This window comes from Taudactylus pleione, unplaced genomic scaffold, assembly GCF_031769625.1.
Source record: "Taudactylus pleione unplaced genomic scaffold, aTauple2 ptg003505l, whole genome shotgun sequence".
Classification (NCBI taxonomy): Eukaryota; Metazoa; Chordata; class Amphibia; order Anura; family Myobatrachidae; genus Taudactylus; species Taudactylus pleione.
Window position 1 is genome coordinate 1136099 of NW_028287850.1, and position 72089 is coordinate 1208187.

The 72089-nt window shown below is 47.5% G+C and overlaps 1 protein-coding gene across 1 annotated transcript; it reads right to left on the reverse strand.

Annotated features, from left to right (window-relative positions):
• Positions 1 to 1568: 1568 nt before the first annotated feature.
• DEPDC1 (DEP domain containing 1) lies at positions 1569 to 33177 on the reverse strand. The gene is made up of 12 exons (XM_088466554.1): positions 33056 to 33177; positions 25052 to 25317; positions 24742 to 24898; positions 21274 to 21395; positions 17559 to 17689; positions 17430 to 17477; positions 16411 to 16551; positions 14011 to 14850; positions 12279 to 12451; positions 12007 to 12183; positions 10465 to 10629; positions 1569 to 3068 (listed from the first exon to the last, which is right to left on the reverse strand). The coding sequence occupies exons 1-12, from the start codon at positions 33101 to 33103 to the stop codon at positions 2928 to 2930; spliced, it is 2409 nt and encodes an 802-aa protein (XP_088322680.1). The 5' UTR covers positions 33104 to 33177; the 3' UTR covers positions 1569 to 2927.
• Positions 33178 to 72089: the final 38912 nt, after the last annotated feature.

Sequence of the window (72089 nt, forward strand, 5' to 3'; positions counted from 1 at the left end):
CAAAGCAAACTAGTGAAGTTCTACGTGCCAGCCCCTATAAGAAGGGAGGCTGGCACGGGCAATATAGTCAGCGCAGAGCACGAGGAAGCAGTGTAGACAGACATATCGCCCATCCTCCTAAGGTGGAATCAAAACACCCTAAAAAGTTTTTAAAAGGATATTTCTTACGAAACAGGTGCAGAAGTCAATGAATATGAAATCAGAAGCTTTTACCAAACCTCACTTCTCTAGGACAAAGCCATTCCAAACTACAAAATATTGTAGCGTTCTGTTGGAGACCATGGAATCCCAAATTTATTTCATATCGAAACCTTCTCGTTGCTCGACCGTAATTGTTGAAGGTCAGCAGAGGAAAAGCTAGTGGATACAAGTGGTTTGATCAAAAATGCGGAACACATTGAGAATTTACAAAGCATTAATTACTTGCAGAACCTCAAAAAGGTAGAAGGTACGGTTCTGCACGCAAAGGATAATTACAGAATATAATGAATAGAACAAAACAGTATAGATCCTTATAGAAAATGTGACAGAGCTCCCAGGAGCTGATCAAGTACGCTTAGAAAACAGGATTGCCAGTTGGCAAGAAAAAAAGAAAAGATTTATACTCGTTCACCTATCAAACGATCCAAGCCCACGGGCCGAAACATGCGTCCTCTGTCGGGTTCCTTACATGGGAAAGCTGCTGCTGGTACAGGAGACAGAAATCCTTTACATTCACGGGTACTCTTGTCAGGTGATTGGCACTCATGCGGGGAAGCTTTAGTGCCCCTGCAGGGTATAGGATATCAGAGGCCATCTAACTTCCATACTGTTAGTAGACACCATCACCTACTAACCTCACCATCAGTATTTATCCTATGAGTGCTCTCATCTGTCGTCCTTCTCCATGTACAGTTCAGAGCCAGCAGCAGGATCTGTGTTAGTCACCTTCATTTCATAGGTCTGCACAACGGTTGCACGATTACCTAGAGCAGTGTTGGCTAACCTTGACACTCCAGCTGTTATGGAACTACATAACCCAGCATGCACTGCTACAGTTTTGCTATTAGGGCATGCTAAAACTGTGGCAGGGCATGCTGGGATATATAGTTCCACAACATCTGGAGTGTCAAGGTTAGCCAACACTGACCTAGAGGCAGGCAATCTGATAAATGACTGTAATACGGATCTATGAGGCCTCGTCTTAGATCTCCCTCTGCCCTCACCCTAGATATACACTTATATCATTGCTTCTTCACTATTTTCAGTTACTACTACTATAGTAAGTATGCAAACATAAAATTACAGAAACCACCCAAAACTAAATTTTAAGTTAAAACAATACGGACACTTCTGTACTTTCACTACGTAGATGGCTGCAAGGGTTCATTAGACAAGACCCTCTGTGCTACTGGGACAGGAACTTTGTGTGGGACCGTTCTCGCTTTCAGCGGACACTGAAAATGGGGAGGGGGACTTTAGCATCTTATTTGTACCTAAATTATGCTTTTAATTTTTTGCGTCATTTTGGGTGGCATAACCCTTAATGTTATATCCATCACATCACACAATTTGTCAAAGTACAGAAATATATTTTATTGTTTTTCAAGGATATTAAAAAAGTATTTGTAGCTTTAAAGAAAACAAAAAAACAAACAAAAAAAAAAAAAAAACACAATTTCTTCATGCAGATACATAGAAAGTTTTTACAAAATTGTGATTAAAGTAAAAACATAAAAATACATATATAAATACAGGCGAACACTAACAATGGAGTGCAAAATACAGCAAATACACACACTTCCTGATGTGTCAGGTTACAGCTCATGAGGCACCTACATATACCGGAAGCAGCCACTTTGTGAGGGGAGGTATAAGGGTTCAGCCTGTGCATTAGCTCCGTTTTGTCACATGGGCTTAAAGAACCAATAAACTGCATTCTCATGAATATTGGTCCAGCCCACAAAATGGCTGCCTCAGGTGAGCCGGAAACAGATTTTATCTACTGTGCAATCGGCTATGTTGCAAATACAGCATTTAAATGATATAAATGCAACAATGGGGTTTTCTTTCAAGGCAGGGTTGTTTCTTTCCAGCAGATAACAAGGAATAATAATAAAACATGTGTAAACTGTTATCGGGTTGAGTTTACAGTAGTTTTCGGAAAATTAAGTTGGTCTCAATGCAAAGAAACATTTCACATTCGGAAATGACAAAGACGACAGTTTGCACAGTAATTATAGTTCTTTTAAACCTGAAGCATCGAGTTATAATTATTCAAGTTACTTGTTTTCAAGTCTTGTTTTTAACAGGAGAAATCGTAACTAGTAATAAATCTTTGGTAATTTAGCGTTCTTCATTTTACAGTGAGGGAAACACAAATGTCAGTAATATGAAAGACAGCTCATTAATCAGGGACAGAACTCCAATCGGTACAACGTCAGGAGACGGACTGAAGAACTTGGGAGGCATTAAATATACAGGTAGCAAGGTTCATTATCCTCCTTTGCCCGCAGGAACCTTACGCACTAACCGGCCGCTGTTTAATATCTCCCCCATGGCTGTTTTTGAGGCTGGTAAACTGCACAGAGTATACAGCGCAGGTAACCGGTCGGCTCTCACCCGCATCCCGGCATTTGTGTACAGCACCGCGCTTATAGCCATTTCTTGGGCTTGCTGTAATATTATTCTCATTAGTCCTGCAGGTGACAGCTGCCACCAGTGTCTGTCATTTTACAATGCACAAAGGGTTAGGGAGAATCCCACCTCCCCATTAAAACAAAAAATAAAGACCCTTCATTACCGACCAATAAATAACAGGTTCCCTGATGTACATTATAAGAACTCCAATGTTACAACGCCCTCGCATTGGAGCAACACAGATCTCGGCCATAGGGGAAGACAGAAGGCACGCGGGTAAAGCTTCCCTACAGAGGGGACCGTTCTAGTCAGTGTCTTAAGCTGCGAAATTTTGGCTTTTTCAAAACCAACATTGGCTGCTTGATTGTAGGTTTGTCCCCGAAGAGTTTGGCTTCGCTCTCTGTGGTCGGGAAACGGCTCTGGTATATTTCAGGATATTCTTTCTGAAACTGAGAGGAATAGAATTGAAGAGATTCATAAGCAAAGTTCTACATCGTGAGGTGGATGCCAGGGCTGTGCTCATAGACAACACAGCTAAAAGGCATGCAGGGGTATTCAATATGGGTGCGATAACATCGGTTTTTGCGTTAATATCACTTGTTTTAGTTTTACACCGTATTCAATTTCAAAGACTTATCGCAGTTTTGAAAAGTCTTTGATAAAAAACGGTGATAACTTTTCACCATTGAATAGGTGTCGAAAAAAAAGTGCAGAATTGGGATTTAGGGGTGCAGGCTTAAAAAAAATAGCCTGCACCCCTGAGATTGACATTTAAAAAAGAACTGTGTCAAAAAAAGTTTTTTTTTAAAAAAAATAGGGACACCCCAAAAATTTTTTTAAAATTGGGGTGAAAAAAAAAAAAAAAAGGGAAAAAATTGTTAAACAATAGGGAAATAGGTTCAGGGCTATTCTGCATGTATGCGGCACATGTTTTCTAGAATAGAATTATAGCGGCAGGTGCACAAATGCAGAATTTTTAAAAACTGACTTTAGGGACTTAAAAATATGCTAGTACCCATTTTCATGTACCCCAAATTTGATGGGACCACTTAAAAAAACGAAAAAAATAACCTAAGTGCTCTAAGTGCATCACTTCTTCAATGTCAGAAAAAAAACACCTGCTGCGGCTATATCCCCGACTTTCAATTAAAGGCTAAAATGGGGGTACCCATAGTGTTCCCCCATGTTTTTACTACTTTAGGGGGGTCTTACAATTATTTTAAGGAAAAATTCGTAACTTTACGCAAATCCAACTTCGGAGTTTCCCGTTTTCGTTAATTTTATTTTGAATACGGGGATAAGCGGGAGCGTGCACCATACCTTTACGCAGAAAAAAAACAAGAGATATGGTAAGAACTTACCTTTGTTATCTCTGTTTCTACGAAGTCCATAGGGTCCACAGGGTTGACCTTGGGGTTATAGCTGGAACAGGATCCATGGGCACCACACAGTTAAGCTTTTAGCTCCCAGGATGCACTTGGGTCCTCCTCTATACCCCGCCCCCGAGCCACAGGCACCTCAGTTGGTAAGCAGCCTAGGCCGGAGGAGAATATGGAACAGAGAGAAGGAAGACTGGAACACACAAGAAACCATACTCACAGCAATAGGAGACGGAAAACCGGTGACCAGCCACACAGCCCATTTGAAGCCAGGTGCGTCAGGGCGGGCGCCCTGTGGACCCTATGGACTTCGTAGAAACAGAGATAACAAAGGTAAGTTCTTACCATATCTCTTGTTTTCTACTTCAGGGTCCACAGGGTTGACCTTGGGGATGTCCCAAAGCAGTACAACTAAGGGCGGGGACGCTCCTGTGCTGAAAGGAGTACCCGGCGCCCAAAGGATGCATCCTGAGAGGCAAAGGTGTCAAACGCATAGAACCTCAAAAACATTTGAATTGAAGACCAAGTGGCCGCCTTACACAGCTGAACAGCAGAAGCGCCACGTCTAGCAGCCCAAGAGGGACCCACAGAACGAGTAGAATGAGCCTTAACAGAGGCTGGCACAGGTAAGCCCTCCTGTGCATAAGCCTCACAAATAACGGAACGAAGCCAACGGGCTAACGTTTGTTTGTTGGCAGGCCAACCCCTCTTGTGAAAACCAAAGAGGATAAACAAGGAAACAGACTTCCTAACCGAAGCCGTCCGGTCTACATAAATTCTAAGCGCCCGGACCACATCTAAGGAAGTCTCACCAGCTGAAAGATCAGGGGACTGAAAAGCTGGCACAACAAGTTCCTGATTAATATGGAACTTCGAGACCACTTTGGGCAAAAACTCAGGACGAGTGCGGAGCACCGCTCTGTCCTGGTGAAAAATCAGGAAAGGAGGGCGACAGGAAAGCGCCCCCAATTCAGACACCCTCCTGGCCGAAGCAATTGCCAGGAGAAAAACCGTCTTAAATGTCAGCCACTTGAGCTCCACCGCCTCAAGAGGCTCAAACGGAGGACCCTGCAGGACCCGTAGCACCACCGCCAAGTCCCAAGGAGCCACAGGAGGCACAAAGGGAGGCTGGATCCTGAGAACACCTTGGAAAAAGGTGTGAACGTCTGGTAGTATTGCAATCCGCCGTTGAAACCACACGGACAAGGCGGACACATGAACCTTCAGAGATGCAAGGCGTAAGCCGAGATCCAATCCTGACTGAAGAAATTCCAAGATCCTAGAAACTCGGAACACCTGAGGATCATAAAGTCTGGACTCACACCACTGAAAGTAAGTGTGCCACACTCTGTGATAAATCCGTGCTGAAGCAGGCTTGCGTGCACTGAGCATGGTACCAATAACCGAACTGGAGAAGCCCCGAGACCTCAAGACGGCTGTCTCAAGAGCCACGCCGTCAAAGACAGCCGACCCAGATCCGGGTAAAGGCAGGGCCCCTGAGACAACAGGTCCCGACGTTGAGGAAGAAGGTACGGAGCGTCGATGGAGAGGCTCCTCAGATCGGAGAACCAAGGACGTCTGGGCCACGCCGGAGCTACCAGCACGAGCATGCCGCCGTCCTGCTTGAATTTCCGCAGAACCCGAGGAAGCAGGGATATCGGAGGAAACAGATACGCCAGGTGAAACGTCCATGTCACCGACAGCGCGTCCACCAGACTTGCACCTGCGTCTCTTGTCCTTGACCCGTAAACGGGCAACTTGTGATTGTGACGGGAGGCCATCAAGTCCAGCTCCGGCAGTCCCCACCTGTCCACGAGTAGCTGAAACACCTCTGGGTGAAGCGACCATTCCCCGGGATGCACGTCGTGACGGCTGAGGAAGTCCGCCTCCCAATTGAGGACTCCGGGGATGAAGACCGCCGAGATCGCTGGAATGTGACCCTCCGCCCAAGACAGGATACGAGACACCTCCGACATCGCTGCCTGACTGCGAGTTCCGCCTTGGTGATTGATATACGCCACCGTGGTGGCGTTGTCGGACTGCACCTGTACCGCCCTTCCGTGAAGAGCGGGGCCGGACGACTGCAGGGCCTTGTATACTGCCCGCAGTTCCAGGATGTTGATGGGGAGAAGTGCTTCTTCCGCTGACCAACGACCCTGAAGCGACAAAGAGCCGGTCACTGCCCCCCAACCCCGGAGACTGGCATCCGTCGTGAGCAGGACCCAGTCCGGGATCCAAAATGGGCGCCCCTCGACCAGATGAGCTGTCTGAAGCCACCAAGCCAAAGATAGCCGAACGTCCGGAGACAACACCAGCACCTGAGAGCGGATCCGGTGAGGTAACCCGTTCCATTCTGATAGAATCAGCCCCTGCAGGGGCCGGGAATGGAACTGGGCAAATTCCACCATGTCGAATGTCGACACCATGGACCCCAGAACTCTCATAGCCGAATGGACCGACAGGCGGCAACGGCTCAGGCAACTGCGTATCCGCAGCTGTAGTGAGGCGACCTTCTCCGGAGTCAGGAAGATCCTTTGCTGACGCGAATCCAGCAGAGCTCCCAAATGAACCATCCGCTGTGATGGAATCAGAGAGGACTTTTTCCAATTTATCAACCACCCGTGCGCTTGCAGGCAAGCGATCGTCAGGTGGAGATGTTGAAGCAGTACCTCCGGGGAGCTCGCCAGCAACAGGAGGTCGTCCAGGTACGGCAGCAGCCGTACATTCTGGTTCCGAAGATGTGCGGCCATGACCGCCATAATCTTCGTGAACACCCTCGTGCCGTGGAGAGACCAAAGGGTAGCGCCTGGAACTGATAGTGGTGTTGAAGGATAGCGAACCTCAGATACCGCTGGTGTGAAGATGCTATCGGAACATGGAGGTAGGCGTCCTGGATGTCCAGGGACACCATGTAATCCCCCGGTTCCATCGCCAGAATGATGGAACGTAACGTTTCCATCCTGAACTTGGGAACTCTGAGGAATTTGTTCAGAGACTTCAAGTTGAGGATAGGGCGATGAGAACCATTGGGTTTCTGCACCAGAAACAGAGACGAATAATACCCCGTCCCTCGTTGTGATAGAGGAACGGGAACAATGACCCCTGCTTTCAGCAAGGACTCTATAGCCTCCTGAACCTGTAACGCCTTGGTCTTGTTCTGAGAAGGACTTGTGCAGAAAAACTGGTGGGGTGGTCTGTGCCGAAAAGACAGGGCGTACCCCTGGGAGACCACTTCTCGAACCCAGGCATCCGTGGTGGTATTGTGCCAGCACTGGGCAAATAGAAGAAGTCGGCCTCCCACTCTGAGGTCCCCCAGAGGGAGGCCCGTCCCATCAGGCCGCAGGTTTATCTTCCTGCTTGGAAGAAGGGCGCCGAGCACTCCAGGCTTGCTTCTTGGGTTTAGAGGCCGTCTTACTCGCAGACTGTCTCGGGAAGGACTGACCTTTCGCCTTACCCTGAACCCGAAAGGAACGAAAAGCCGAACTCCGAACCTTAGCAGGCAGTGCCGCCGAAGGGAGGAAGGCCGACTTGGATTTAGCCAGGGTGTCCACTATTTTGTCCAAGTCCGGACCAAATAGTAATTCCCCATTGAAAGGTAAGGCCTCCAGACCTTTCTTTGAATCAGAGTCCGCTCTCCAGGACCGCAACCATAAGGATCGGCGGGCAGACACCGCTGCAGCCGATACCCGCGAGGTCAGCAGACTAGCATCTAAAGAAGCTTCTCCAATGTAAGAAGCGGCGTCCCTCATTTGTCCCAACAACGCCTGCTGGACATCCGGAGCGTCGTCCGGGAAGGTATCTTCCAATGCATTGGCCCACCCCTCAATGGCCTTGGCCACCCAGGAAATGGCCATGGACGGTCGGGCCACCGCCCCGGAGAGGGAGTAAATAGACTTTAAGCAAGTCTCAACTTTCCTGTCCGTGGGATCCTTCAGCGAGGATATCGACGGTAATGGTAAGGTGGCGCCCCGAGTTAAACGGGTGACATGGGAATCCACCGCCGGTGGAGTTTCCCATTTTTTACAATGTGCCTCAGGGAAGGGGTAATTAGAAGCCAACCGCTTCTGAGGAAGGAATCTCTTACTGGGCGCCTGCCAAGCTACCGCCATATGATCCGTCAACTGATCCGACAGGGGAAACACCGCAGAAGCCACCTTAGTTTTTTTGAAACTAGGAAACTTCGACCTAGGAACCGGTGCCTCATCCTCTATAAGAAGAATAGCTCGCACCGCCCTAACTAGTGCTCGCACATTAATGGACGACTTGGTATCCATTTCCTGGACCGAGGCGTCCGAGTCAGTGTCATCAGGGACCTCCCCATCATCTGAGGAACCCTCTGAGTCCGATACCTGAGCAGCCCGTGTCATGAGTGGGCGTTTAGAAATCCTAGAAGGCATGTCAGTCTGCAACATTGACTGAAAAGCCGAGGAAGCGGCCGCCAAATTTTGCACGGAGTTGGAGAGCACATCCACCCATGGTGGAGGCGTCGCCATAGGGGCCTGAAAAGGTACCACAGGCTGCTGCGGCACAGGGGAAGCCTGTATATACATAGGCAACCCCGCATAGGGACCAACTGATTGAGACCCAGGAGGACTCCGCAATAACTGCGGGACACCCGGGGAATGGGGGATGGTCGGCTGGGGCACCGCCCTAGTAGGGAGAGCAGTCGGGACCGACAGACGATCCGCAATAGACACCAGCACTTGAGAAAACATCGCCCACGGTGGTTCCTGCGCCAGAGAAGGTCTGGATGGGCCAGGAGCCACCTGGCATCGACTACACAGGCCATCCTGTGACAAATCCTCCCTATCTACTCCTGCAGAACAGCATCCGCAGGAGGCCAACACCGGAGCCACTGAGCGCTCAACCTCCTCGTCTGACATGACAGAATATATTATATATCTGGCACCAGGGTAGAAGTGAAACGCACTCACCGGTGTGCTGAACAACAGCCCACAATATGGCACTGAGTAGCACACTACTGTATGTGACGGACCTCACAAATACGTGATCTATATAAGTGAGGTCAGTAGAAACGCCCCTCCCCCACACACCTGCAGGGCTTGTAGGAGAAGTAAAGGGATAGGTATAAGCTGACAGTAAGCGGAAAATAAGCACAGACAGGCAGCACTAGCAAAAAGTCACATACCATGCAGGAAGATATACTCACTGCACCTTTACACTACAATCAACCTGCCCAGATTCAGTGTCTGGGAGGGCTATAGTGCTGTGTACGCTGTCCTTAATCAGGGGAGAGGTACACAGGGGGACCGGTCCGCGTGCTCCCTGAGATCTGCGCTGCCACTGTGGGAAAATGGCCGCTGGAGACCTCAGAGGAGGAGTGGCCGAGGAATCTGCAGCTCAGCGACGCCAGACTGCGTGCTGAAAGGCGCGCTGAGCTGAGGGGAGGAGCCGCTGACAGGGAAGGCTTCCTCCCCTGGCTGGCCATAACCCCAGGGATGCTGGCTTCCCGCTTGCCGGTTATCCCTGGTGGTCTAGTGGTCCCACGGGTTATGGGGGGGGGCCCGCCGCCACTGCCAGCAGCCTCCGGTCTGTCCCCAGGACCGGAGGCTAAAGGACTGCATTTAAGGCATTCCGCGCGCCGCCGCTAGCCAGCGACGCGCGGCTTACCTGCATCCCCGGCGACTCCGGCAGCAGTCCTGGGAGGTAGACAGAGTCCGGCTAGTACGGACTCTGTCCTCCCGCCGCGATCCCCAGATCAGTACTGGCGTCGCGGCGCCAGTCGGGGATCAGAGCGGCAGCGTGGGCGTCTGTACAGACAGCCCTTCGCTGCCGTCTGTAGTAAAAATAGATTAAAACTAAATAAAAATTTAACTTAAAATAAAAAGCTTCTGGGGGCTGCTCCTGCAGCCCCCCTGCGCGGTGACCGACTCCGGCCGGGCACCAGCTTACACTGAGGTGCCTGTGGCTCGGGGGCGGGGTATAGAGGAGGACCCAAGTGCATCCTGGGAGCTAAAAGCTTAACTGTGTGGTGCCCATGGATCCTGTTCCAGCTATAACCCCAAGGTCAACCCTGTGGACCCCCTATGGACCCTGAAGTAGAAACTCCGATATGAAACGTTAACTTCGCCAGGGAAGTTAACCTTTCATATTGAATACCCCTCATGGTGCGTACTGCAGGCCAAGCCCTGCACAAACCATTCTTCCTACAGGGAGAAGAATGCAAACTAAAACTGTGCGGCCTATCATTCTAGACCACAGGTTCTCAAACTCGATCCTCAGGAACCCAAACAGTGCATGTTTTCCATGTCTCCTCACAGAATCAAAAGTAAAATAATGAGCTCCACCTGTGGATCTTTTAAAATGTGTCAGTGAGTAATGACTACACCTGTGCTCCTGCTGGGTGACCTGGAAAACGTGACCTGTGTGGGGTCCTGAGGACAGAGTTTGAGAACCACTGTTCTAGACTATGGATATTATTTTAGCGGGTGAGACAAGATCTGACCTGTTTCAGCTTTTTCTTCTTGTCTTTCACAGACAGATTTTTATCCTTCACAATATTCTCTAGAAGCTCCACAATGGCAGCCTGCGAAGCAACGACTTTCTGCTGCTCAAACTCTTGTGCGCTAATCTGCTTGCAGAAATAGAAGCCAGAAGCCGGGTCATTCATCTGCAAAAACAAAACCTTTAATTAGTGGCAGGGAAATATTAAAAGAAAACAAAACGAATTGAAAAGCTCATTCACAAAAGAAAAAAACACTAAGTCTAAAATAATAAATATGTATACAGGATGCCCCCAACAAGGCTTCATAAATGGATTCCCAAAATGGCCCCCCCAAAAATAAGATACATCACCCAGCGCCTGTGTACACTAGAACTCGAGACTTTGAACGTTACTATATAAAACTAGTTGGCTCGTGACCTGTGCTGTAAAGCTGCCGGGTGATCCAGCTGAGGGCTTATTGATTACAGACTGAAGGGCGCTGGGATCTCAGATTGTGGAGAAACAAAAAACTAGATGTCGGAGCCAGTTGCATACAAATCTGAGGTCAATATCTCCCAATGAGAGTTACAGGAGCCCCTCACAACATTCCTCTAACGGGTAACATGTGGATGTGCAGATTGGCAACCGTGTGGCCTAGACCCTCCTGGTTCAATCCTGCCCACAAATGGAAACAGCCGCTTAAATAATCAGTGCTGCTGTAGACACTCTAAGGCCAGAATTGGCTCCAGGTTGCCCTGACCCCACCCACGTCATCTCCTTGGTTTGATGGAGGAGTGCAACAGGGGCTCTGATACATCTCCTCATATAACTTATTAGATGTATCATGAGAGTGGAGAAGTTGCCCATAGCTTCAACCTATCATTTTATAGCATGAACTTGATAAGCTAATTGGTTGCTATGGGCAACTTCTCCACTCTCTAGGACAGTGATTGGGGGAACAGGGGTAAATTACCCCATTTGGGGCAAAACTGAAAATTCCTGGGGGTAATGGACGGACAGCCGGGCATGCATATGAATCATTGCATGCCCGGCTGTCCATTACCCCCAGGAATGCAGTGACCTCCAGCCCGGCGCCGCAGGGAGGCTCTAAGCCGGAAACCTGCTGAGATGTTATTACCAGCGGGCGCCTGGCTCCTTCCCTGCAGTGCCGCGTTAGCTGGAGGCTGGAGTTCTCTTCTGAACTTCAGCTTCCGGCTCTCTCCATGCGCACTATGCCAGAGACATCATGACGTCTCTCCCATAGTTCCGAGGAGCAGCCGGGCGGACACAATGGCGGTGGATGCAGGAGCTGGGATTAAGGTAAGTGTTTTTTTTTTTTGTACAAGCAGCACTACAGGGGCAAAACTATGGTGCACTGCTATAGGATTTCCTTCCTTTCAACTCAAGGGGGTAACGTCGGCGTATCTAAATAAATTTTGGGTAAAAGGTAAAGAAAAGTTCCCTGACCCCTGCTCTAGGAGGCTTGATACATCTCTTCCATAGCTGGCACTCAAGCCCCAGTGAAAAGCTCTTAAGCCGTTACTTGGAGGAGGTTTATCGTACACGAGTTCTCTGCAGGTACTGGATATGATCCTGCGCCGCCGTCTGCAGGTAACAAGGCACTTGGAGGACATCTTGGTGATGGTCCATGAGGAAGGAGACCAGTCTTGTAGCGAGTAGCTCATCCAGGTCCACCTCTTCTGCACAGCACAGCACACAGCGGGAGAAGGTCTGGATCATCTGGAAAGACAGGATTGCAATGTAAAAACGCTCCAAAAACCAGGACACGACTCCGAAAGATGTGACCGGCCTTCATTGCCCGGTGCGCTCCTCACCAGAGATCTGGTCCCCATGGCATCGTGCAGCCGTGGCATGTCCACGTTCTGGCTCATGCGGGAGATCATTCTCATCAGCAGCTGGAGCTTCCTGCGGTTCGGAGGAGGGAGCAGCAGACAGCACAGCTGCAGAGCATCTATAGCGACTCTCTCCAGGTGAGGCTGCAGCAAGCCTGGAAGCAGAAGATAGGTCAGCTCGCAGAATACACCAGTCTGGGGAGGTTACCGTCTAACGTCAGTGATCTCATTTGTAAAGCTTGGTACACACCTGGACGACCAGGTGACCGCTATGTGATGTAACGATATAATCGCATCGCCGTACATACTGCACGATCCGCTGCATGACTGTGCGATATATGGTTAAATGTCTAATGTAACTGTAGCACACCAGCCGTGGCATCGGATGTGCAGGACATCCGATGGGAAGATGAGACTACCCAATTTATCGGACGATGAATTGGGCGGTTTTCAGGATACACACTACATAATGGTTACTCCGATCTGTCGCTGATATTTCGTAGCGTATACCCAGTTTAAGACAAATTTATTGGCTTGTAAGTGTCCTCCTGGGCTTTTAGCACGTACTTGTCACTTTCTTACTGTCTTCTGTACTTTACAATCGTGTGTGTCCCTCAGGAACCACTTTGGGTCATATTTATTATACAGTTGAACATTTACAAGGCAATAAATTAAAATAATCTGAAAGCAGGAAAAAAAACTGAAATGACTGCATTCACAATTGCTCTGAATGTCTCCTTATAGCGCTCTACTATGGTTTATAAAGCCTAGACTTGTATAAATCGAAGCCGCGCGCACTACGTAGCATACAAAATGTGCACAATATACACATCAGCAACACATTTAAAGCAGCTGTTTTGTGGACTAAAGCAATAGTTAAATCCATCCACTGTTAATCCAGGGACGTCTCTGAGACATGAGGCACAATATGCCTCAGTGAGGTCACTGGCTCCTAGCGAAGCGGCAGACTATTAATAACACTATTGGTTCAGCACATGACTGCCGCCGTTGTAAGTAATAGACGGGAACAAGTACAGCATCTATCACTAAATACTTTTAAACGTCAGAAAACTTCATAGTGGATCGTCCAGCACGGACGTTGCACACAAATGTAAGAACGGATGTGATTGGATTACGGCTATAGATTGCAGTTCGAAGCATTTGTCAAAAGCTGGAAGAGAACTGTAATAGTTTAAGAGGCAGACACCAGAGAAAAATCAAAGCAGTTCTATGTAAACTACACTAGTGGCACCCCAGACAGCACAGCATGAAGCACAGACCTCGCCCAGGGTAGCATTCTTTAATTTCACCTGGAATTAAAAGCGAGATGTAATTTCCACATGCACAGCCCACGTTTAAGCAATAATAAAAAAAAAAGCTACACGGCAATAGGTCATAAAACAAGCCGCTGTCCTAATATTCCAGCATCAAACATGAACTACATTAAATGGGGAAGGGGGGGTGGAGACCCCATGAACCCTTAAACTTGAATAGTTAACTCTGTTGAGAAAAGTATTGAACAATTGTACAGTGACACTTCTGATAAAGTAAGCTGAAGGATAACAACGCATGCACGTTATATAGTGGTGAGGAGGATACGGATGTTAGACACGGAAGATGGAAGCGGGGTAAGTCACATCACATGCAGGAGTTACGAGTAATCGCCAGACAAAGAGACATGCGTGAAACATGCAATAAAAAGCATTAACCTTACTTTGCGTGCCAGTGCAGGGCTGAGTAGCGTGCAGTGCAGAGGGGAGAGAGGACCTAGACAGCTCCATAGTGCTCTGGCACAGGCGTTTGGTTACAATGATATCCGGGTCAGGCGCTTCGCTCCCCTCTATAGAGCTCAACCGCTTCTGCAATTTACATTGCGCAGTTTGGCTGGGTTTCATGGTGATCTCGGCAACTGGAGCGTTTATACTAGAACAAGACCCAAGGCAATCCCCCAGGCTCTTTGATCTAGAGAGTCTGCTAGAATCCAGCTTATGAGAGCTTTCAGGCACGAACTGGCGTTGCGAAACATGAGCCGGGCCAAAGGCCTCAACGTCACTTCCCAAGGAAACGTCCTCGGATTGCGGAAGGTTTGGAGAACGTGGCTGTGAAATGGGAGAGGACGCCTCTGCAAAGTCCCTTGTGTTACACTGTTCTGAATAGGACATCTCTGCGATTCCCTCCATTGAGCAACTGCGCACCTGCGCTTTAAAAGGTGCATTCGCATCCCTCCTGGAGATGGAGAGGTTCTGACAGCTGCCGCCGATAACCTGGTCGCCTTTTATCCTTCTATTAAGAGAGCCGTGGAGCTGCGCTTTGCTTGCATCGTGCAGGACAAAGTTCTTGTGCTCCCTGCCGATTTCTCCGAAGCTTTGGTCGTCGTCATCCTCTTCCTCTTCATTGGGGACCTTACGTAGCAAGCTAAGGAGCAGGCACTCTGTCGACTTAAAATTTGCGTCACTTAAGTGCGGCAATTTAGACGGCTGCGGAGCAGGCGGTTCTCTCTTTAGTTTATGCTTCCTGTTGCGCCTGTGCGGTACCGTTACGTAGCCACATACAACTAACCGGGAATGAAATACAAGTTAAACATTTCAGGAGTGGTAAATTAAATATGGATAGAAGCTTATATGTTAGCGTGTGACAGCGTCACCAAAGCACTTATTAGCCAGCCTATAACTTCATGCTAGGTTAGGGCTATGCAAACAATTAGCCTCAAGCTTACCACATAGGACAGAAGCATTATTTAAAACAAATTGGACGTATCAGTTTCAGAGCAGTATTTGCCTTCCTGGTTTCCACCATTCCACTCCTTACTTGGCCCCAGTCCGCACCAGCACACTCACAAGAACATGCGACACTTGGGTCCTCTCTGATCAGCAAACATTACTGCAATTCCCAACACTGGCACACCATATACTCCCCAACCCCGTTTAAAAATGTCTCATCCTCATAACCATCACCCCTTTATGCATCTCCAAATACTGACCTTTGCGTCCTCTATGACCCAGACCTTATCTCTCACGCCTGTCTGCAAGTCTTCTCCCTCTGCCCACCTATGGGACTCACCAGAATGACTGGCCCGAGTCTACCACCAGTTCTGCAAATTCCCATGACCTATGCATTTTAATTTCTGGCGTCATCTATATAACTGGCCCACAACACAAAGCGTAAAACGGTACAAGACACTTCTATTGTGTATTCATAAGACGAGCGCTGCTGGAACGGGATTCCACATTCGTAAAGTGGATAATGAGAACAGGAGTGTTTCTGTCAAAGTCGGCGTGCCGACATGCCATCGCTGCTATTTAAAGGCTTTAGAACCTGAATTTATGCGGCTTTAGTATTATGTTTAAAGTTCTAAAACAGACACTGTCTAAATGGTTTAAATAGTATTATTCGCATGTTGGCATGGCAAAGTGGGCCCGTTCTCATGTTGACAATACTTGCAGAAGACACTGGAACCTATATAACAGGGGTGGCCAAACTCGGTTCTCGAGATCTACCAACAGTTCACATTTTCCAGGTCTCCTCACAGAATCACATGTGAAATAAACAGCTCCACCTGTGGATCGTTCAAAATGTATCAGTGAGTAATGACTACACCCGTGCACCTGCTGGGTGGCCTGGAAAACGTGAACTGTTGGTAGATCTCGAGGACAGAGTTTGGCCACCCTGCTATATAATGATCATTTGACACTGAAAGCTCTAAATAAAGGGTCCAAGCTAGAGAGGCGTCTACTTGCCATGAATACTTGCACTGCATTACACAAAATAAAGAATTAAAGATAAAAACAACTAAAATACAAAGGCAATTCTATAGAGCATTAGTATGATAATGGTCACACATCCAAACTAGAATTAGATTGCGTATTAGGCATTAGCAAGGACCAAGCCAGTCACATGGGTCAGCTTTCCATTATAATGGCATCCAAGAGACAATATAGCTTTACTTAGAGCGCTTTAAACACAGAAATACAAAAGTAAATAATGAAATAAAGTAAAAAAACGTTGCATGCTATGGTGTTTAGAGGAAGCACAGAAAAGACTTGCTGAATGCAGATATAATCTCATCTACTTGGTGATGACTAGCGACATGGACCATTATCTGGGAAATACATACCCAAGATATTAACAAACAGCTCATAAAACTCGTACGTGAGCAGAGGCTCTGGGAGAGTCAGGAAGTAATCGGCAACCGTCCTAAAGACGTCACGCTCAAATCCGCGATATGTCGACTGGCTCATATCGTTATTTCGTGGCCCTAGAGGAAGAGAGAAGAATCGGGTATAATGTGGGGAGCACTGGACAAACGCTGTGTAAGGAGGAACGCATACACAGAGCAGCGTAGCGGTGCCTTGTGGGCGTGCATCCGCAAGTAAGGGAATAGACCACATGACTTTAGACAAGTCACCACGTCACTGTGCCTAAGGCACCACAAACTAGATTGCAAGGAATCTGGGGTATATATAATACACATTTCTATATGGTGCAGTGTATAACATATATGTGCTACATACTGTAATTAGTGAAAGGTCAGTCGTAAACATTCAGCCGTAGTCCTCAAGAATATCTGACCATTTTATCTGACTGTTCAAAGAGTCTAAATCTTCTGGCAGTGGAACTATAGGTGGGTAAGTGGTACAGGATGTGGGTTACCTTACTCCATTACCTAAATAACAATTCTGGCAAAGTTAGCGCAGCCGTAAGCAGCACGCCACAGTGTACATACTCTGCTTCCGTCATGCTTTCACATGCTCAATAACTGAGGTCTTGTGTTAAAAATCAGGTTTAACACTAAATTAAACTAATATTCTCTGGCCCAGTTTTAGTACATATCCCGCTGCTGAGGACACCATTTTTCCTTACACACACACACACACACACACACACACTTTAACTATAAAGAATTCTACATCAAGCAGACTTTATGGGGGACAATTCAATGAGGCGACGTGGCGTGCAAATAAGCTACATGTACGGTACCAACTAATGTCGACATTCTCACAATGCCTGTCAACATTTTAATGATGTTGACATAACTGCCTGACAGCGCCAACAGTCCAAAGGCGTCACTCATACAAACGCGCTAAAGTTATACATAAACAGCACAATCGGCAAATGCGGATCCGCTGTACTCACAGTTGGCGAGACATTTCATGGCAGACAGGACCCAGTGAGGAAGATCATCTAGATAAAAATAAAAAATTTTAAACCACTTGGTGGAAGCTACAAGAATTTACTTCCAAATAAGATACGAAGATATCCAACCTGTTTTATCTTGCAGAAATACGACTCCATGTTTGCTGGTGTGTGTCATATTGTACATGATGTGGCCGGGATTTATCTGGGACGGGTTCAGTACTTCATCCAACGAGGGCAGGGCGAGAATTTTCTGAAGACTAAGCAAAGTTATACAACAGGTATGAGCTGCCTATAATAGGTCACAGGACAGCGGGTCAGTGTCAGAGGGAGGAAGCAATGAGCTGCCTATAATACAGGACAGCAGGTCAGTGTCAGAGGGAGGAAGCGATGAGCTGCCTATAATAGGTCACAGGACAGCGTGTCAGAGGGAGGAAGCAATGAGCTGCTTATAATAGGTCACAGGACAGCGGGTCAGTGTCAGAGGGAGGAAGCAATGAGCTGCCTATAATAGGTCACAGGACAGCGGGTCAGTGTCAGAGGGAGGAAGCAATGAGCTGACTATAATAGGTCACAGGACAGCGTGTCAGTGTCAGAGGGAGGAAGCAATGAGCTGACTATAATAGGTCACAGGACAGCGGGTCAGTGTCAGAGGGAGGAAGCAATGAGCTGCCTATAATAGGTCACAGGACAGCGGGTCAGTGTCAGAGGGAGGAAGCAATGAGCTACCTATAATAGGTCACAGGACAGCGGGTCAGTCTCCTAGCGAGGAAGCAATGAGCTGCCCATAATAGGTCACAGGACAGCGGGTCAGTGTCAGAGGGAGGAAGCAATGAGCTACCTATAATAGGTCACAGGACAGCGGGTCAGTCTCCTAGCAAGGAAGCAATGAGCTGCCCATAATAGGTCACAGGACAGCGGGTCAGTGTCAGAGGGAGGAAGCAATGAGCTGACTATAATAGGTCACAGGACAGCGGGTCAGTGTCAGAGGGAGGAAGCAATGAGCTGCCTATAATAGGTCACAGGACAGCGGGTCAGTGTCAGAGGGAGGAAGCAATGAGCTACCTATAATAGGTCACAGGACAGCGGGTCAGTCTCCTAGCGAGGAAGCAATGAGCTGCCCATAATAGGTCACAGGACAGCGGGTCAGTGTCAGAGGGAGGAAGCAATGAGCTGACTATAATAGGTCACAGGACAGCGGGTGTCAGAGGGAGGAAGCAATGAGCAGCCTATAATACAGGACAGCGGGTCAGTGTCATAGCGAGGAAGCAATGAGCTGCCTATAATACAGGACAGCGGGTCAGTGTCAGAGGGAGGAAGCAATGAGCTGCCTATAATACAGGACAGCGGGTCAGTGTCAGAGGGAGGAAGCAATGAGCTGCCTATAATACAGGACAGCGGGTCAGTGTCACAGGGAGGAAGCAATGAGCTGCCTATAATACAGGACAGTGGGTCAGTGTCACAGGGAGGAAGCAATGAGCTGCCTATAATAGGTCACAGGACAGCGGGTCAGTCTCATAGCGAGGACGTTATGGTGTTGGCTGAAATAACAGAATGCAGCCTAACAACTCACTATGAATTAATGACATTACTTCGTGCTTCAGCCATTTCCCCAAGTCATTAGTGTACTTATGATTCAGCCTATATTAAAGGCCTCAACTATATTTATGCAAAAGGTGAATCAACATCTATTAAACAATTTCTGATGCGTAAACTGACTGTGTATAAGAGGACAGATTCACATGCCTGATTTGTACTTATGTAAATGGGGTCTGTGTTGTAGGCCATTATATGTAACATGAGGAACACGCCAGACCACACGTGGGCAAACACCGCTTGTATGAACAAGCATAGCATTCACAATACTTGTAAATCTATACAACACGGTACAATATATTTAGTTTAGGGAGCAGTAACTCAACGGCTAAGAAGTCGGGACAAATTGCTGTTGTCCATTCGCAAAAATAAAAGAGGAAATTGCTAGAAGTATTAGTAAGAAATGAAGCAAAATACAGTAGATACCTACATTTTCTCTACTGTACACTGGGGGCAATAAGGATAGTGCGCCTGATTCAGCATCGGATACGCTGCACCCGGCTCTGCGTCTTTGCCCAAGTTGTGTCTGACTCTATGCTAATGCCGCTTCAAAGCCCAGCCCTGGTATACATCCCTTGTGTCCGAAATGCGCAAGGACTGGGACGCCCACTCGCAGCGTCTGCAATACACTGGTGCATCTTTAGATGCTGTCGCACCATCGACAACCTGCACCAGCCCTATGGCAGGTACAGATTCCCCTACTGAGTCAGCGACGCTCCTATAAGACGCATGTCCGATTAGCCAGCCGTTGTTACCTCTCAGTCGCTGCCCAGGAACGACCAATGTAGTTTAGCCACCATGCGTGTGAATCTGCGTCTGTGCGTGCACAATCGTGGCGATTGTGAAAAATACGGCGTCCGGCTCAGAATCAGGATTAATAGCGCTTCCCTAACACAGGCATAAATAAAAGTAGCGTTCCCGCTGGGCTGTTTTAGATGGGCGCCGCGCCCTGCCAGATTTCAAAAGGGTAGAATGCGCTCTGCCCTTTTTGACAGTACACCGCTAAAATAACCTGCTGGGTGCTGTCCCCACCCAAGTACTGCAGTGTCCTGTGGGTGGGAAAGATATCGGTGTAACGATCACCACCGGTGAATAGATGCCAGGCGCATGCGCCCAGCATCTATTCACAGAGAAGGTAGAGCTTGGGAGCAGCCGGCATGTCTGTTCGTACCAGGCAGGACCCCCAAGAGTGACGAAGAGGAGGCGCGTCTTAAAGACACGCCCCCTTTCCACGTAGTCACGCCCCCATTTCGTCCACGTACACACACAGGAGTACCCCTTTCTAGGTCCAGCGCTAGACGTAGAGTGAACACTATAAAAAGTACAAGTCTTTAAATTGTTGGACTCCTATCTATGAATGTATTTAGTGAATTGCAATTGCTTATACTAGATTGTTGGTTTAGTTTGGGGCTTTGACGAGACCCCGAGTGTACGCAGGGCAACAGACTAAGGAACGCTTGGGAAGGTTTTTCTTTATTATTTAATTTTGCTAAACTTTAAACACCCCCCTTTAGTTTCTCTGTTGAAGTCCACATAGAAGTGATCTTGTATGAAGGAAGATACGAGATGCATGCTGTGATATATCTCATGGAATTGGTGCTACAGGTTTATATTGCTTAGAAGGAACCTGCCCAGGGTTAGGATATCTCTTTGCTCTATGGGAACACTGAGATAATGCTGCAAATACAGGAGATTAGGGCACAAATACATAAAGCAGAACAATTCAGAGCTGCAATAATACTGTATATTTGCTACACTGTTTGATATAGATTTAAGAATTGATCATCAAGGTCACAAAATACAGAAGATATTAAATAAAGCTACATTGCGTGCCATCTTTATCATATGCCAAGGACATTAATATCACAGATCCTGTGAATGTAGAACAGAATGGGGAGTAATATTACTTGGCTAAACTGCAATATACCTTCGAGAGTGGTGAATAATTATAAGTCATGAGTTTAAAAGGTCATTAGCATGTTTGCCTCAATATTTGCCCATGGGGCACAGAGAGAATTTGTCCTGTGACTAAAACACCTAAGACAACATTTCTAGAGGATACTGAGGAGCAACAAGAGGTTCCTCTCTCGCTGCATAAAAATGGACATGAAGTGTAGAGTGGGCCCGGTGTACCCGACACGCGTTCCTTTATCTCTATCCGGGTCATTGCATAGGTAGATTGTGAGCTACAGCAGACTGATTACTATTTATACATATGTGTAACTAAACATTAGAAAAGAAACATTACTGGATCAGGGTGATGTTTCCCCAGATATCGGCCACATCTTTCTTGCTCAGTTCCTTAGGACCAGCTCTCACACATCCTTGGTCATCTTCCATCATTTCCACAGCGTCGTTTTCTTGCTCACTCTATAATACAGAATAAAGGCCCTCAGTACAGGGTCACCATAGGTAAAAGTAACATTACATAAGAAAGTAGGATTTTTGTACAGTTTTATCAGAATTCACATTGGGGGACTCTGCTTGGGGTATAGGGGGCGCTATCGCTGGAGCAGGGCGCTACTACGTTTCAGACTTGTTGGTCTCTGACTCCTCCCACCTCTATGCCCCTCCCCTGGAACGACTTCAGTTTCTAACTAATAAAGCCCATTAGAAGGACTAAACCACAGGTTCTCAAACTCGGTCCTCAGGACCCCAAACAGTGCATGTTTTCCAGGTCTCCTCACAGAATCACAAGTGAAATAATAATCTCTACCTGTGGATCTTTTAAAATGTGTCAGCGAATAATGAATACACCTGTGCACCTGTTGAGTGACCTGGAAAACGTGAACTGTGTGGGGTCCTGAGGACCGAGTTTGAGAACCACTGGACTAAACAAACCATTAAACTAAACAAAACAACCAGACCGAGACAATACTGGAGAAACTAGGGAGGGAAGGCAGTACCACCCAAATGGATTCAGACAGATTTTACAGTAAGCATAAACATAGTATGTTCTCATTTATCCATACTGGGGGGCATTGCTGGGGACGTTCTAAAGCAGTGTCGCTCAGAGCCCTTAGATACAGAGACGTTGAACCTGTAACATTTTGTGAAAATATGGACAGAAGACCAACCCGCAGCTCGGTTCCACTGAGGCTCCATGCCGCGCAACCCAGAAAGCGTTCACCGACCTGCTGCAATAAGCTGTGACCAGATCCTGAACAGGACACCTTCAGAAACATAGGCTTGGAGAAGGCGGCTATGATCCACCCCAAAATAGACTGTTTTGAAGCTCTCTCAGGGATCCGCGTCAATATACCGACAGTCGGTACACCGGCGCCAAGAATGCAGGGGACGGAATCCAGACACCTGTCAGAATCCCGGCACCGGCATCCCAACGGTAAGTACTGGAGTTAGGCACTAGAGGGTTAGAATTGGGCGCTATGGGGGGAGAGCTTTTAGGTTTAGGGTGCGGTGAAGTTTAGGTATGTGAGGGGAGGTTAGGTTTAGGCAATATGGAGAGATAGAGGTTTAGGATACTGACCGACAGCTGACGGTATCCTAACCCTGTCGGGATTCTGACCGATAGTCAGCATTCCGTACCCAACCCATGGACAAGATCGGCTCTCGTCTACGATGACCAAGGAGGTATTTCTCACCACGTAGATTTAAGGGTCTCACTACATCAAAGTTATTATTGAAGTGGACAACCTCAGAGTGCTCTGGCAAAAAAGCCAGAATTATATTAATCTCAATCGGGAAATAGTAAGTTTTGTCTGACCAGGAGGGCTTGGCGTGAAGAACAGCTCTATCTTTCTAGAATATGAGACAAGGCCATAGTCTTAAAACACTGAGGGAAGGTTGAAATATTTGTGATATCCAAAAATATATAGATAAAACAGAAAACCTGAGCATTGAGAAGCAAGTCAGTCCCGCTTCAGAAAGGACTGTAAGAAAGACAGAAAGTGCGTCATCTGAAAAGAATAACCGGGAACACCATTCTTTGTAAACCATGCAAGATACAGTACGGCTTCCACACAGTGGTAATCTGATTGGTGTAATGCTTAGCATTGCTGCCTCACAGCACTGAGGTCTTGGGTTTGATTCCCTGTGCTTGTTTGGGTTTCCTCCAGAACAGCCATTTAGCTCATGAAATCGTGTCTCCAACACCGATGCTGTCAAATCTAGACGAGTTAACCTTCTTTCTTCCGTCAGGACTTATTTCTGAACGGCACTAAGAACTAGCCCTGAGGGACTGACATGGTATCGTCTAATGACGACCCCGGGTCTTGAGCCATTTCACAATAGCAACACAATTTGTGGTTTAGCCATCATGTCAAGCTCTGTCTGTCCCCACCTTCCGTTTTTATTTTGCTTAAAACTTTTAGGGCAGGGTGATCGCATTGGTCACAGAGTCTGTAATGTCGATCTTTCTCACGCTCAATATTATTTTTGCACATGCGCAGTCAGAGCAGCTGCTAAAATCGTATATGCACATAATACAAAAAAAAAAACACGAGCAGCCAACGCAGGCGCAGTGGACGCCATAGAACAGGCAATTTTAGCACTGCTGCAGCATGGTGTAATTTGGATTTAATCTATCATCGTGCCTTGAGGATCGATCCAAAAACCACCATGTACTGGGAGAAGAACCTTGATCTTTCGGAGGTCGATGCCCAACCTTATACAGTGGGGGCTTAACTCAAGGTGGACCCCACCTTCTTTTGGTTTTCCTTCAGTCTTACCTCTATAGATGGGTTCTCCCCAGTCATGTTAAGCATGGGCCCCCCCTGTCCGCCCCGCCCCCATTGTCATGAAGGGGCGTCTTGTACTGATCTCACCTTCCTTAGGTGAAACGCAGCACTCCTTTTGTATTAATGACTCCTCTTTTCAATACAGGCTCTCCATGTCAGAGCGAAATTGAAGCGGTCCGCTCGGAGGCAAGTCTTACCCCTGCCATGTTTAGGGGGTGACTGGGACAGCGGAGGATAAACTCGGCCATGGCTCCCGGAGGGCGGTCTGCATGGCCAGGTGCTGTTACACCCCACAGGTTCCCAGGTCTGCTCTGTGGGCCGGGTGACCTAAACTGCCAGCATTAGTCCAGTGATGGAGAGCTGGGAGCGGCAGAATGGCCACCATCAGCACCAGAGACTGCGCTCTCAGTGCAGCTGAAAATATTTACACCCTAACATCGTGAAAAAAGAACCTTAAACAAAAGAATAAGTCTGATCTACTCCATGGGCACAAACTTAAAGGTTTTTCCAGGGGGAAGGGCATAGGCAGGGAGGTATCAGAGAACAACAAGTCTGTAGTGTAGTTACGCCCTGCTCCGGCACTAGTGCCCTCTATACCCAATGAACAATATACATACATTACTGTAATTACAGTATATCAGAAGTCACAGAGAAAACCCTTAACGAACACTCAGTTTACTCCGAGCTTCATTATAACCACAATCATTTACAGGGAGACAAAACACACGGATTCACAGGTTAATGTTTGTGTGCTGATCATCAATGAGTGTGAGCTTTTAGGACCAGACTTGCCTACAGAGCGGGAACTTTTCCTACCATTGCAGATAAGGTAACGTCTTACTGTAGAGCGGCTGTGCTACAACTATTTGCAGTTCGTAATTGAACCCTGGAGACAGGCGGCAGATACAACCCCACAATTATACTGCACAGAGGGACAACATAGAACTACGCCTGCTGCATTCATTTCCTGCACAATTATATAATGAACTCTCTGGCAGTGTAATAAATGGCCCTCTTACCCCATGATCCTGAGAGCCACGTCGGTTATGGCTCCTCCTAGAGAAACTGGGCATTTTGAAGAGATTCTCCTTCTCTTTAAAGACATTTTCTAGGCTGCTTCTCTTCCACAGAGGTTGGCGGCTCGGAATGGTCTTTATCGGAGACGTGGAGGGGAACCTGCACCACAAAAGTAGGTTACATGATACATGAATGCATAAGCAATACTCAGACAGTACACGGGTGGAAGAAAACATGAAGTGCCGGTAAACGCGATGCTTAGATTAGATGCGATTGGCGCAACAACCCAATGTCAGGTTGCAAAACAGATACCTGTAAAGGGTTTGGTTATCTTCCAGCTCCTCCGTACCCCATCTTCCCTTCAGGTCCTCTATGACGTGGTTCTTCAGGAACTTCTTCAGAAGCTGGATTGTCTGTTGCCGCGTTACGTCGGCCCCAAAGTTGCTGTTATGCCTGAGTAAATGATGCAGCCAGTCTATAGCTTCTGACGCCGTGAAGCAATTCCCATAGGTCTTAAAGTGTTGCCTATGCTTCCTCAAGGGCATTCCAGCTCGAAAGTATTTGGTCACTTCATTCCACTGGAAGACAAAGAATATGGTAATTACTCCAGCAGTAAAGCTACTAAATAAATACTGTTACGGCCCAAGCTAAAGCAGCACTCCAGCCGGGACACCTTACACACGTCACAGAATAGTGCAACCAGGGCTTGGGGGCTGTGCAGAGAGCTGCACCAGTGCTGGACAAGGCTATGATAATTGGAGATGCTTGTTACCTCTTATAAGCATGATGTATCAACCCGAGACAAAAGAGTGGAGAAGTGGGTAAGTTTGCTTTGATGTAGCATTTATCAAGCACATTCTATAAATGATAGGCGCTGACTGCAAACTGTACAGACACCAGCAGGAACTATATATAGATACAGAGAGGTACCCATCTGCCCGGGCACGGAAGAGATGTCACAGGAATATAAGTGTTAGAAAAGAGATAAAGCTCTGAAATATGGAGGAGTAGGGGCCTCATTTTACCAAAGAGTGTGATACACACACCCTGTAGGTGTCCCTGAATTTGCGCTCAGAGGCATTATTTTGATCACCATGACTAGTATTACCTCAACGTCAGGCGATCGCGCAGATCCCCAAGTCCTAATGTAGTGTAGTGTTCTCCGGCGCCGAACCTAGAGAAAGGGCACTATGCATCTGCAAAGGGGCAGTGTCTTTAAGACGGGGCCCCCTTTTCAGCACTTTTGGGGGCGTTCCCAGCACTTATGAATATGCCGGGTTGCTCCGAAGCGCTCAGGTCTATGTGAAAAAATGCCGGGCACATCCATTCACTGGCGGCAATTGCTATACCGCAATTTTCTTCAACCGCGGGACAGTGTGGCCCGTGGGTGGGGTCGGCGCCCGGCAGTCTTTTAGCAGGGCGCATTCTGCCCTTTTTAAATCTGGCAGGGCGCAGCTACCGCCTAAAACAGCTTAGCGGGAATGCTATAGTGAGGGCAGAGCTGAATATAAAACAATTAATATTCTACCTCTGCCCAGGATACCATACACCTCTCTTCTGCCACCACCCGTGGTAATTACAAAGGGCCACAGGTCTTCAAACACTATCATAATTGGACAGGCTCGGCAACACAGTCTACCACGTTGTTAGAACGAAACCTTCTAAACGCTTCCTCTAAGACTGGGTTCTGGAGCATATATGAAATAGACTAAAATAGCGTTCCCGCTAGGCTGTTTTAGCGGGGCGCAGCGCCCTGTCCTCCTTCTGGAGGGCAAAAAGCGCCCTGCCCTCACAGCCTGCGGGTGCAGTCTTCACCCTCGGGTCACAGTGTCCCGCGGGTGGAGAGATATGCGGTGACCCGGTCACCGCCGGAGAATAGACACCGGGCGCATGCGCCCGGCATCTCTTCTCCCCGTCTGCAGCGCTTGGGGGCTGCCCGGCGCGTCCGTAAGTGCCGGGCACGCCCCCAAGAGTGACGAAAAGGGGACGTGTCTTATAGACATGCCCCCTTTTCGGGCGCGGGCGCACAAAGGTGCCCTCTCTGACTCCGGTGCCCTGCCTGCCGCCGGAGCTAGAGTGAACACTACTAAAAGGAATACTTGATTTACAAAACAAGTGCAATGCTCAGTTACAGAAATTATATAAATTAAAAGGTTTATAGATTACACAGACCTAGTTTCCTAGCTATTACAGAAATATAAATTTTTAGTCAGAAATAGATAAAACATGGTGAGGCTTTGATCTCTGCTTAGTCTGAATAGCCTTGCGTGGCATCTATTCAAACTGCGGGGAGAGCTTGGCATTAGCCCAGCATCTCCATGAGTGCTGGGCACGCCCCCTACAGTGATTAAAGGGGGCGCGCGTCTCAAGGACATGCCCCCTTTTCAGGAGCACGCTCCTGCGCAGCAAGTAAAGCAGTGCCCTTCAGCGACAGCCGCCCTGCCCCCTCTAGATCTTCCAGTCATCTATATGCATACATATAAAAAAGGGTTTGTTTAGCAAGGTCCTGTCCAGGCAATTGCTTTATCCTACTCACAGCAGACTATAGTTCAGTGGTTCTCAAACTCTGTCCTCAGTACCCTCACACAGGTCACGTTTTCCAGATGTAGTCATTACTCACTGACCCATTTTAAAAGATCCACAGGTGGAGCTAATTATGTCCTTTTTGATTCTGTGAGGAGACATGGAAAACATGCACTGTTTGGGGTCCTGAGGACAGAATTTGAGAACATGTGCTATAGTTAAAATACAAAGTAGTGAAACTGTATCAGGCCACCGTAGGCATCCTGAGTGTAAAACTATTGATCTATGTGGGGCAGGATGAGAACACAACATCAAAAAGGCATTCAGATTAGCTGCCTCCAATGCCATTTTTTTTAAAGTCATTATACACAGTTATCATTTGAGCAATATTTGAATTATTAGTAATGCAAGATATTTTCCTGTCTATGATGCCCTGACTTGCCTATAATCTATACCAGTGGTTCCTAAACTGTGCGCCGCGAGATCAGTCTCTTTATATATTCCAATTTCCTGCTCCCTAGAGCACCGCCAACGCTAGTAATTATTAGTCAAGTTATTCTTAAAACTGATACATTCTACAATAGTTGGTAAACTCATTGTGTTAGTTATATTAGGCTCTATTTATTAACATTATTTTTACTAAAATAAAGTGATGTTTTGTGTTTTCACACCCTTTTCACATTATTTTAGTATCACCTGTAGTTATTACAGGGCAATTGGAGTAGAATTAGTAAAATTCTACTCCAACCGCTAAGTATCTCTTATTCTTAGTAAAGCAAATCGCATTTCCCATAACTGTAATGGGAAATGTAATCCGACCATAGTTACTAAAAATAAATGTGAAAAAAATATCGGAGAAAGCCCTGTGATAATAACGCCACCTGGAGGTGGCGTTATCCAGGGTCTCCCCCGCTTACCGGACTCCTGGCCTGCTCTAACGGGGAGAGCAGAGCCGGTCCCAGTAATCAGCTGTGTGGTCTATACAGACCACAAGCTGATTACCGTAAAAAAAAAAAAAATAAAAAAAAAAAAAATAGTAAAAATAAAAAATTACTTACCTGACTCCAGGGACCGGTGATCGGGGCTCCGGTGATGTCTCCTCTCCGGTCAGCTGGTCTCCCACAGTGCACTGCTGCCCAGTCATCAGGTGATCGGGCCCCAGTGCAGTATGGAAGATCACCTGACTGGAGGAATGGAGAACATCACCGGAGGCCTGGGGCATGCATGTAAGTGTAAGTAAGGGAGAGGGGGGTACCCGGGGGGGGAACCGCGATCGCGGGGGCGGGGCTTAGCACCGGAGGGGGTTAGCAGCGGCATCTGGTCGGCGCATGCGCGGGCACTTAATCACGGTATTTTTTACGAAAATACCGTGATAAGGCTCCGAAGGGGATTCGCAGGGACAGAGCTTTATCGCAAGCTCTGTCCCTGCAAGGGATTTGTAGTAAATCCCTGTGATATTGCCGGAATTCGCAATGCGAATTCAGGCGTTAATATCACACTACAATCTGCATTACAAATGCAGATTGTAGTAAATAGAGCCCACTGTATCTTTACACTACACCTAACTCAACTTGGCTTTGTGCGGATTCAAATCCCATACCCTCTTACCTGTCCAATATTAACAGGGAAACCCCCATGCTTTAAAGATATTATAGAATTTTGGAATTGTCCCTTTTAAAAAAAATAAAGACAAATTGTGCAAAACTATTCCTGGGCTTTGCACATTATACACATTGCACTATGTGACACACACACACACGGTGTAGCAGCGCTCTATGTGACACACGCACACACAGTGTAGCAGCGCTCTATGTGACACACGCACACACGGTGTAGCAGCGCTCTATGTGACACACGCACACACGGTGTAGCAGCGCTCTATGTGACACACGCACACGGTGTAGCAGCGCTCTATGTGACACACGCACACACGGTGTAGCAGCGCTCTATGTGACACACGCACACACGGTGTAGCAGCGCTCTATGTGACACACGCACACACGGTGTAGCAGCGCTCTATGTGACACACGCACACACGGTGTAGCAGCGCTCTATGTGACACACGCACACACGGTGTAGCAGCGCTCTATGTGACACACGCACACACGGTGTAGCAGCGCTCTATGTGACACACGCACACACGGTGTAGCAGCGCTCTATGTGACACACGCACACACGGTGTAGCAGCGCTCTATGTGACACACGCACACACGGTGTAGCAGCGCTCTATGTGACACACGCACACACGGTGTAGCAGCGCTCTATGTGACACACGCACACACGGTGTAGCAGCGCTCTATGTGACACACGCACACACGGTGTAGCAGCGCTCTATGTGACACACGCACACACGGTGTAGCAGCGCTCTATGTGACACACGCACACACGGTGTAGCAGCGCTCTATGTGACACACGCACACACGGTGTAGCAGCGCTCTATGTGACACACGCACACAGGGTGTAGCAGCGCTCTATGTGACACACGCACACAGGGTGTAGCAGCGCTCTATGTGACACACACACAGGGTGTAGCAGCGCTCTATGTGACACACACACAGGGTGTAGCAGCGCTCTATGTGACACACACACAGGGTGTAGCAGCGCTCTATGTGACACACACACAGGGTGTAGCAGCGCTCTATGTGACACACACACAGGGTGTAGCAGCGCTCTATGTGACACACACACAGGGTGTAGCAGCGCTCTATGTGACACACACACAGGGTGTAGCAGCGCTCTATGTGACACACACACAGGGTGTAGCAGCGCTCTATGTGACACACACACAGGGTGTAGCAGCGCTCTATGTGACACACACACAGGGTGTAGCAGCGCTCTATGTGACACACACACAGGGTGTAGCAGCGCTCTATGTGACACACACACAGGGTGTAGCAGCGCTCTATGTGACACACACACAGGGTGTAGCAGCGCTCTATGTGACACACACACAGGGTGTAGCAGCGCTCTATGTGACACACACACAGGGTGTAGCAGCGCTCTATGTGACACACACACAGGGTGTAGCAGCGCTCTATGTGACACACACACAGGGTGTAGCAGCGCTCTATGTGACACACACACAGGGTGTAGCAGCGCTCTATGTGACACACACACAGGGTGTAGCAGCGCTCTATGTGACACACACACAGGGTGTAGCAGCGCTCTATGTGACACACACACAGGGTGTAGCAGCGCTCTATGTGACACACACACAGGGTGTAGCAGCGCTCTATGTGACACACACACAGGGTGTAGCAGCGCTCTATGTGACACACACACAGGGTGTAGCAGCGCTCTATGTGACACACACACACAGGGTGTAGCAGCGCTCTATGTGACACACACACACACAGGGTGTAGCAGCGCTCTATGTGACACACACACACACAGGGTGTAGCAGCGCTCTATGTGACACACACACACACACACACAGGGTGTAGCAGCGCTCTATGAGACACACACACACACAGGGTGTAGCAGCGCTCTATGAGACACACACACACACAGGGTGTAGCAGCGCTCTATGAGACACACACACACACAGGGTGTAGCAGCGCTCTATGTGACATACACACACAGGGTGTAGCAGCGCTCTATGTGACACACACACACACAGGGTGTAGCAGCGCTCTGTGACACACACACACACACACACACAGGGTGTAGCAGCGCTCTGTGACACACACACACACACAGGGTGTAGCAGCGCTCTGTGACACACACACACACACAGGGTGTAGCAGCGCTCTATGTGACATACACACACAGGGTGTAGCAGCGCTCTATGTGACATACACACACAGGGTGTAGCAGCGCTCTATGTGACATACACACACAGGGTGTAGCAGCGCTCTATGTGACACACACAGGGTGTAGCAGCGCTCTATGTGACACACACACACACAGGGTGTAGCAGCGCTCTATGTGACATACACACACACGGTGTAGCAGCGCTCTATGTGACACACACAGAGTGTAGCAGCGCTCTATGTGACACACACACACACACAGGGTGTAGCAGCGCTCTATGTGACACACACACACAGGGTGTAGCAGCGCTCTATGTGACACACACACACACACAGGGTGTAGCAGCGCTCTATGTAACACACACACACACACGGTGTAGCAGCACTCTATGTGACACACACACACACACGGTGTAGCAGCACTCTATGTGACACACACAGAGTGTAGCAGTGCTCTATGTGACACACACACAGCGTGTAGCAGCGCTCTATGTGACACACACACAGCGTGTAGCAGCGCTCTATGTGACACACACACAGGGTGTAGCAGCGCTCTATGTGACACACACACAGGGTGTAGCAGCGCTCTATGAGACACACACACAGGGTGTAGCAGCGCTCTATGAGACACACACACAGGGTGTAGCAGCGCTCTATGAGACACACACACAGGGTGTAGCAGCGCTCTATGAGACACACACACAGGGTGTAGCAGCGCTCTATGAGACACACACACAGGGTGTAGCAGCGCTCTATGAGACACACACACAGGGTGTAGCAGCGCTCTATGAGACACACACACAGGGTGTAGCAGCGCTCTATGTGACACACACACAGGGTGTAGCAGCGCTCTATGTGACACACACACACACAGGGTGTAGCAGCGCTCTATGAGACACACACACAGGGTGTAGCAGCGCTCTATGAGACACACACACAGGGTGTAGCAGCGCTCTATGAGACACACACACAGGGTGTAGCAGCGCTCTATGTGACACACACACATAGGGTGTAGCAGCGCTCTATGTGACACACACAGGGTGTAGCAGCGCTCTATGTGACATACACACACACAGGGTGTAGCAGCGCTCTATGTGACACACACACACACACAGGGTGTAGCAGCGCTCTATGTGACACACACACACAGGGTGTAGCAGCGCTCTATGTGACACACACACACACGGTGTAGCAGCGCTCTATGTGACACACACACACAGGGTGTAGCATCGCTCTATGTGACACACACAGGGTGTAGCAGCGCTCTATGTGACACACACACACACAGGGTGTAGCAGCGCTCTATGTGACACACACACACACACAGGGTGTAGCATCGCTCTATGTGACACACACAGGGTGTAGCAGCGCTCTATGAGACACACACACAGGGTGTAGCAGCGCTCTATGTGACACACACACACACAGGGTGTAGCAGCGCTCTATGTGACACACACACACACAGGGTGTAGCATCGCTCTATGTGACACACACAGGGTGTAGCAGCGCTCTATGAGACACACACACAGGGTGTAGCAGCACTCTATGTGACACACACACACACAGGGTGTAGCAGCGCTCTATGTGACACACACACACAGGGTGTAGCAGCGCTCTATGAGACACACACACACACAGGGTGTAGCAGCACTCTATGTGACACACACACACACAGGGTGTAGCATCGCTCTATGTGACACACACAGGGTGTAGCAGCGCTCTATGAGACACACACACAGGGTGTAGCAGCACTCTATGTGACACACACACACACACAGGGTGTAGCAGCGCTCTATGAGACACACACACACACAGGGTGTAGCAGCACTCTATGTGACACACACACACACACACACACACACAGGGTGTAGCAGCGCTCTGTAACACACACACACACAGGGTGTAGCAGCGCTCTATGTGACACACACAGGGTGTAGCAGCGCTCTATGTGACACACACACACACAGGGTGTAGCAGCGCTCTATGTGACACACACACACAGGGTGTAGCAGCGCTCTATGTTGCAGGCAGGAGACATTACCAGCTTGGTGGCCCGGTACGGCCCCGGGGTGACGATGCGGGTCTCCATTACCCGGGTGTCGGTGACCCGAGCCGCCCGGAACACGTGACACGACTTCGAGCTGCGGCGGAACCGCTGGAAGCAAGTTTGAAAAACGACTCTACAGACTGCGGAGCTGTGATTGGTTCATCCCGAGGCGGCACGTGACACTACCCACCAATAATTAGCTCCTGTCGATCGGAGGGGCGGTATAGGTCTGCTGATCACGTGGTCAGATCATGAATCGCTAGCTATAGAGAATCCTGTCACTCACTGTCACTGACAATCTATCAAACTGAAACCAGTCACTCTCAGCAGTCTGTCAGCGTAGTACACTCACACTCACATGGTGATCACTCAGAGTACTGCACTGGTGGTCACTCAGATATCAGGCAGTATTACTGGTGGTCACTCAGATCACAGACGCTCAGGCAGTAATACTGGTGGTCACTCAGATCACAGACGCTCAGGCAGTAATACTGATGGTCACTCAGATCACAGACGCTCAGGCAGTAATACTGATAGTCACTCAGATCACAGACACACAGGCAGTAGTACTGGTGGTCACTCAGATCACAGACACTCAGGCTGTAGTATTGGTGGTCACTCAGATCACAGACACTCAGGCAGTAGTACTGGTGGTCACTCAGATCACAGACACTCAGGCAGTAATACTGGTTGTCACTCAGATCACATACACATGCAGTAATACTGGTGGTCACTCAGATCACAGACACACAGGCAGTAATACTGGTGGTCACTCAGATCACAGACACTCAGGCAGTAGTACTGGTGGTCACTCAGATCACAGACACTCAGGCAGTAATACTGGTGGTCACTCAGTAGTACTGGTGGTTACTCAGATCACAGACACACGGGCAGTAATACTGGTGGTCACTCAGATCACAGATACTCAGGCAGTAATACTGGTGGTCACTCAGATCACAGACGCTCAGGCAGTAATACTGGTGGTCACTTAGATAACAGACACACAGGCAGTAATACTGGTGGTCACTCACATCACAGACACTCAGGCACTAATACTGGTGGTCACTCAGATTACAGACACTCAGACAGTAGTACTGGTGGTCACTCAGATCACAGACACTCAGGCAGTAGTATAGGTGGTCACTCAGTTCACAGACTCAGGCAGTAGTACTGGTGGACACTCAGATCACAGGCAGTAGTACTGGTGGTCACTCAGATCACAGGCAGTAGTACTGGTGGTCACTCAGATCACAGACACTCAGGCAGTAATACTGGTGGTCACTCAGATCACATACACAGGCAGTAATACTGGTGGTCACTCAGATCACAGACACTCAGGCAGTAGTACTGGTGGTCACTCAGATCACAGTCAGTCAGTAGTACTGGTGGTCACTAAGATCACAGACACAGGCAGTAATACTTTTGGTCACTTAGATCACAGTTACTCAGTAGTACTGGTGGTCACTCAGATCACACACACACAGGCAGTAATACTGGTGGTCACTCAGATCACAGACACAGGCAGTAATACTGGTGGTCACTCAGATCACAGACACACAGGCAGTAATACTGGTGGTCACTCAGATCACAGACACTCAGGCAGTAATACTGGTGGTCACTCAGATCACAGACACTCAGGCAGTAGTACTGGTGGTCACTCAGATCACAGACACTCAGGCAGTAGTACTGGTGGTCACTCGGATTACAGACACTCAGGCAGTAGTACAGGCAGTAGTACTGGTGGTCACTCATATCACAGACACTCAGGCAGTAATACTGGTGGTCACTCAGATCACAGGCAGTAGTACTGGTGGTCACTCAGATCACAGACACAGGCAGTAGTACTGGTGGTCACTAAGATCACAGACACTCAGGCAATAGTACTGGTGGTCACTCAGATCACAGTCAGTCAGTAGTACTGGTGGTCACTCAGATCACAGACAGTAATACTGGAGGTCACTCAGATCACAGACACTCAGGCAGTAGTACTGGTGGTCACTCAGATCACAGACACAGGCAGTAATTCTGGTGGTCAATCAGATCACAGTCAGTCAGTAGTACTGGTTGTCACTCAGATCACAGACACACAGGCAGTAATACTTTTGGCCACTTAGATCACAGTTACTCAGTAGTTCTGGTGGTCACTCAGATCACAGACACACAGGCAGTAATACTGGTGGTCACTCAGATCACAGACACACAGGCAGTAATACTGGTGGTCACTCAGATCACAGGCAGTAGTACTGGTGGTCACTCAGATCACAGACACAGGCAGTAGTACTGGTGGTCACTAAGATCACAGACACTCAGGCAGTAGTACTGGTGGTCACTCAGATCACAGTCAGTCAGTAGTACTGGTGGTCACTCAGATCACAGACAGTAATACTGGTGGTCACTCAGATCACAGACACTCAGGCAGTAGTACTGGTGGTCACTCAGATCACAGGCAGTAGTACTGGTGGTCACTCAGATCACAGACACAGGCAGTAGTACTGGTGGTCACTAAGATCACAGACACTCAGGCAGTAGTACTGGTGGTCACTCAGATCACAGTCAGTCAGTAGTACTGGTGGTCACTCAGATCACAGACAGTAATACTGGAGGTCACTCAGATCACAGACACTCAGGCAGTAGTACTGGTGGTCACTCAGATCACAGACACAGGCAGTAATACTGGTGGTCAATCAGATCACAGTCAGTCAGTAGTACTGGTGGTCACTCAGATCACAGACACACAGGCAGTAATACTGGTGGTCACTCAGATCACAGACACTCAGGCAGTAGTACTGGTGGTCACTCAGATCACAGACACAGGCAGTAATACTGGTGGTCTATCAGATCACAGTCAGTCAGTAGTACTGGTTGTCACTCAGATCACAGACACACAGGCAGTAATACTTTTGGTCACTTAGATCACAGTTACTCAGTAGTAATGGTGGTCACTCAGATCACAGACACACAGGCAGTAATACTGGTGGTCACTCAGATCACAGACACAGGCAGTAATACTTTTGGTCACTTAGATCACAGTTACTCAGTAGTACTGGTGGTCACTCAGATCACAGACACACAGGCAGTAATACTGGTGGTCACTCAGATCACAGACACAGGCAGTAATACTGGTGGTCAATCAGATCACAGTCAGTCAGTAGTACTGGTTGTCACTCAGATCACAGAGACACAGGCAGTAATACTGGTGGTCACTCAGATCACAGACACTCAGGCAGTAGTACTGGTGGTCAATCAGATCACAGACACTCAGGCAGTAATACTGGTTGTCACTCAGATCACATACACAGGCAGTAATACTGGTGGTCACTCAGTAGTACTGGTGGTCACTCAGATCACAGACACACAGGCAGTAATACTGGTGGTCACTCAGATCACAGACACTCAGGCAGTAATACTGGTGGTCACTCAGATCACAGACGCTCAGGCAGTAATACTGGTGGTCACTAAGATAACAGACACACAGGCAGTAATACTGGTGGTCACTCACATCACAGACACTCAGGCAGTAATACTGGTGGTCACTCAGATTACAGACACTCAGACAGTAGTACTGGTGGTCACTCAGATCACAGACACAGGCAGTAATACTGGTGGTCAATCACATCACAGTCAGTCAGGAGTACTGGTTGTCACTCAGATCACAGACACACAGGCAGTAATACTGGTGGTCACTCAGATCACAGACACTCAGGCAGTAGAACTGGTGGTCACTCAGATCACAGACACAGGCAGTAATACTGGTGGTCAATCAGATCACAGTCAGTCAGCAGTACTGGTTGTCACTCAGATCACAGACACACAGACAGTAATACTTTTGGTCACTTAGATCACAGTTACTCAGTAGTACTGGTTGTCACTCAGATCACAGACACACAGGCAGTAATACTGGTGGTCACTCAGATCACAGACACAGGCAGTAATACTTTTGGTCACTTAGATCACAGTTACTCAGTAGTACTGGTGGTCACTCAGATCACAGACACACAGGAGTAATACTGGTGGTCACTCAGATCACAGACAGAGGCAGTAATACTGGTGGTCAATCAGATCACAGTCAGTCAGTAGTACTGGTTGTCACTCAGATCACAGACACACAGGCAGTAATACTGGTGGTCACTCAGATCACAGACACTCAGGCAGTAATACTGGTGGTCACTCAGATCACAGACACTCAGGCAGTAGTACTGGTGGTCACTCAGATCACAGACACTCAGGCAGTAGTACTGGTGGTCACTCAGATTACAGACACTCAGGCAGTAGTACAGGCAGTAGTACTGGTGGTCACTCAAATCACAGGCAGTAGTACTGGTGGTCACTCAGAACACAGGCAGTAGTACTGGTGGTCACTCAGATCACAGACACTCAGACAGTACTACTGGTGATCACTCAGATCACAGATACAGACAGTAATACTGGAGGTCACTCAGATCACAGACACTCAGGCAGTAGTACTGGTGGTCACTCAGATCACAGAATCACAGGCAGTAATACTGGTGGTCACTTAGGCAGTAGTACTGGAGGTCACTCAGATCACAGACACTCAGGCAGTAGTACTGGTGGTCACCCAGATCACAGACACAGGCAGTAATACTGGTGGTCAATCAGATCACAGACACACAGGCAGTAATACTTTTGGTCACTTAGATCACAGTTACTCAGTAGTACTGGTGGTCACTCAGATCACAGACACACAGGCAGTAATACTGGTGGTCACTCAGATCACAGACACTCAGGCAGTAGTACTGGTGGTCACTCAGATCACAGACACAGGCAGTAATACTGGTGGTCAATCAGATCACAGTCAGTCAGTAGTACTGGTTGTCACTCAGATCACAGACACAGGCAGTAATACTTTTGGTCACTTAGATCACAGTTACTCAGTAGTACTGGTGGTCACTCAGATCACAGACACACAGGCAGTAATACTGGTGGTCACTCAGATCACAGACACAGGCAGTAATACTTTTGGTCACTTAGATCACAGTTACTCAGTAGTACTGGTGGTCACTCAGATCACAGACACACAGGCAGTAATACTGGTGGTCACTCAGATCACAGACACTCAGGCAGTAGTACGGGTGGTCACTCAGATCACAGACACTCAGGCAGTAATACTGGTGGTCACTCAGATCACATACACAGGCAGTAATACTGGTGGTCACTCAGATCACAGTCAGTCAATAGCACTGGTGGTCACTCAGATCACAGTCAGTCAGTAGTACTGGTGGTCACTCAGATCACAGACACAGGCAGTAATACTTTTGGTCACTTAGATCACAGTTACTCAGGCAGTAGTACTGGTGGTCACTCAGATCACAGACACACAGGCAGTAATACTGGTGGTCACTCAGATCACAGACACTCAGGCAGTAGTTCTGGTGGTCACTCAGATCACAGGCAGTAATACTGATGGTCACTCAGATCACAGACACAGGCAGTAATACTGGTGGTAACTCAGATCACAGACACACAGGCAGTAATACTGGTGGTCACTAAGATCACAGACACTCAGGCAGTAGTACTGGTGGTCACTCAGATCACAGACACACAGGCAGTAATACTGGTGGTCACTTAGGCAGTAGTACTGGAGGTCAGTCAGATCACAGACACTCAGGCAGTAGTACTGGTGGTCACTCAGATCACAGACACAGGTAGTAATACTGGTGGTCAATCAGATCACAGTCAGTCAGTAGTACTGGTTGTCACTCAGATCACAGACACACAGGCAGTAATACTTTTGGTCACTTAGATCACAGTTACTCAGTAGTACTGGTGGTCACTCAGATCACAGACACACAGGCAGTAATACTGGTGGTCACTCAGATCACAGACACAGGCAGTAATACTGGTGGTCAATCAGATCACAGTCAGTCAGTAGTACTGGTTGTCACTCAGATCACAGACACACAGGCAGTAATACTGGTGGTCACTCAGATCACAGACACTCAGGCAGTAGTACTGGTGGTCACTCAGATCACAGACACAGGCAGTAATACTGGTGGTCAATCAGATCACAGTCAGTCAGTAGTACTTATTGTCACTCAGATCACAGACACACAGGCAGTAATACTTTTGGTCACTTAGATCACAGTTACTCAGTAGTACTGGTGGTCACTCAGATCACAGACACAGGCAGTAATACTGGTGGTCACTCAGATCACAGACACAGGCAGTAATACTTTTGGTCACTTAGATCACAGTTACTCAGTAGTACTGGTGGTCACTCAGATCACAGACACACAGGCAGTAATACTGGTGGTCACTCAGATCACAGACACAGGCAGTAATACTGGTGGTCAATCAGATCACAGTCAGTCAGTAGTACTGGTTGTCACTCAGATCACAGACACACAGGCAGTAATACTGGTGGTCACTCAGATCACAGACACTCAGGCAGTAGTACTGGTGGTCACTCAGATCACAGACACTCAGGCAGTAATACTGGTGGTCACTCAGATCACATACACAGGCAGTAATACTGGTGGTCACTCAGATCACAGACACACAGGCAGTAATACTGGTGGTCACTCAGATCACAGACACAGGCAGTAATACTGGTGGTCAATCAGATCACAGACACTCAGGCAGTAGTACTGGTGGTCACTCAGATCACAGACACTCAGGCAGTAGTACTGGTGGTCACTCAGATCACAGACACTCAGGCAGTAGTACTGGTGGTCACTCAGATCACAGACACTCAGGCAGTAATACTGGTGGTCACTCAGATCACATACACAGGCAGTAATACTGGTGGTCACTCAGATCACAGACACACAGGCAGTAATACTGGTGGTCACTCAGATCACAGACACTCAGGCAGTAGTACTGGTGGTCACTCAGATCACAGACACTCAGGCAGTAATACTGGTGGTCACTCAGATCACATACACAGGCAGTAATACTGGTGGTCACTCAGATCACAGACACACAGGCAGTAATACTGGTGGTCACTCAGATCACAGACACTCAGGCAGTAGTACTGGTGGTCACTCAGATCACAGACACTCAGGCAGTAATACTGGTGGTCACTCAGTAGTACTGGTGGTCACTCAGATCACAGACACACTGGCAGTAATACTGGTGGTCACTCAGATCACAGATACTCAGGCAGTAATACTGGTGGTCACTCAGATCACAGACGCTCAGGCAGTAATACTGATGGTCACTTAGATAACAGACACACAGGCAGTAATATTGGTGGTCACTCACATCACAGACACTCAGGCAGTAATACAGGTGGTCACTCAGATTACAGACACTCAGACAGTAGTACTGGTGGTCACTCAGATCACAGACACTCAGGCAGTAGTATTGGTGGTCACTCAGATCACAGACACTCAGGCAGTAGTACTGGTGGTCACTCAGATCACAGGCAGTAGTTCTGGTGGTCACTCAGATCACAGACACTCAGGCAGTAATACTGGTTGTCACTCATATCACATACACAGGCAGTAATACTGGTGGTCACTCAGATCACAGTCAGTCAGTAGTACTGGTGGTCACTCAGATCACAGTCAGTCAGTAGTACTGGTGGTCACTCAGATCACAGACACAGGCAGTAATACTTTTGGTCACTTAGGTCACAGTTACTCAGTAGTACTGGTGGTCACTCAGATCACAGACACACAGGCAGTAATACTGGTTGTCACTCAGATCCCAGACACAGGCAGTAATACTGGTGGTCAATCAGATCACAGTCAGTCAGTAGTACTGGTTGTCACTCAGATCACAGACACACAGGCAGTAGTACTGGTGGTCACTCAGATCACAGACACAGGCAGTAATACTGGTGGTCAATCAGATCACAGTCAGTCAGTAGTACTGGTTGTCACTCAGATCACAGACACACAGGCAGTAATACTGGTGGTCACTCAGATCACAGACACTCAGGCAGTAGTACTGGTGGTCACTCAGATTACAGACACTCAGGCAGTAGTACAGGCAGTAGTACTGGTGGTCACTCATATCACAGGCAGTAGTACTGGTGGTCACTCAGATCACAGAAACAGGCAGTAGTACTGGTGGTCACTAAGATCACAGACACTCAGGCACTAGTACTGGTGGTCACTCAGATCACAGTCAGTCAGTAGTACTGGTGGTCACTCAGATCACAGACACAGGATTTAGTACTGGTGGTCACTCAGATCACAGACACAGGCAGTAATACTGGTGGTCACTCAGATCACAGACACACAGGTAGTAATACTGTTGGTCACTCAGATCACAGACACACAGGCAGTAATACTGGTGGTCACTCAGATCACATACACAGGCAGTAATACTGGTGGTCACTCAGATCACAGTCAGTCAATAGCACTGGTGGTCACTCAGATCACAGTCAGTCAGTAGTACTGGTGGTCACTCAGATCACAGACACAGGCAATAATACTTTTGGTCACTTAGATCACAGTTGCTCAGGCAGTAGTACTGGTGGTCACTCAGATCACAGACACACACAGTAATACTGGTGGTCTCTCAGATCACAGACACTCAGGCAGTAGTACTGGTGGTCACTCAGATCACAGGCAGTAATACTGGTGGTCACTCAGATCACAGACACAGGCAGTAATACTGGTGGTCACTCAGATCACAGACACACAGGCAGTAATACTGGTGGTCACTAAGATCACAGACACTCAGGCAGTAGTACTGGTGGTCACTCAGATCACAGACACACAGGCAGTAATACTGGTGGTCACTTAGGCAGTAGTACTGGTGGTCACTCAGATCACAGGCCCTCATTCAGAGCTGCTCGTAAGCGGCCGCTCGTTCGTTATGAGCGATGTTCGCTCATCTGCGCATGCGTACAGATTGTAATACGCATGCGCGAACCAGTCAGTGCGGCCGAAAATCGTTTGTTCGCTAAATAGCGAATGCCTACTATTTTGAGTGACAGGAGGAGGCGTATGTGGGTGGTAACAGGGGAAGGTGCTTGAAAACGGGGAGTGGAATTCAGAACGCTGGCGTGCTTAAAGGTCAAAACGGGCGTTTTAAGGGTGTGCATAATTAAAACAGCAGCGTCATCGACCACGTCACTTGGTTGTTTTATAGTCAGAACTGCTCGCAAGATAGCGGTAGGAAAAACCAACCACAAGAATAGCGAGCAATTCATACGCTGTTCGATGTACTCGATTAATCTAATAAATAGCGGACATGACGTATGATGCGAGCGGCCAGGGGGCGTTTTTTCAAAATTACGACCGCAAGTTTTGTTAGCTCGTTCAGACATAAAGGCGTGAACAGACCGCAAAGAGCGAACGGTTCATTTGAATAGCCACCCCTTTTTTGTGAACGAACGACCGCAAATAGCGTCCGGCTCTGAATCAGGGCCACAGACACACGGGCAGTAATACTGGTGGTCACTCAGATCACAGGCAGTAATACTGGTGGTCACTCAGATCACAGACACACAGGCAGTAATACTGGTGGTCACTCAGATCACAGACACTCAGGCAGTAGTACTGGTGGTCACTCAGATCACAGACACTCAGGCAGTAGTATTGGTGGTCACTCAGATCACAGACACTCAGGCAGTAGTACTGGTGGTCACTCAGATCACAGACCCACAGGCAGTAGTACTGGTGGTCACTCAGATCACAGTTAGGCAGTAATACTGGTGGTCACTCAGATCACAGACACAGGCAGTAATACTGGTGGTCACTCAGATCACAGACACTCATGCAGTAGTACTGGTGGTCACTCAGATCACAGACACACAGTCAGTTATAATGGTGGTCACTCAGATCACAGTCAGTAGTACTGGTGGTCACTCAGATCACAGACACAGGCAGTAATACTGGTGGTCACTCAGATCACAGACACTCAGGCAGTAATACTGGTGGTCACTCAGATCACAGACACTCAGGCAGTAATACCGGTGGTCACTCAGATCACAGACACTCATGCAGTAATACTGGTGGTCACTCAGCATGTTGTATGGAAGTCACCAAGGACTGATCCCTATAAGTCCCGATATCCTACAGAACAGGGAAACTGGAGTGGATTTCTAAATTCCAATTCCTTATAGTAAATGTAGTTGTTTTCTTTTTTAGTTTTTTGACGGTAAGGTACAAACCACATAAGTGATTTCATTTTTTATTTATTGTTACTGCACATACGTGATACTAATATATATGTATAAACACCTGTAAATAATATCTAGAAATGAGAAGTTCTGATGTCATCACTTGTGTTCACTAGTAAAATTTCAATATCATGATGAATAATGTGCCCCTACTGTAGATTATTATGGACCCTCTGAGGGGTCAATTCAATTAAAAGTAATACTGGTGGTCACTCAGATCACACACAGGCAGTAATACTGGTGGTCACTCAGATCACAGACACTCAGGCAGTAATACTGGTGGTCACTCAGATCACAGACACTCAGGCAGTAGTACTGGTGGTCACTCAGATCACAGACACTCAGGCAGTAGTACTGGTGGTCACTCAGATTACAGACACTCAGGCAGTAGTACAGGCAGTAGTACTGGTGGTCACTCATATCACAGACACTCAGGCAGTAATACTGGTGGTCACTCAGATCACAGACACAGGCAGTAGTACTGGTGGTCACTCAGATCACAGACACTCAGGCAGTAGTACTGGTGGTCACTCAGATCACAGACACAGGCAGTAATACTGGTGGTCACTCAGATCACAGACACAGGCAGTAATACTGGTGGTCACTCAGATCACAGACACTCATGCAGTAGTACTGGTGGTCACTCAGATCACAGACACACAGTCAGTAATACTGGTGGTCACTCAGATCACAGTCAGTAGTACTGGTGGTCACTCAGATCACAGACACACAGGCAGTAATACTGGTGGTCACTCAGATCACAGACACTCAGGCAGTAATACTGGTGGTCACTCAGATCACAGACACTCAGGCAGTAATACTTGTGGTCACTCAGATCACAGACACTCAGGCAGTAATACCGGTGGTCACTCAGCATGTTGTATGGAAGTCACCAAGGACTGATCCCTATAAGTCCCGATATCCTACAGAACAGGGAAACTGGAGTGGATTTCTAAATTCCAATTCCTTATAGTAAATTTAGTTGTTTTCTTTTTTAGTTTTTTGACGCTAAGGTACAAACCACATAAGTGATTTCATTTTTTATCTATTGTTACTGCACATAAGTGATACTAATACAGTCAGGTGCATAAATATTGGGACAGTGACAGAATTTTCATATTTTGGCCTCTATTCACCACCACAATGGCTTTGAAATGAAACAAATAAGATGTGCTTTAACTGCAGTCTTTCAGATTTAATTTGAGGGTAATTACATCCAAATCAGGTGAACGGTGTAGGAATTACAACGGTTTCTATATGTGCCTCCCACTTTTTAAGGGGCCAAAAGTAATGGGACAAACTAAACAATCCTAAATCTAACTTTCACTTTTTAATACTTTGTTGCAAATCCTTTGCAGGCAATTACAGCCTGAAGTCTGGAACGCATAGACATCACCAGATGCTGGGTTTCGTCCCTGGTGATGCTCTGCCAGGCCTCTACTGCAAATGTCTTCAGTTCCTGCTTGTTCTTGGGGAATTTTCCCTTCAGTTTTGTCTTCATCAAGTGAAATGCATGCTCAATCGGATTCTGGTCAGGGGATTGACTTGGCCATTGCATAACATTCCACTTTTTAGCCTTAAAAAACTCTTTGGTTGCTTTTGCAGTATGCTTCGGGTCATTGTCCATCTGCACTGTGAAGCGCCGTCCAATGAGTTCTGAAGCATTTGACTGAATATGAGCATATAATATTGCCTGAAACACTTCAGAATTCATTCTGCTGCTTTTGTCAGCAGTCACATCATCAATAAATACAAGGGAACCAGTTCCATTGGCAGCCATACATGCCCACACCATGACACTACCACCACCATGCTTCACTGATGAGGTGGTATGTTTTGGATCATGAGCAGTTCCTTTCCTTCTCCATACTCTTCTCTTCCCATCACTCTGGTACAAGTTGATCTTTGTCTCATCTGTCCATAGGATGTTGTTGCAGAACTGTAATGGCTTTTTTAGATGTTGTTTGGCAAACTCTAATCTGGTCTTCCTGTTTTTGTGGCTCACCAATGGTTTACATCTTGTGGTGAACCCTCTATATTCACTCTTGTGAAGTCTTCTCTTGATTGTTGACTTTGACACATATACACCTACCTCCTGGAGAGTGTTCTTGATTTGGCCAACTGTTGTGAAGGGGTTTTTCTTCACCAGGGAAATAATTCTTCTGTCATCCACCACAGTTGTTTTCCGTGGTCTTCCGGGTCTTTTGGTGTTGCTGAGCTCTCTGGTGCGTTATTTCTTTTTAAGAATGTTCCAAACAGTTGATTTGGCCACACCTAATGTTTTTGCTATCTCTCTGATGGGTTTGTTTTGATTTTTCAGCCTAATCATGGCTTGCTTCACTGATAGTGACAGCTCTTTGGATCTCATATTGAGAGTCGACAGCAACTGATTCCAAATGCAAATGTCACACCTAGAATCAACTCCAGACCTTTTATTATTAATTGATAATTAAATAATGAGGGAATAGCCCACACCTGTCCATGAAATAGCTTTTGAGTTGATAGTCCCATTACTTTTGGCCCATTAAAAAGTGGGAGGCACATATAGAAACTGTTGTAATTCCTACACCGTTCACCTGATTTGGATGTAATTACCCTCAAATTAAATCTGAAAGTCTGCAGGTAAAGCACATCTTGTTTGTTTAATTTCAAAGCCATTGTGGTGGTGAATAGAGGCCAAAATATGAAAATTCTGTCACTGTCCCAATATTTATGCACCTGACTGTATATATGTATAAACACCTGTAAATAATATCTAGAAATGAGAAGTTCTGATGTCATCACTTGTGTTCACTAGTAAAATTTCAATATCATGATGAATAATGTGCCCCTACTGTAGATTATTATGGACCCTCTGAGGGGTCAATTCAATTAAAAGCAATTTGGGAGCGATACATACAATGCGCCATTGGGGTGCCTATCGCCCCAACATCATACATTTTAACACACACACACGTCCCCAAGAGAAATTACGGGGCAAAATTAGTAGTAGATAACTACGCACAAATGTAGATTACATATTTTACTAATACCCCTTTTACACCAGAACAAAAACCTGGGTTTTTGCTGGGTCTACCTGGGTTGCAGCTCAGTGTAAAAGGGTCCCTGAAAAATAACCTGGGTCAAGTGACCCTGCAATCCAACCCAGGTAGCTACCAGGGTTGGACCCAGGATGGACCCAGGTAATGGTGCAGTGTAAACGGTGCAACCCAGGTTATCTGATCTGGATCATGCCTAAAATGAGCGGATTGGTGGTTGTGGAGCAGTCACCTCCCACTTTTTATGACCTCACAGGTTTAGCAGGGCAGACCTGAGTTCAGTGTGAACAGGGCTGACCTGGGAGTAACCCAGATCAAAGGTGCAGTGTAAATGGGTCTGACCAGGGTTGGAACCATGTCCAAAAACCCAGGTCGGACCTGGGTTTTTGGTGGAAAAGAGGTATTATACCTCTTTTCCAACAAAAACCCGGGTCCGACCTGGGGTTTCAGACATGGTTCCAACCCAGGTCAGACACAGTTTACACGGCCTCATCGGTCTGGGTTATTCTTAGGTCAGCCCCGTTCACACTGAACCTGGGTCTGCCCAGCTGAACTTGTGAGGTCATAAAAAGTGGGAGGTGACTGCTCCACAACCACCAATCAGCTCATTTTAGGCATGACCCAGGTCGGATAACCCGGGTTGCGCCGTTTACACTGCACTATTACCCGGGTCCATCCTGGGCTCATCCCTGGTAGCTATCCGGGTTATTTTTCAGGGACCCTTTTACACTGAGCTGCGACCCAGGTAGACCCAGCAAAAACACAGGTTTTTGCTCTGGTGTAAAAGGGGTATAAGTAACAAGACAGGAAGCAATTTAACAATAATACATTTTACCAGAATAAATAATAATATAATAAAAACACAAAAAGGGAGATGGGATGGGAACAGTGAGTAATTAAAGGCTCATAGGAGGAGGAAGTACGGTAAGAAAAAACTAGGCAGGAATGACCAGCAGAGAACAGTATATAATCACATTTTACTTTTTTATTGTAATGTAGCCACTAGATGTCACTGTTCTATTGACAGCTAATGCTTCCCTCTGCAGGACCAGCAATGTCAGCCACAACCCAATTCCCTAGGGCAGGGGTTCCCAAACTTCGCCATTACCGTCCAGGTTTTAGGGATATCCATGCAGGGGCGATACTGAGTTCAGGGTGTGCGGTGCACCCATACTTTTTCATACTTACCTCTCCGAAGTCCCACATCGGCTGGAGAGGCGCTACTCAAAACCTTTGGAAAATGGCCGCCGTGGCCATTTTCCCGAAATTCTGCGTATGCGCAGTAGTGAACTCGCCGAGTGACTTGTGCATGCGCAATAGACTCCGGGCACTAGTCTACTAGTACTGAGGCTGTCAGTGCGCGGCACCGCCGGAGAGAGAGGAGGGGGCCCCAGACGGGGAGTGAACACGGGCCCTCACCTCTCTTAATATGCCTCTGTATCCATGCTTGCGTCCAGATGGTTAAATCAAATTTACCAAGGTACTAATTAATATCGCTTTTACACCTAAATTCCGGGTCTGACCCGGAGCTGGAACAGAGTTCCAACCCGGTTCAGACCCGGAATTTTCCTGGCGCCGACCCAGTAAATTCCTGAGTTGGCGCCAAGTCTGCAGTGACCCTGCTTTTCTGGCGTTGAAGTTGACGCTTGCAGATGACGTTATCGCCAAGCACCACTAAAGGCGGACCAATCGTCCGGCATGTGGCGCGCTCCAGGTCATCGTGACCCAGACGCGCCGTTCACACTGCAGGGTTTCACGGGTTATTCCCGTGTTAAACCCTGCAATTTACCTGGGTTGGATTGCCGGGTCACTCGACCCGGGAATCCAACCCTGTACCCTTTTACACCAAGGGGCTACCCGGGTTAACCCTGCAATAACCCAGGTTTTAGCTCTGGTGTAAAAGGGGTATGAGTCACCTTTGCTCAAGCATGGCTATCATTAAAACGTGGACTGTAGTGGCGGAGTTTGGGAAACTCTGCCCTAGGGAACGGTCCACTTTAATCTGTTTTACTGAACATTTACAGAACTATAAAGGGGACATAAATTCTTATAGCTATGATATTTTCCTTGTCTGATGTTTATTGATAGTCAATTATATAAGAATAGAACCTACTGTACCAGCGTACTTTTATTTTCAATTTGAAATAAACAAATTCAGTATTTTCTATTGCCAACCCCACTAAATGGGGATTATATTCTCTTAAATTGATTACACCAATTACCTGTGGATGTTTAGCTTGACAAAGGGAATTGCTTACAAGTCATATATGCTTAGGGAATGATTTATAAAAGTTGCATTGTATGATAGGTGCTCTCAATCACTACAGATTACATAGACAATGTGCGATCACTCAATCACTACAGATCACATAGACAATGTGCGATCACTCAATCACTACAGATTACATAGACAATGTGCAATCACTACAGATCACATAGACAATGTGCAATCACTCAATCACTACAGATCACATAGACAATGTGCAATCACTCAATCACTACAGATCACATAGACAATGTGCGATCACTTAATCACTACAGATTACATAGACAATGTGCGATCACACAAACAGTAAAATGAAGTTCTTACAGGAATTCCAGATATTTATATAGCGCAGGAAATGTGTTTGTTGTGATACCCAAGTCGGATGCAGCCGGTCGCACGCCTGTGACTTTTATGCAAATGGAGCTACCCTGGTGTAAAGCCATGCGCCCGAATCTGGAAGGACTGAGGCCCTCATTCAGAGGCGGTCATAAGAAGCGATTGCTCTCTCTAAATGAGGGCGGCCGCTTGATTTTTTAAGTGCGGCCTCCTGGTCGCTAGCTAAGTTGTGGGTTACCACCCACAGCTTAGCGACCGCCCAGGGTGATGGTCGCGATGGTCAAGACCATCGCCACCATCGGGGCTTGCGATGAGACCCTAAGGTTGGGTCTCGGGAACCGCAAGCCCCAGGGAGCGGGCAGGCAGTAATACTGGTGGTCACTTAGGCAGTAGTACTGGTGGTCACTCAGATCACAGGCCCTCATTCAGAGCTGCTCGTAAGCGGCCGCTCGTTCGTTATGAGCGATGTTCGCTCATCTGCGCATGCGTACGGATTGTAATACGCATGCGCGAACCAGTCAGTGCGGCCGAAAATCGTTTGTTCGCTAAATAGCGAATGCCTACTATTTTGAGTGACAGGAGGAGGCGTATGTGGGTGGTAACAGGGGAAGGTGCTTGAAAACGGGGAGTGGAATTCAGAACGCAGGCGTGCTTAAAGGTCAAAACGGGCGTTTTAAGGGTGTGCATAATTAAAACAGCAGCGTCATCGACCACGTCACTTGGTTGTTTTATAGTCAGAACTGCTCGCAAGATAGCGGTAGGAAAAACCAACCACAAGAATAGCGAGCAATTCATACGCTGTTCGATGTACTCGATTAATCTAATAAATAGCGGACATGACGTATGATGCGAGCGGCCAGGGGGCGTTTTTTCAAAATTACGACCGCAAGTTTTGTTAGCTCGTTCAGACATAAAGGCGTGAACAGACCGCAAAGAGCGAACGGTTCATTTGAATAGCCACCCCTTTTTTGTGAAGGAACGACCGCAAATAGCGTCCGGCTCTGAATCAGGGCCACAGACACACGGGCAGTAATACTGGTGGTCACTCAGATCACAGGCAGTAATACTGGTGGTCACTCAGATCACAGACACTCAGGCAGTAGTACTGGTGGTCACTCAGATCACAGACACTCAGGCAGTAGTATTGGTGGTCACTCAGATCACAGACACTCAGGCAGTAGTACTGGTGGTCACTCAGATCACAGACCCACAGGCAGTAGTACTGGTGGTCACTCAGATCACAGTTAGGCAGTAATACTGGTGGTCACTCAGATCACAGACACAGGCAGTAATACTGGTGGTCACTCAGATCACAGACACTCATGCAGTAGTACTGGTGGTCACTCAGATCACAGACACACAGTCAGTAATACTGGTGGTCACTCAGATCACAGTCAGTAGTACTGGTGGTCACTCAGATCACAGACACACAGGCAGTAATACTGGTGGTCACTCAGATCACAGACACAGGCAGTAATACTGGTGGTCACTCAGATCACAGACACTCAGGCAGTAATACTGGTGGTCACTCAGATCACAGACACTCAGGCAGTAATACTGGTGGTCACTCAGCATGTTGTATGGAAGTCACCAAGGACTGATCCCTATAAGTCCCGATATCCTACAGAACAGGGAAACTGGAGTGGATTTCTAAATTCCAATTCCTTATAGTAAATTTAGTTGTTTTCTTTTTTAGTTTTTTGACGCTAAGGTACAAACCACATAAGTGATTTCATTTTTTATCTATTGTTACTGCACATAAGTGATACTAATACAGTATATATGTATAAACACCTGTAAATAATATCTAGAAATGAGAAGTTCTGATGTCATCACTTGTGTTCACTAGTAAAATTTCAATATCATGATGAATAATGTGCCCCTACTGTAGATTATTATGGACCCTCTGAGGGGTCAATTCAATTAAAAGCAATTTGGGAGCGATACATACAATGCGCCATTGGGGTGCCTATCGCCCCAACATCATACATTTTAACACACACACACGTCCCCAAGAGAAATTACGGGGCAAAATTAGTAGTAGATAACTACGCACAAATGTAGATTACATATTTTACTAATACCCCTTTTACACCAGAACAAAAACCTGGGTTTTTGCTGGGTCTACCCGGGTTGCAGCTCAGTGTAAAAGGGTCCCTGAAAAATAACCTGGGTCAAGTGACCCTGCAATCCAACCCAGGTAGCTACCAGGGTTGGACCCAGGATGGACCCAGGTAATGGTGCAGTGTAAACGGTGCAACCCAGGTTATCTGATCTGGATCATGCCTAAAATGAGCGGATTGATGGTTGTGGAGCAGTCACCTCCCACTTTTTATGACCTCACAGGTTTAGCAGGGCAGACCTGAGTTCAGTGTGAACAGGGCTGACCTGGGAGTAACCCAGATCAAAGGTGCAGTGTAAATGGGTCTGACCAGGGTTGGAACCATGTCCAAAAACCCAGGTCGGACCTGGGTTTTTGGTGGAAAAGAGGTATTATACCTCTTTTCCAACAAAAACCCGGGTCCGACCTGGGGTTTCAGACATGGTTCCAACCCAGGTCAGACACAGTTTACACGGCCTCATCGGTCTGGGTTATTCTTAGGTCAGCCCCGTTCACACTGAACCTGGGTCTGCCCAGCTGAACTTGTGAGGTCATAAAAAGTGGGAGGTGACTGCTCCACAACCACCAATCAGCTCATTTTAGGCATGACCCAGGTCGGATAACCCGGGTTGCGCCGTTTACACTGCACTATTACCCGGGTCCATCCTGGGCTCATCCCTGGTAGCTATCCGGGTTATTTTTCAGGGACCCTTTTACACTGAGCTGCGACCCAGGTAGACCCAGCAAAAACACAGGTTTTTGCTCTGGTGTAAAAGGGGTATAAGTAACAAGACAGGAAGCAATTTAACAATAATACATTTTACCAGAATAAATAATAATATAATAAAAACACAAAAAGGGAGATGGGATGGGAACAGTGAGTAATTAAAGGCTCATAGGAGGAGGAAGTACGGTAAGAAAAAACTAGGCAGGAATGACCAGCAGAGAACAGTATATAATCACATTTTACTTTTTTATTGTAATGTAGCCACTAGATGTCACTGTTCTATTGACAGCTAATGCTTCCCTCTGCAGGACCAGCAATGTCAGCCACAACCCGATTCCCTAGGGCAGGGGTCCCGGAGCGCGCCGTTCACACTGCAGGGTTTCACGGGTCATTCCCGTGTTAAACCCTGCAATTTACCTGGGTGGATTGCCGGGTCACTCGACCAGGGAATCCAACCCTGTACCCTTTTACACCAAGGAGCTACCCGGGTTAACCCTGCAATAACCCGGGTTTTAGCTCTGGTGTAAAAGGGGTATGAGTCACCTTTGCTCAAGCATGGCTATCATTAAAACGTGGACTGTAGTGGCGGAGTTTGGGAAACTCTGCCCTAGGGAACGGTCCACTTTAATCTGTTTTACTGAACATTTACAGAACTATAAAAGGGACATAAATTCTTATAGCTATGATATTTTCCTTGCCTGATGTTTATTGATAGTCAATTATATAAGAATAGAACCTACTGTACCAGCGTACTTTTATTTTCAAATTGAAATAAACAAATTCAGTATTTTCTGTTGCCAACCCCACTAAATGGGGATTATATTCTCTTAAATTGATTACACCAATTACCTGTGGATGTTTAGCTTGACAAAGGGAATTGCTTACAAGTCATATATGCTTAGGGAGTGATTTATAAAAGTTGCATTGTATGATAGGTGCTCTCAATCACTACAGATTACATAGACAATGTGCGATCACTCAATCACTACAGATCACATAGACAATGTGCGATCACTTAATCACTACAGATTACATAGACAATGTGCGTTCACACAAACAGTAAAATGAAGTTCTTACAGGAATTCCAGATATTTATATAGCGCAGGAAATATGTTTGTTGTGATACCCAAGTCGGATGCAGCCGGTCGCACACCTGTGACTTTTATGCAAATGGAGCTACCCTGGTGTAAAGCCATGCGCCCGAATCTGGAAGGACTGAGGCCCTCATTCAGAGGTGGTCATAAGAAGCGATTGCTCTCTCTAAATGAGGGCGGCCGCTTGATTTTTTAAGTGCGGCCGCCTGGTCGCTAGCTAAGTTGTGGGTTACCACCCACAGCTTAGCGACCTCCCAGGGTGATGGTCGCGATGGTCAAGACCATCGCCACCATCGGGGCTTGCGATGAGACCCTAAGGTTGGGTCTCGGCAACCGCAAGCCCCATGGAGCTTCCTGCTCTGATCGAGCAGGAAACTCCCCACTAACGTCACTGCTGATATCAGTGCGGCCGCCCACAAAATGGCAGGCGTTCCCCTTTTGTAGTGAGCTCCGGAGCGAGAGAGTTTCTCTCTCGCTCCTGGGCTTGCGCACGCTCAGTGCGGCCGCTGCACGTGCGCAGGGCCTTAACATCAACCCGGTTGCGAGCGCTCAGCGCTTGCGACCGGGTCTGAATGAGGTCCTGAGACTCCCACCTTCAGCACAGGGGCGTCTTAAGAGAGGAGGGGGCCCTTTTGCACTCCCCGTGCGGGGCCCTCTCCTTTCTCCCCAGTGGCCGGCAGCCGACTGACGCGGCTGGCCAGCCACCGGAACCTTAGTAGACTCCGGCATTCTGTGCATGCGCAGTAGACTCTGGGCACTAGAGTGTGCCCGGAGTCTACTGCGCATGTGCAGAACACCGGAAAAATGTCCGCAGCGACCATTTTGTGGTGTTCTGAGTAGCGCTGACACCCGACGCGGGACCATGGACAGATGAGTTTAAAATAATATGGGTGCAGGGTGTGCGGTGCGGGCCCCCCTGGACCCGTGTGCCCCGCACACACTGCAGCCATTATAGATACGCCACTGCTTCAGCGTCCGTATACACTGAAACGACATACCTCCCGATGGGATGTAGGTTATATCCCGGCTGTCAGGATGCTGATGCTCAGATTGGCGCCGGATTCTCAACACCAGTCAGATCCCGCGTAGGCATCCCGCCCGCTGGCATCCTGACGGTAAGCATTGCGGTTAGGGTTAGGCACTTGGGAGGGTTAGGGTTACGCTGCGGGGGGGGGAAGGTTAGGTTTAGGCTGGGATCACCATCGGTCGCGATGGAGGCCGCCGGCCAGCTGAGTAAGCCTCAACTTACCCAGGCTGGCTTGCGAGGCCAGGAAACTGCGTCCGTGGACACAGCCCCTGGCCTTACATCTCCCAGAAAACGGGGCGGACACTCCCATGTTTCTGGGAACGTGGATTGCCCCTGAAATGTTTCTGCCATTCAATCAGGCAGAGGCACAGAAGGGGCTGCGTGCGATCATGCAGGACCCGTTGTGCGAGTGTGCAGCCCCTTCTGTGCCTCACGCGCATATTCATGACAATCATACGTGCAATCCTGAATCAGCCCCTCAGATCACATTGCCGAATGTGATCATTGATAAATGGCTCCCAGAGAGAGAGAGAGTGAGGAAGGAGAGAGAATGGGGAGGAGAGAGAGAGAGCGAGAGCGAGGAAGGAGAGAGAATGGGGAGGAGATAGAGAGAGAGCGAGAGCAAGGAAGGAGAGAGAATGGGAGGAGATAGAGAGAGAGAGAGGGCAAGCGAGGAAGGAGAGAGAGAGAGCGAGGAAGGAGAGAGAATGGGGAGGAGATAGCGAGAGCGAGGAAGGAGAGAGAGTGGGGAGGAGATAGAGAGAGAGAGAGTGAGGAAGGAGAGAGAATGGGGAGGAGATAGAGAGAGAGCGAGAGCGAGGAAGGAGAGAGAATGGGGAGGAGATAGAGAGAGAGAGCGAGGAAGGAGAGAGAATGGGGAGGAGAGAGAGCGAGGAAGGAGAGAGAATGGGGAGGAGATAGAGAGAGCGAGGAAGGAGAGAGAATAGGGAGGAGATAGAGAGAGAGAGAGCGAGGAAGGAGAGAGAATGGGGAGGAGATAGAGAGAGAGTGAGGAAGGAGAGAGAATGGGGAGGAGATAGAGAGAGAGCGAGGAAGGAGAGAGAATGGGGAGGAGATAGAGAGAGCGAGAGCGAGGAAGGAGAGAAAATGGGGAGGAGATAGAGAGAGAGCGAGAGTGAGGAAGGAGAGAGAATGGGGAGGAGATAGAGAGAGAAAGTGAGGAAGGAGAGAGAATGGGGAGGAGTTGGAGAGAGAGAGAGCGAGGAAGGAGAGAGAATGGGGAGGAGATAGAGAGAGAGCGAGAGCGAGGAAGGAGAGTGAATGGGGAGGAGATAGAGAGAGAGAGCGAGGAAGGAGAGAGAATGGGGAGGAGATAGAGAGAGAGAGTGAGGAAGGAGAGAGAATGGGGAGGAGATAGAGAGAGCGAGAGTGAGGAAGGAGAGAGAATGGGGAGGAGATAGAGAGAGAGAGAGAGGAAGGAGAGAGAATGGGGAGGAGAGAGAGAGAGAGACAGAGAGAGAGAGAGCGAGGAAGGAGAGAGAATGGGGAGGAGAGAGAGAGAGCGAGGAAGGAGAGAGAATGGGGAGGAGATAGAGAGAGAGGGAGAGAGAGGAAGGAGAGAGAATGGGGAGGAGATAGAGAGAGCGAGAGTGAGGAAGGAGAGAGAATGGGGAGGAGATAGAAAGAGAGAGAGAGGAAGGAGAGAGAATGGGGAGGAGATAAAGAAAGCGAGAGTGAGGAAGGAGAGAGAATGGGGAGGAGAGAGAGAGAGGAAGGAGAGAGAGAGACAGAGAGAGAGAGAGAGAGAGAGCGAGGAAGGAGAGAGAATGGGGAGGAGATAGAGAGAGAGAGAGCGAGGAAGGAGAGAGAATGGGTAGGAGATAGAGAGAGAGAGAGGGCGAGCGAGGAAGGAGAGAGAATGGGGAGGAGAGAGAGCGAGAGTGAGGAAGGAGAGAGAATGGGTAGGAGATAGAGAGAGAGAGCGAGGAAGGAGAGAGAATGGGGAGGAGATAGAGAGAGAGAGAGGGCGAGTGAGGAAGGAGAGAGAATGGGGAGGAGATAGAGAGAGAGAGAGCGAGGAAGGAGAGAGAATGGGGAGGAGAGAGAGAGAGAGCGAGGAAGGAGAGAGAATGGGGAGGAGATAGAGAGAGAGAGAGAGCGAGGAAGGAGAGAGAATGGGGAGGAGATAGAGCGAGAGCGAGGAAGGAGAGAGAATGGGGAGGAGATAGAGAGAGAGAGAGAGCGAGGAAGGAGAGAGAATGGGGAGGAGATAGAGAGAGAGAGAGAGAGGAAGGAGAGAGAATGGGGAGGAGATAGAGAGAGAGCGAGAGCGAGGAAGGAGAGAGAATGGGGAGGAGATAGAAAGAGAGAGAGAGGAAGGAGAGAGAATGGGGAGGAGATAGAGAGAGCGAGAGTGAGGAAGGAGAGAGAATGGGGAGGAGAGAGAGAGAGAGAGAGACAGAGAGAGAGAGAGAGCGAGGAAGGAGAGAGAATGGGGAGGAGATAGAGAGAGAGAGAGCGAGGAAGGAGAGAGAATGGGTAGGAGATAGAGAGAGAGAGAGGGCGAGCGAGGAAGGAGAGAGAATGGGGAGGAGAGAGAGCGAGAGTGAGGAAGGAGAGAGAATGGGTAGGAGATAGAGAGAGAGAGCGAGGAAGGAGAGAGAATGGGGAGGAGATAGAGAGAGAGAGAGGGCGAGTGAGGAAGGAAAGAGAATGGGGAGGAGATAGAGAGAGAGAGAGCGAGGAAGGAGAGAGAATGGGGAGGAGAGAGAGAGAGAGCGAGGAAGGAGAGAGAATGGGGAGGAGATAGAGAGAGAGAGAGAGCGAGGAAGGAGAGAGAATGGGGAGGAGATAGAGCGAGAGCGAGGAAGGAGAGAGAATGGGGAGGAGATAGAGAGAGAGAGAGAGAGAGCGAGGAAGGAGAGAGAATGGGGAGGAGATAGAGAGAGAGAGAGAGAGAGAGAGGAAGGAGAGAGAATGGGGAGGAGATAGAGAGAGAGCGAGACCGAGGAAGGAGAGAGAATGGGGAGGAGATAGAGAGAGCGAGGAAGGAGAGAGAATGGGGAGGAGAGAGAGAGAGGAAGGAGAGAGAATGGGGAGGAGATAGAGAGAGAGCGAGAGCGAGGAAGGAGAGATAATGGGGAGGAGATAGAGAGAGAGAGTGAGCGAGGAAGGAGAGAGAATGGGGAGGAGAGAGAGAGAGAGAGCGAGGAAGGAGAGAGAATGGGGAGGAGATAGAGAGAGCGAGAGCGAGGAAGGAGAGAGAATGGGGAGGAGATAGAGAGAGAGAGAGAGAGAGCGAGGAAGGAGAGAGAATGGGGAGGAGATAGAGAGAGAGAGAGAGAGAGCGAGGAAGGAGAGAGAATGGGGAGGAGATAGAGAGAGAGAGTGAGCGAGGAAGGAGAGAGAATGGGGAGGAGAGAGAGAGAGCGAGAGCGAGGAAGGAGAGAGAATGGGGAGGAGATAGAGAGAGAGAGTGAGCGAGGAAGGAGAGAGAATGGGGAGGAGAGAGAGAGAGAGCGAGAGCGAGGAAGGAGAGAGAATGGGGAGGAAGATATAAATACAGAACGGGGAAAGAGAGAAAGCTAACGGAGGGGAGGGAGGGGGAGTGAGAGAAAGAGAGGAGGGAAGAGAGAGGGAGAAAGTGAATGGAGGGGAGAGATGGAGAATGCGAGGGAAGTGACCAGGAGGAAAGGGAGAGATAGAAAGTGAATGGGGGAGAGAGAATGGTGAGAAGATAGAGAGAGAGAGAACGGGGGCAGTAGAGAAAAGGGGTGGTAACAATAGATAACGACCCAGCGAATTAAGGGTCTAAAATACTATTTTATATAATACCCCTTTTAACCAGATCTACAACCCGGGTTATTGTAGGGTTAACCCGGGTAGCTCCTTGGTGTAAAAGGTAGAGATGAGCGGGTTCGGATCTCAGAGATCCGAACCCACCCGAATTCGGGGATCCGGGGCGATCCGAGCGCAGCTCGGATATCCCTGCCTGCCTCGGATCCCTGACTGGAGGCTAAACCTCGTGACCCCTCTGTTGAGTCGCAAGGTTTTGTTTTGAGCGGGCTTAACGCTGATTGGTCTCTCACGGCTCTCAGCCAATCAACGTTAAGCCCATTGAAAACAGCACAAAAGGTGAAAAGAAGATGTCGGCATCCCCCGCTGCTGACACCGCCGGCACCCCCACTGGCAGCATCCCCCGCTGCCGACACCACCACTGCCGACACTCCTGCACTGCTGCCCAATGTACTGAGGACACTGTTAGCGACTCCCACACTGAGGACACCACCAGCACCCCTGCACTGCCGACACAGTCAGCAACCTGCACTGAGGACACCGCTGGCACCCCCGCTCTGCCAACACCGCCGGCACCCTGCATTGAGAACACCCCTGCTCTGCCGACACAGCAAACCTGCAGTGAGGACACCGCTGGCACCCCCACTCTGGCGACACTGCCGCTACCCTTCACTGAGAACACTGCCAGCACTGCCATTCCATGTACTGAGGACACCGCCAGCAACCCCCACACTGCTGACACAGTCAGTAAATCTGCAGTAAAGACACCCCTGGCACCCCCGCACTGCCGACACAGCCAGAAATCTGCACTAAGACACCGCTGGCACCCCCGCACTTCCGACACAGCCAGCAAACCTGCACTAAGACAACGCTGGCACACCCGCACTGCCGACACAGACAGCAAACCTGCACTAAAGACACCGCTGGCACCCCCGCACTGCCGACACAGGCAACAAACCTGCACTATGACACCGCTGGCACCACTGCACTGCCGACACAGCCAGCAAACCTGCAGTAAAGACACCCCTGGCACCCCCGCACTGCCGACACAGCCAGAAAACCAGCACTAAAGACACCGCTGGCACCCCCGCACTGCGGACACAGCCAGCAAACCTGCACTAAAGACACCGCTGGCACCCCCGCACTGCCGACACAGCCAGCAAACCTGCACTAAAGACACCGCTGGCACCCCCGCACTGCCGATACAGCCAGCAAACCTGCACTAAAGACACCGCTGGCACCCCCGCACTGCCGACACAGACAGCAAACCTGCAATGAGGACACCGCTGGCACTCCCGCAATGCCGACACAGCCAGCAAACCTGCACTAAAGACACCGCTAGCATCCCCGCACTGCCGACACAGCCAGAAAACCTGCACTAAAGACACAGCTGGCACCCCCGCACTGCCGATACAGGCAACAAACCTGCACTAAGACACCCCTGGCACCCCCGCACTGCCGACACAGCAAGCAAACCTGTACCAAAGACACCCTGGTACCCCCGCACTGCCGACACAGCCAGAAAACCTGCACTAAAGACACCGTTGGCACCCCAGCACTGCCAACACAGCCAGCAAACCTGCACTAAGACACCGCTGGCACCCCCGCACTGCCGACACAGACAGCAAACCTGCACTAAAGACACTGCTGGCACCCCTGCACTGCCGACTTCACCGGTACCCTTCACTGAGGACACTGCCAGCACTGCCATTCCATGTACTGAGGACACCGCCAGCAACCCCCGCACTGCTGACACAGTCAGTAAACCTGCAATGAGGACACCGCTGGCACCCCTGCAATGCCGACACAGCCAGCAAACCTGCACTAAAGACACCGCTAGTATCCCCACACTGCCGACACAGCCAGCAAACCTGCATTAAGACACCGCTGGCACCCCCGCACTGCCGACACAGCCAGAAAGCCTGCACTAAATACACCGCTGGCATCCCTGCACTGCTGACACAGCCAGCAAACCTGCACTAAAGACACCACTGGCACCCCCGCACTGCCGACACAGCCAGAAAACCTGCACTAAAGACACCACTGGCACCCCCGCACCGCCGACATAGCCAGCAAACCTGCACTAAGACACTGCTGGCACCCCTGCACTGCCGATACAGCCAGCAAACCTGCACTAAGACAACGCTGGCACCCCCGCACTGCCGACACAGACAGCAAACCTGCACTAAAGACACTGCTGGCACCCCCGCACTGCCGACATCACCGGTACCCTTCACTGAGGACACTGCCAGCACCGCAGCACTGCCATTCCATGTACTGAGGATACCGCCAGCAACCCCGCTCTGCCGACACTGCTGTCACAGTAAGTGCACTATTGGTGTATCCAACCCAATCCAAAGGGGGCATGCATAACACACTGTATCTGTGTTGGAAATTAGAAACTGAACTGCCACATGTTAGTGCCAACCCAATCCAAAGGGGGCATGCATAACACACTGTATCTGTGTTGGAAATTAGAAACTGAACTGCCACATGTTAGTGCCGCCCACTGTGTCACTTATCTTAGTCAGCCAGCTAGCTGGATGCAACCTTTTGGCCTTAACTAGATGAAGCAAATAATATTGTGAGGTGGTAAAAATTGATTGGAAATTAATGGAAATAAATGTTATTGAGGAGAATTATACTGTAGGAACAAAAACAGGCCCATTTTATGTGATTTTAGCTGTTTTTATTAATTTTTAAGAAAAAAATCCAGATCCAAAACCAAAACACGAAAACAAAACACGGAGGTGAGGTTTTGGCAAAACCAATCCAGATCCAAAACCAGGGTAGATCCAGATCTAAAACCAAAACATGCACATCTCTAGTAAAAGGGGAAAAGGTTGGATTGCTGGGCAATCCAACCCAGGTAAATTGCAGGGTTTAACACGGGAACGACCCGTGAAACCCTGCAGTGTAAACGGCGCAATACGGGTCACGATGACCCGAATCGTGTCACATGCCTGCCGATTGGCTGGCTTCAGTGGCGCTTGGAAATGATGTCATCTCCAAGCGTCCACTTCAATGCTGGAAAAGCTGGGTCACTGCAGCCCTGTTTCCGGTGTGAACGGCGTCGACTCGGGAATATCCTGGGTCAGCTCCGGGGAAAGTTTTGGGTCTGATCTGGATTGGAACCCTGGGCCTGTTTCAGACCCGCTCGCGAGCGCTCGCAAGCGGGTCGATGTTGGGGCAGTGCACATGCGCACGAGGGAGCTGACTCCGTTGTGCTTGTGCTCGAGACCCGCATAGCGACGGGCAAGCCGTCGCTATGGGTCTCGCACCAAAGGGGACGTGCTATCGATGGTGAGTGACAGCACGCCCCCTTTGGTGGGCGTGCCGGGGGCGTGGCTGGTCAGACGGAGGCGTTCCCATGGGAACGCCTACCGTCTGGGTCCGGCCCCACTGACATCACTAGTGATGTCAGTGGGAGTGCTTTTGGCTCTGATAGAGCCAAAATCACTCCAGGGCTTGCGGTAGCGTGACCCTACCGCAGGGTCTCATCGCAAGCCCGATGGTCGCGATGGTCTTGACCATCGCGACCATCTTTTTGGCCGCTCGCATAAGCTGTGGGTGGTCACCCACAGCTATGCGAGCGGCCAGGAGGCCGCTCCAAAAAGGAGCAGGGACGGCCCTGATTCAGAGCGAGCGCTCTGTCAGAGCGTCCGGCTCTGAATCAGAGCCCCCGTTCCAACCTCCGGGTCAGACCTGGAATTTAGGTATAAAAGCGGTACCTTTTGATCCCAAGGATGGAGCTGGACTCCCACTGTCTTCGGGTAATGTGGGCAGCCGTTGGGCAGTGCTAGGTGTGATGCGGGGGAATGAGGGGTGCGGTTTATTACCAATTTAGCTTTTTGCAATGTTGGGAGCTATACTCATGTAACTCGCCAAAGTTAAGTATCAGACAAGTATTTATAGTTTTATATAAATGACCCCATTTAAAAAATACGTAACTTTCAGAGTGACAGCAAAGTATGAGGTTACAGGAAATCCGTGTGTCTTCCTCCAAGCACTGGTCGCCACTCGCCACGCGATGGTAAACGGAATATATTTATTTTTATAAGAGCCAATTAGTATAACGAATATCTGCTCTTGAAGTGTAATTTAACATCATTGTTTGATTGTTTTTTTTCTTTTAGTTACTTATTTGCCAGTGCGGCCTTTCATCTGAAAACACAATGTGTTAGCACGTGATTATCTGAGTCTTAATTACCACAATAAGTGATTTACCACTTAATGGAATAGAAATCGCTCAATCCGAAATTTTTGTTACTTCTATCTGTGATGTGCAGGCGCTGAAGCAGTATAGCGTAATAAGGCTGATTAACTTCCATAACAGAGGGCTGCAAAATACTGCGTGAGGTTCCCTAATCTCTGCTAATTCCTAATTCCCAACAGCAGCTGGTAGAGGGCCTAGTTTATACTGTAGCTGTACGCTATTGCACAGTTGCTGCGACATTGTGTAATGTTACTCGGGAAGGTCGTGAAATTCATGCTTCCGGGGCCAAAGAATCTGCGTCAGAAGATCCTGTGCATGCGCCAATCGGCAACCATTAGAGTTGTACATAAACCATCTGAATTAGAGTCCCGTAGGTGGAGGTTTCTTTACAATTACAATCTACGGATGACCATCGACAATCTATGTTTCGAAAACATTGATGGTTGCTGGCTGATGTCAACTACTTTTGCCATCGATGGCAGAGAACCAATGGTTTTTTTTTAGTGACAGGATGGAGCTTAGCCCTGCCCCCAGGTGCCCACTAAGCACCGTCCCCATTTTTCATTGGCCTGCGCCCCGGCGTGCCCACAGCAGAGGTCACCATCGAGCGGGTGCAAAAAGATGGTTCACCACAGATGGTTTGTGTGCCGTCGTTGGTATGATTGCGGACACCTGTCTCATCTATTAACTAGTTCAACAAAGGTGTCTGCAATTATTAATTAAGAAGGAAGTCCAGGAGTAGAGCATTTTGTACCGGATGGAAGGGGTCGTGTTGGAGGGTCTGATATACTGTAGGACACAATATAATAACACATTGTGTTGTGAGTGAATGATAAATACAAGTGCTTTTTGTATGACGGGGATAGGTAGTGTTTCTGACTGCTTTGTACCACTTTGGGAGCTTTCAAATGCAATATTCTTTCTTGCTGGAAAACCAAGGCAGCTTAAACTGCTCATGTGACACCAACCTAAGCAATGATCTCAGGTTATTTGTCATTTGTAAAAAGTGCACATTGCTCGCCTGCTAACATGCCCCCGCGAAGCCCCATGGCCACCTCCTGATTGGCCCGCTGCTGGACAAGGATTAAAGCAAGGATGACCATCAGTGGATTAAACCATCAATGGTTGCCAGCTGATAGTTTTATGCTATCGAAGGTCAACCACCATTGGTGATCATCAATGGTTGACCCACTGGTGGCCATTCCTAGTTTGCAGGTCTGCAAATTGAAGCATCTTTTGCTGTTAGGAGTTGGGGGGATTGCTGTCATGGGCGGGGACAATCCCCTCCGCAATCTTAGCCAAGCCCCACACTCCCAGTATAACACTGACATGGAGGAGTAGCAGCAATGTAACAAGAAGTTGCTGGCTGCTTCTCCTTTGTGTCAGTCCTCCATGTAGCGGGACACTAAAAATACAGTATGAGTGATAATGTGTCACTTGCTCCGTGATTTAAGCACCTCTAACCATTGGCCGCCTGTGCAACTGCCTAGGTTTGCCTAATAACACCAGCCCTGCTCACCTTATTCTCCATTGTTCCCGGAGATTGTAGAATCCGGGTTTTAGTCCATACTCTCATTGGCCTAGAGCTCCTTCCCGGAGAACTTTCTATGGGTAATGTATTGTTTGACACAGTTCTACCAATGTTATACAAAAATGCCCGGCCATGAAGAGCCGGCCTGGGTCCCATTACTGATGAGGGGGCGTGGCATAATCGTGGGCAGTGTGGCCACGCCCCCTTAGGAAAAATATATAATATTTGTGCGCTGGGGAAGGGGCGCTGTGCGCCTGGGGGGTGGGGGAATTACTGTATAGATTTTACACTGACTACCAATTCCGAAAAGGTTGTCATAAACTGATTGTTCATCGCCAGTTTGCAAAGTACGATCTGGTCTTGTAGCTATGACTACGCTAGGCAGACAAGTAGGGGTTTGGTGACATAGAAGGCCTGCATGCCACACGTTCATTTATATAGACTTTAACTATATTTTTTATTTTTCAACAATGTTTAAAAGACCAGAAAAGCGTTATGCTCCATTGCCATTCTGTCCCTGGTGCTCCAGCATGTATATAACACATACGTATATGGTTAGTGATGAGTAATAAATGACATCTGACTATTTATAGGAATGCACCAGCATGTGTACACTATGGTGGGAATGGAATAAGTCAGCATCCAGGATGTCACTTCTGATTGTTGCTAAGAGCAACCTTCTGAGTTTGATGGAAACCCATCACTCAGCTATTAACCACCCGCATTCACCAGCAGCCAGAGGCACAGCGGCTCTCACAGCACTGGAAGGATTTGCTGGAAGCATCTCTGTAAGAAATGTCAGATAATATTTAAGGCAGCTGCTAGCAGAAAGTATATGTGCGGGCGATGTCTACCCACCGACATCGCTTCCTCTCACAAGGCCAAATAACGCAGGAAGAAGAAGGAGAAATACATCAAATTAGTGGGGACAAAACAATATTCAAGAACATGTACCTGTGTGTCAGACAATGTCACAGGTTCCTATTTATTATACAGGCTGCGTTATCAGTGTCTCAGTGATGTCACAGGTTCCTGTTTATTATACAGTCTGCATTATCAGTGCTTCAGTGATGTCACAGGTTCATTTTTATTATACAGGCTGTGTTATCAGTGTCTCAGTGATGTCACAGGTTCCTGTATATTATACAGGCTGCGTTATCAGTGTCTCTATCATAGGTTCCTATTTATTATACAGGCTGCATTATCAGTGTCTCAGTGATGTCACAGGTTCCTATTATTATTATACAGGCTGTGTTATCAGTGTCTCAGTGATGTAACAGGTTCCTGTATATTATACAGGCAGCATTATCAGTGTCTCTATCATAGGTTCCTATTTATTATACAGGCTGCATTATCAGTGTCTCAGTGATGTCACATGTTCCTATTTATTATACAGGCTGCGCTATCAGTTTGTCAGTGATGTCACAGGTTCCTATTTATTATACAGGCTGCATTATCAGTGCCTCAGTGATGTCACAGGTTCCTATTTATTATACAGGCTGCATTATCAGTGTCTTAATGATGTCAGGTTCCTGTTTATTATACAGTCTGCATTATCAGTGCCTCAGTGATGTCACAGGTTCCTGTTTATTATACAGTCTGCATTATCAGTGCTTCAGTGATGTCACAGGTTCCTTTTTATTATACAGGCTGTGTTACCAGTGTCTTAATGATGTCAGGTTCCTATTTATTATACAGGCTGCATTATCAGTGTCTTAATGATGTCAGGTTCCTGTTTATTATACAGTCTGCATTATCAGTGCCTCAGTGATGTCACAGGTTCCTGTTTATTATACAGTCTGCATTATCAGTGCTTCAGTGATGTCACAGGTTCATTTTTATTATACAGGCTGTGTTATCAGTGTCTCAGTGATGTCACAGGTTCCTGTATATTATACAGGCTGCGTTATCAGTGTCTCTATCATAGGTTCCTATTTATTATACAGGCTGCATTATCAGTGTCTCAATGATGTCACAGGTTCCTATTTATTATACAGGCTGTGTTATCAGTGTCTCAGTGATGTAACAGGTTCCTGTATATTATACAGGCAGCATTATCAATGTCTCTATCATAGGTTCCTATTTATTATACAGGCTGCATTATCAGTGTCTCAGTGATGTCACAGGTTCCTATTTATTATACAGGCTGCGCTATCAGTTTGTCAGTGATGTCACAGGTTCCTATTTATTATACAGGCTGCATTATCAGTGCCTCAGTGATGTCACAGGTTCCTATTTATTATACAGGCTGCATTATCAGTGCCTCAGTGATGTCAGGTTCCTATTTATTATAAAGGATGCATCATACTTGCCTACCCTCCCGATTTGGTCGGGTGCCTCCCGAAAATCGGGTGCCGCTCCCGACCTCCCGGGATGGCAGGCAAGTCTCCCGGCTGCCGTGGATCCCTCCTGTCCCACCGCAATAACTTCTATAACCCCGGCAGCGAAGGGGGGCGGTGACGTGATTCGCGTCATTTTGGCACCGCCCCCTGCTTCACACTGCCTGTAATATCGGCAGTGTGTAGCGGGGGCGGGGCCAAAATGACGTGCTCACGTGGCTCCGCCCCCGCCCGCAAAAACTTATCACCTGGCCACCCCCGCCCCCGTTTGATGGCCACGCCCCCCAGTAATACCGATCTGGCTGCTCCCTCCCGGAAGGGGCAGCCAGATAGTCGCCATGTATGGGTTGCATTATCAGTGCCTCAGTGATGTCACAGGTTCCTATTTATTATACAGGCTGCGTTATCAGTGCCTCAGTGATGTCACAGGTTCCTTTTTATTATACAGGCTGTATTAACAGTGCCTCAGTGATGTCACAGGTTCCTGTTTATTATACAGGCTGCGTTATCAGTGTCTCAGTGATGTCACAGGTTCCTGTTTATTATACAGGCTGTGTTATCAGTGTCTCAGTGATGTCACAGGTTCCTATTTATTATACAGGCTGTGTTATCAGTGTCTCAGTGATGTCACAGGTTCCTGTTTATTATACAGGCTACATTATCAGTGTCTCTATCATAGATTCCTATTTATTATACAGGCTGCATTATCAGTGTCTCAGTGATGTCACAGGTTCCTATTTATTATACAGGCTGCGTTATCAGTGTCTCAGTGATGTCACTGGTTCCTGTTTATTATACAGGCTGCGCTATCAGTGTCTCAATGTCACAGCTTCCTATTTATTATACAGGCTGCGTTATCAGTGTCTCAGTGATGTCACAGGTTCCTGTTTATTATACAGTCTGCATTATCAGTGCTTCAGTGATGTCACAGGTTCCTTTTTATTATACAGGCTGTGTTATCAGTGTCTCAGTGATGTCACAGGTTCCTATTTATTATACAGGCTGCGCTATCAGTGTCTCAATGTCACAGTTTCCTATTTATTATACAGGCTGCATTATCAGTGTCTCAGTGATGTCACAGGTTCCTATTTATTATACAGGCTGCATTATCAGTGTCTCAGTGATGTCATAGGTTCCTATCTATTATACAGGCAGCATTATCAGTGTCTCAGTGATGTCACAGGTTCCTATTTATTATACAGGCTGCATTATCAGTGCTTCAGTGATGTCACAGGTTCCTTTTTATTATACAGGCTGTGTTATCAGTGTCTCAGTGATGTCACAGGTTCCTTTTTATTAAACAGGCTGCGTTATCAGTGTCTCAGTGATGTCACAGGTTCCTATTTATTATACAGGCTGCGTTTTCAGTGCCTTAATGATGTCAGGTTCCTATTTATTATACAGGTTGCATTATCAGTGCCTCAGTGATGTCACAGTATCCTGTTTATTATACAGTCTGCATTATCAGTGCTTCAGTAATGTCACAGGTTCCTTTTTATTATAAAGGCTGTGTTACCAGTGTCTTAATGATGTCAGGTTCCTATTTATTATACAGGTTGCATTATCAGTGCCTCAGTGATGTCACAGGTTCCTATTTATTATACAGGCTGCGTTATCAGTGTCTCAGTGATGTCACAGGTTCCTGTTTATTATACAGTCTGCATTATCAGTGCTTCAGTGATGTTACAGGTTCCTTTTTATTATACAGGCTGTGTTATCAGTGTCTCAGTGATCTCACAGGTTCCTATTTATTATACAGGCTGCGCTATCAGTGTCTCAATGTCAGTTTCCTATTTATTATACAGGCTGCATTATCAGTGTCTCAGTGATGTCACAGGTTCCTATTTATTATACAGGTTGCATTATCAGTATCTCAGTGATGTCATAGGTTCCTATTTATTATACAGGCTGCGTTATCAGTGTCTCAGTGATGTCACAGGTTCCTGTTTATTATACAGGCTACATTATCAGTGTCTCTATCATAGGTTCCTATTTATTATACAGGCTGCATTATCAGTGTATCAGTTTTGTTACAGGTTCCTATTTATTATACAGGCTGCGTTATCAGTGTCTCAGTGATGTCACAGGTTCCTGTTTATTATACAGGCTGCATTATCAGTGTCTCAGTGATGTCACAGGTTTCTGTTTATTATACAGGCTACATTATCAGTGTCTCTATCATAGGTTCCTATTTATTATACAGGCTGCATTATCAGTGTCTCAGTTATGTTACAGGTTCCTATTTATTATACAGGCTGCGTTATCAGTGTCTCAGTGATGTCACTGGTTCCTGTGTATTATACAGTCTGCATTATCAGTGCTTCAGTGATGTCATAGGTTCCTTTTTATTATACAGGCTACGTTATCAGTGTCTCAATGTCACAGCTTCCTATTTATTATACAGGCTGCATTATCAGTGTCTCAGTGATGTCACAGGTTCCTGTTTATTATACAGTCTGCATTATCAGTGTCTCTATCATAGGTTCCTATTTATTATACAGGCTGCATTATCAGTGTATCAGTTTTGTTACAGGTTCCTATTTATTATACAGGTTGCATTATCAGTGCCTCAGTGATGTCACAGTATCCTGTTTATTATACAGTCTGCATTATCAGTGCTTCAGTAATGTCACAGGTTCCTTTTTATTATAAAGGCTGTGTTACCAGTGTCTTAATGATGTCAGGTTCCTATTTATTATACAGGTTGCATTATCAGTGCCTCAGTGATGTCACAGGTTCCTATTTATTATACAGGCTGCGTTATCAGTGTCTCAGTGATGTCACAGGTTCCTGTTTATTATACAGTCTGCATTATCAGTGCTTCAGTGATGTTACAGGTTCCTTTTTATTATACAGGCTGTGTTATCAGTGTCTCAGTGATCTCACAGGTTCCTATTTATTATACAGGCTGCGCTATCAGTGTCTCAATGTCAGTTTCCTATTTATTATACAGGCTGCATTATCAGTGTCTCAGTGATGTCACAGGTTCCTATTTATTATACAGGTTGCATTATCAGTATCTCAGTGATGTCATAGGTTCCTATTTATTATACAGGCTGCGTTATCAGTGTCTCAGTGATGTCACAGGTTCCTGTTTATTATACAGGCTACATTATCAGTGTCTCTATCATAGGTTCCTATTTATTATACAGGCTGCATTATCAGTGTATCAGTTTTGTTACAGGTTCCTATTTATTATACAGGCTGCGTTATCAGTGTCTCAGTGATGTCACAGGTTCCTGTTTATTATACAGGCTGCATTATCAGTGTCTCAGTGATGTCACAGGTTTCTGTTTATTATACAGGCTACATTATCAGTGTCTCTATCATAGGTTCCTATTTATTATACAGGCTGCATTATCAGTGTCTCAGTTATGTTACAGGTTCCTATTTATTATACAGGCTGCGTTATCAGTGTCTCAGTGATGTCACTGGTTCCTGTGTATTATACAGTCTGCATTATCAGTGCTTCAGTGATGTCATAGGTTCCTTTTTATTATACAGGCTACGTTATCAGTGTCTCAATGTCACAGCTTCCTATTTATTATACAGGCTGCATTATCAGTGTCTCAGTGATGTCACAGGTTCCTGTTTATTATACAGTCTGCATTATCAGTGTCTCAGTGATGTCACAGGTTCCTATTTATTATACAGGCTGCATTATCAGTGTCTCAGTGATGTCATAGGTTCCTATTTATTATACAGGCTGCATTATCAGTGTCTCAGTAATGTCACAGGTTCCTATTTATTATACAGGCTGCGTTATCAGTGTCTCAGTGATGTCACAGGTTCCTGTTTATTATACAGGCTACATTATCAGTGTCTCTATCATAGGTTCCTATTTATTATACAGGCTGCATTATCAGTGTCTCAGTTATGTTACAGGTTCCTATTTATTATACAGGCTGCGTTATCAGTGTCTCAGGGATGTCACAGGTTCCTGTTTATTATACAGGCTGCATTATCAGTGTCTCAGTGATGTCACAGGTTCCTATTTATTATACAGGCTGCATTATCAGTGTCAGTGATGTCACAGGTTCCTATTTATTATACAGGCTGCGTTATCAGTGTCTCAGTGATGTCACAGGTTTCTGTTTATTATACAGGCTACATTATCAGTGTCTCTATCATAGGTTCCTATTTATTATACAGGATGCATTATCAGTGTCTCAGTTATGTTACAGGTTCCTATTTATTATACAGGCTGCGTTATCAGTGTCTCAGTGATGTCACAGGTTCCTGTTTATTATACAGTCTGCATTATCAGTGCTTCAGTGATGTCATAGGTTCCTTTTTATTATACAGGCTGCGTTATCAGTGTCTCAGTGATGTCACAGGTTCCTATGTATTATACAGGCTGCATTATCAGTGCCTCAGTGATGTCACAGGTTCCTTTTTATTATACAGGCTGCGTTATCAGTGTCTCAATGTCACAGCTTCCTATTTATTATACAGGCTGCATTATCTCAGTGTTGTCACAGGTTCCTATTTATTATACAGGCTGCGTTATCAGTGTCTCAGTGATGTCACAGGTTCCTATTTATTATACAGGCTGCATTATCAGTGTCTCAGTGATGTAACAGGTTCCTGTTTATTATACAGGCTACATTATCAGTGTCTCTATCATAGGTTCCTATTTATTATACAGGCTGCATTATCAGTGTCTCAGTGATGTAACAGGTTCCTGTTTATTATACAGGCTGCATTATCAGTGTCTCAGTGTTGTCACAGGTTCCTATTTATTATACAGGCTGCGTTATCTGTGCCTCAGTGATGTCACAGGTTCCTATTTATTATACAGGCTGCATTATCAGTGTCTCAGTGATGTAACAGGTTCCTGTTTATTATACAGGCTACATTATCAGTGTCTCTATCATAGGTTCCTATTTATTATACAGTCTGCATTATCAGTGCTTCAGTGATGTTACAGGTTCCTTTTTATTATATAGGCTGCGTTATCAGTGTCTCAGTGATGTCACAGGTTCCTATTTATTATACAGGCTGCATTATCAGTGTCTCAATCATGTCACAGGTTCATATTTATTATACAGGCTGCATTATCAGTGTCTTAATGATGTCAGGTTCCTGTTTATTATACAGTGTGCATTATCACTGCTTCAGTGATGTCACAGGTTCCTTTTTATTATACAGGCTGTGTTATCAGTGTCTCAGTGATGTCACAGGTTCCTGTATATTATACAGGCTGCGTTATCAGTATCTCTATCATAGGTTCCTATTTATTATACAGGCTGCATTATCAGTGTCTCTGTGATGTCACAGGTTCCTATTTATTATACAGGCTGTGTTGTCAGTGTCTCAGTGATGTCACAGGTTCCTATTTATTATACAGGCTGCGTTATCAGTGTCTCAGTGATGTCACAGGTTCCTGTTTATTATACAGGCTACATTATCAGTGTCTCTATCATAGGTTCCTATTTATTATACAGGCTGCATTATCAGTGTCTCAGTTATGTTACAGGTTCCTATTTATTATACAGGCTGCGTTATCAGTGTCTCAGGGATGTCACAGGTTCCTGTTTATTATACAGGCTGCATTATCAGTGTCTCAGTGATGTCACAGGTTCCTATTTATTATACAGGCTGCATTATCAGTGTCAGTGATGTCACAGGTTCCTATTTATTATACAGGCTGCGTTATCAGTGTCTCAGTGATGTCACAGGTTTCTGTTTATTATACAGGCTACATTATCAGTGTCTCTATCATAGGTTCCTATTTATTATACAGGATGCATTATCAGTGTCTCAGTTATGTTACAGGTTCCTATTTATTATACAGGCTGCGTTATCAGTGTCTCAGTGATGTCACAGGTTCCTGTTTATTATACAGTCTGCATTATCAGTGCTTCAGTGATGTCATAGGTTCCTTTTTATTATACAGGCTGCGTTATCAGTGTCTCAGTGATGTCACAGGTTCCTATGTATTATACAGGCTGCATTATCAGTGCCTCAGTGATGTCACAGGTTCCTTTTTATTATACAGGCTGCGTTATCAGTGTCTCAATGTCACAGCTTCCTATTTATTATACAGGCTGCATTATCTCAGTGTTGTCACAGGTTCCTATTTATTATACAGGCTGCGTTATCAGTGTCTCAGTGATGTCACAGGTTCCTATTTATTATACAGGCTGCATTATCAGTGTCTCAGTGATGTAACAGGTTCCTGTTTATTATACAGGCTACATTATCAGTGTCTCTATCATAGGTTCCTATTTATTATACAGGCTGCATTATCAGTGTCTCAGTGATGTAACAGGTTCCTGTTTATTATACAGGCTGCATTATCAGTGTCTCAGTGTTGTCACAGGTTCCTATTTATTATACAGGCTGCGTTATCTGTGCCTCAGTGATGTCACAGGTTCCTATTTATTATACAGGCTGCATTATCAGTGTCTCAGTGATGTAACAGGTTCCTGTTTATTATACAGGCTACATTATCAGTGTCTCTATCATAGGTTCCTATTTATTATACAGTCTGCATTA

Coding starts and splice junctions, on each gene's coding strand:
- DEPDC1 (XM_088466554.1), bottom strand. CDS start 33,103: ATGGAGACCCGCATCGTCACCCCGGGGCCGTACCGGGCCACCAAGCTG. Junction 21,396..24,741: donor GTGGCTCTCAGGATCATGGG/GTAAGAGGGCCA, acceptor TCTGTATTATAG/AGTGAGCAAGAAAACGACGC. Junction 14,851..16,410: donor GCTGTTTGTTAATATCTTGG/GTATGTATTTCC, acceptor ATTCCCGGTTAG/TTGTATGTGGCTACGTAACG.